The sequence below is a fragment of the Euprymna scolopes genome, chromosome 10, assembly GCF_053919585.1.
Source record: "Euprymna scolopes isolate OS-2025 chromosome 10, ASM5391958v1, whole genome shotgun sequence".
Classification (NCBI taxonomy): domain Eukaryota; kingdom Metazoa; phylum Mollusca; class Cephalopoda; order Sepiida; family Sepiolidae; genus Euprymna; species Euprymna scolopes.
In genome coordinates, this window is record NC_136491.1 from 149968082 (window position 1) to 150040170 (window position 72089).

Here is a 72089-nt window from a genome sequence, read left to right on the forward strand (position 1 = left end):
AAACGAATGATGGACTACCACAAGTATCCATTTTTCTTCATCTAAGACTCAAAGACATCATTCTTTTTTGGGGGTTATTTAAAAAAAATCAGATGGCCATGCAATTTGGTTGCATTCACTTGAATTTGGGAATATTCAACAGATTTGATTGCTTCAGGTGGTCGTGTTTGCAAAAGAGAGTTGTTAATTACAAGCCTAACAATGAAATTCAATTAATCAATATATAATTGCTAAGCAATATGTTGAAAACAGAAACAGAGAAATGATTGATCAAGTCAGGTCAGGTTTTGAATCGAATTAAATGAAAGAAAAGTAAATATTATATAAGATGCTTGGATGACCTCTGACATTTCAACCATTGCTGGATAAGGTCAATGTCTATTGAATCCAAAGACAATGGTGAAAGCACTGCCTTCGGGTAAACAACCCACAAGGGAACTTCGACTTAAAGAAGGATTAAGCAAAAACAACTAAGAAACCGCATGAAATATTTAATTCTATAATGAGCTCTCTGAACTCTTATAAAAATGCCTCCTCTTTTGTTAAAGATAAAAACATGGTTTTATATATATATATATATGTATATATATATATATATATATATATATATATATATATATATATATATATATATATATATACTAGCAGGCCGCTCGGCGTTGCCTGATCATAAAACATGCATAAATGATATATTTTAATTAATGCAGAATTCTTATTTATTATAAACAAAAATACCATAACGTTAAATTCCTTAAAAAAAAAAAAAATGAAGAAAAGAGAAGGAAAAAAAATTGAGACATGTGCATGCGAGTATTATGTTTTTTCTAACAAGTTCACTTCTTGTAAGTAAAAAAAATAAAATACTCGAGCTGAGATCGAAACCAAAACTTAAAGACAGTGGGTCAAGTACGATAACCATTAGGCCAGCTTAACACGTATTTAAAAAATGCTTTCAAACCTACTTATTCTTAACATAAGTAATCTGTCATGGGAACGATTCATGCATGCGCATTAGTGAAACAGTTGGCAAACAGATAAAAATATGAAAAAAATACAATTTTGACCCTTTAGCAGCTCTTTTTTCTGGAGAGAAACCGATTAAAAAGTTTTCCATATGTCTGAATACCCTATATACCAAATTTCAAGTCTGTAGATCAAAAATTATCTAATATAAGATATAAAAATAATCCATATATAAAATATAAAAGTAATCCATATGTAATGTGGAGTTACATGTTTCTTTTGTAAAAATAGAACTGCAAAGGAGAAGGAATTTTTTAACCTTGTCGTCACATTTTTATACGGACCCAATATTGTGTATGAAAGTCTTGCAAAGAAACAAAGGAAAGAAATTCAACATGAGATTTTTTTTTACAGTTAAAAGAAAAAGCATTTATTACCGGTCGTTTCCATTCCAAGCCACCTGACTTGTATTTTCCAAGCCAGCGATAATATGTTCATCTGAAAATCTTGTTAAAATTTGGAAGATAAATGAGTCCTGCATCTTGTTTAAATGTTCTGCCACCATGTAATTAAAAAAAAAAGAACTCTGTCGTGTTGACACATGCTTAAAAATCTCTGTGTCTGTCACAATTTTTTTTTCTCAGCTTTTCTTTCCCTTCTCTTCCTTCAATCCGACTATGACGTCACGCTTATGCCATGGCTTGATAATTTACATATGTCGGGTTTCCGCTGCTGCAACATATGCATCATTAGTTTTGTTACAAGAATAAGAACAGTAATACAAGGTGTTCAAAAAGTCGCCGAAGGGTTGAAAATTTTTTGTCATTTTACCATTACTGATTATTTTTTCTTTATTTCAGATATTTTACGCATAATAGTTTGGAAATTAATTAAGGATAAGTATAGCATTGAACAACATACGCAAGTTGTGAAATTGTTTTACCAAAATCAAGGGTCAATTGTTTTGACTCAAACAGCTTATCGTTGCCCAGACTTGATCATCCCCGACATTTTCTTGTGGGTATATCTTAAAGAAAGATTCTATGTTAACAAGAGTCTATGTTAATAAACCCCCAAAACCTGCAAGAATTGAAGGAAAACATCAGGAACGAAATAAGGAAGTTAAATCGCAATCCAGAGATTCTCCAATCTGTCATGAATAATGTTTTGGAAAGAACATTATGCGAAGCTGAAAACGGGCAACATTTAAAAGACATTATTTTTCATAAATAAAGATTGTTTGAATTTTGTATTTTTATTTTTTGGAAATTTTTAATATCTTAGTTAGATTGTGTAAAAATTAGAGGAAGATATCCTCCAAAATAAAGAATCTATTTAAGTTCAAAACGTGGACAGAAGTGAATGTAAGAGTACACACTTATTTCCGCCCGAAAATAACGTTTTTATCAATGGATTCGCTAAAACACTGTTAATTGAACCGACGGTTGAGTATCTGATATTTCTGTTGTCAGTCAAACATGAAAAAAACATTTTGAAAAAACACATAGCAGCAAAACCGCAATCTTGTTTTAGGTGTGGTCATGATAACGATAAGTAGATAGAATACAGTGTTTTTAATTTGAGATGGAGAAGAAAATGGTTCCCCTCTGACTAGATGGCCAACTGGTGTAACATTTGAAAAAGAGAGTGTCTAATTCATTGAGAGAAAGAAAGAAAAAAGGCGGCAGAGAAGTAATTTTGAACCATTTGCAAGTTATCAGAACAATCCTTGTAGAGAAAAGAAAGAAAAAAAAAATGTGAAGAAAAAAATGAGAGATGAGAATGTTTTACAGCATAAAATTAGGATTTGCTTAACTGGTTTTTCTTTCTCACCATCTGATGTCGAACTTCTCCTCTTCCATCACCACAACTATCATTAGCATTAATATCAGCAGAAATATAATGATGATGATCATGACGATAATCATCACCATCACCACTGCAACTATCATCATCAGCAGCAGCAACAGCAGCAACGGTGATGATTGCTCAGTGGTGAACGATGCAGGGTGACAACCTGGGTGTGCAAAGTTTGAACCCAGTTCGTTCCACAGAAACACTTTTACTTAAGAATGTTAGAAACCTTCACGTGGTTCCTCCCGTAAGTATTCGATATCCTTTTGGAAATAATTCCTAATAGAATGATATCAGGGAAACGAATGCCAACAAAAATCATCATCATATTCAATTAACAAACAAACAGATCAGTGGCAGCAGATGATGATGATGATGATAATCATCATCATCATCATCCATCTATAGCAGCACTTCAAAGACCGGAAATGACCAAGACGTCTATGATTCTCTCTCCTCTGGTCTTGAGCACGTGGTGCAATGGGGAAAAAGGTGGTTGATTAATTTTAATGCATCTAAAACCAAACTTCTCTCTTTCCACGCTCTGACCGACATCTGGCCCCTATTGAAATATCTCGCCTTGAGGATGCTTCATGTAAAACAATCTTCTTGGTCTGACCATCGCTCCTGATCTGAGATGGAGCACACACATCAAATCTGCTGCCAAGGTCGCTGGAAAAATGGTTGAATCATTCTACCGCTTCAATAGATCTCACTGCTGATGCAATTCTCTACCTGTATAAGAGCTAAGTACGTCCTAGGATAGAGTACAGTTGCCACACTGAGCAAGAGTTTCCTATTCTGCTTTGACAGATTTCGAAACAGACGTCGTAATCTAGTGAGTGATACCCTTTTCTCTTCTTTTCAACGTCTTTCCCACAGAAGAGACGTTACTAGTCTATCTCTACTCTATCATTATTTTTATGGCAAGTGTTCGACTGAGCTCCAATCTATCGTTCCCCCTCTCCAATTTTTTACAAAAATCACTATCAATAATTTTCCCTACTCTCTATTGGTGCCTAAACCTAAATGTGAATTCCATGAACTTTCTTTCCTAGAACTGCCCGCCTATAGAACTCTGTTTCCTGACTACAATATTGCCGTCTTCAAGTCCAACATAAACAAGTTCTTATTGAACCGTCCTTGTAAATAATCTAATTATACCTAATTTTCACTAAAAACGATTACTACGTTAATTGTTCCATGGACTACTGTGCACACATTAACCCTTATCCTCGAGTGGCCTCTGGGCCTTGATATATAGTAACTCATTTGTAAAAAAAATTCACCGCCACCACCATCAACAGCAGCACCAGTAATATCATCAGACTAGACATTCCAGCAATATACTATATTTTGGATTCTATAATGCTCTACTTAAAAACCTCGACTTGACATATCATCATTCTTAGATTATTTAATGAAATTTGCTACCAGAACAGTAGCAGAAACTCGCTATGAAATTAGTGACCAACAGAAGACGTTGTTCAATGGAATGATTAATTTAAAGAAAATAAAATCCCAATGCAATATTATTTTCTTCAAATTAATCATCTCGCAGAAATCTTGAAATAAAGACGAAACGTTGATGAACATATAATTTTCATTTGTTGCTTTCAGAATATTATTTCCATAATTTTCATCAAGATATAATAGATAAATATTTTTTTTTAAATAAAGTAAAAAATAAAATGAATAAAAATAAATTAATAAAAAATATTATTTTCCTCACACAAGTCTCTCATGTTCCTCTCTCGTCTTTTCTTCTTTTTTATTGATGCTTTACTTGATCCCTTTTCCACTATACAGTGCAGTACAAATCACGTATATAACATGACCATATCATTCCAACCATTGGTCATATTTGCTTGTAAAAATTTAATTAATCTCACTCACTGACCTAATTGCTTGGATATCCTAGGCACCGTGGTTTGCGTCCTGGCCTTAGTTTTATAACACTTTACCGAACCAGGTGCAAAGAAAACGACTATAAAATGAGAGTGTGCATAGACTGACAATCGCATTCAGCACGTTTGAGAGCACATTCGACAACGTTCGAGCAGACAGAGGTCAAAGAGAAGGAGTATGATCACAGTTTATTCAGGAAAGTACTTGGAAATAAATGTTATTATTACAAAAAAAAAAAAGTGAAGTTATTACTTGTTCTATGTTCCTTGCACTGTACTATGCTACAATGTGTTGGGTCTATGTGTGTAAATGTGTGTAACGTTACATATGTACATGTCAGGATAATTTGACAACAAACGGAAATAGACCCATGGGTGCTTAATCTAGCCACACTCAAGAGCTATGATACAGTGAAACAGTATGTGGATGACTATACCAGGCATCTCCTCTTGGACTAAGCATTGTGGTAAGCGATATCATCAACTACTATTAGTAGAAATGCAAAGTTCTTTGTATACAAAGAAATGGAACACTGTCTAGTAGTTGATAATTTTTATATAAGACACTGAAATATCACTTGCCAAAATTGCATATTCCTTAACCAAGTGATTGATACGAGGATTCAAAGGTCAGATCCCTAGACAAAACCTGCTAGAATTATAGGTGTCGAATTATTAGATAAAAATTACATCTCATGTTTGGAACGGGACAAAGTTTGAAGCCAGTTTGAGTTGAAGAAGCAACCAGACCAGACCAGACCAGACTTGCCTGACAATGTATTTCCTCGAAACTGTCTATTTGTGGAGCATTTTTATTTTTTCTAAGTTAAAAAATTAAGTAAAAGAGAATTAATTTTAGGATCTTTTTTGGTCTCTCTCCTCGTAAGCGAACTTCTCTCCCCAATAAAACCTTTGAAATCAAAAGTCTTCATTGTTCTATACATGAATTTTATTCACCTAAACAGCCGATCAACATCCACTGTGGACGATGCAGCCATATTGGGAAGGCACACATGAAAAAGTCACGATTAAAGAATGAAGACCAGACCACACATGTATGAAAATCTTTCATTAATTGGTTATAGTCAGCTAATGTACTTCCTAACTTCCAGCATAGCGCTACTGGAAGCAGTGACAAGGCAAATTAGTTCCTTCACTTTTATTGTTCTTCAGTATTTCTATTGTGAAGCGCTTTATTGAAATAAAATATAAGAAAAGGACGTTATTGAAAAGTATACAATAAAAATTAATAAAAATAAACAGATAAAAAGAACACATAAGTCTTTATTTGCACTTTGAAGAAAAAAATAAAAAAAATAAAGGTTTTTATTTATTTGAAATTTTATAAGAAATATGTTTACGAAATTATAAATGTAAAAGTTTTTTTATTTTAAAATAATTCTTAAAAAAAATAAAACTAATTTCAATAATTCTTAATTAAAATAAGACTGAAAAAAACTTTTCAATGATTATTAAGTATAAAAACAAAGATTGGAAAAATTTAATATAAAAAAAGAATACATGCATGATGGAGATATAGGCATCAGATAAAAAGTGAAGGAATTGATTTGCCTTGTTACTGCTTCCGGTAGCACTATGCTTGTAGTTAGGAAGTACATTAGCTGACCATAACCCATTAATTGATTTGTTCTCGTGTAATGTTGTGACCCTTTGGGCTGTGATCATAGCGTAGTATCTGTGTTAACTGTGGCAAGCAGGGCCAGGCGTCAAAACATTATTATTATTATTATTATTATTATTATTATTATTATTATCATTATTAATTGATTCAAGTGACGGCATGTCGCTGGATCAATTATTATGATTAGAAAAATAAACAATTAAATTGGGAAAAATTGATTGACATATAATAATATCGCAAAAGGAATGTGAAAATAGAAAATAGATGAAAACATGATTTTCGGTTTGCATAAACAAATAACTAGATCAGGGTTACATCAGCTCTTGGTCTGAGACACGTAATGAGACACGTGATGAAATGTAGATTTGGGGAGATTCTAGGCAGTCATTAGCTGGACATCAGAGAGAACGGACAACTCAAAAAGTGGAGTTGGTCTCTCAATGGTGCAGGGGGCGGGATCATTTCAGGCAGCCAAGATGTAAAATCGTGTAATCTTTGAAAATGCCGGCCGGATCATGAAAATAAATGTTCGTAAATAATTCAGGTATGTGTTATTTACATCTGTTAAAAAAGAACTGTTTACAACTGTTTTGATGCGTCCACGTCAATCGTTTCCTGTTAGAACTGTTGCATAAATGTTAAAATATACACACTAGACGATCAACTAAATGATACAACGTATATACATACACGCAATTACACGTACATGAATATGCAGATAAAATATAAAACCACTATTTAACATGTACGTCGTTATGGAACATATTCATACACACAACGTAACACTTAATTGCTGGCAAAAATACACAAGTGCAGCGAGTACACATTTATTGTAAAAATCATGTGTGTGGTTCGTTTGATGTTTGTTATGAAAATGTTCTATGATTCCTTGTAAATGATTCATCAAACACAAGTTGCTATTTTTACGTATATGCTGTTTCCAATATTTATTTCTGGTGGATTTTTAAGCCACACAAATTTACTCACGGATTTTTTTGGAGATGATGATGATGGCAGTGGTGGTGGTGGTGATGATGTCTCAGAATTTTGGATGCGCATAGATTCAAGTTTAACCCTTTAAGTTTTCTTTTTAGCTTTCAAAGAAAGTCGCCGCTGACAAAAAACAAAAACAAAAAAAAAAAAAGAAAAACAAAAAAAAATGTATAAACACGTAAATCATTGTAAATTTGTGTCAAGTGTCGAAGCAATTGTCATCACACTTGACTGAGTTTTTTCGTTTCTTGTTGATGTGACCTCTTATAAATGAACATGGTCAGAAATAGCATTTTTTTTTACAACGGAATCACCACTTATCAAGGCCCGGAAGCCACTCGAGGATAAGGGTTAAAGAGTGTACAGTAGTCAAAAGGACAATATCATAGTAATCGTTTGAAGTGTAAATTTGGTAAATTAGATTGCTTAAAGGGAACGACTCATCAAGAACTTGTTTACATTGGACTTGAAGATGGCCATATTGTAGTCAGCTGGAAAGCAGGTAAATGGAAGAGAGTTCCACAGGTGTGCAGTTTTAAGAAAGAAGCTTTGTTCATGGAATCTACGTTTAGGTTTAGGCACAGATAAAGAGTGGGGGAAATTATTGATTGCGTTTGCAGCCAAACGAGTGTTTCTCAGTAATGTTTGGTGAGGAGGGACCATAGATTGGATCTCAGATGAGCACTTGCTATGAAAATAGCGATAAAACAGAGACAAACTAACAACATCTCTTCTGTGAGAAAGAGGTTGCAGGGAAAAAAAAGGGCACCCCCCACTAGGCTATGAAGTCTATTCTGAACTCTGTCAAGGCAGGATTAGGTCTTCCTAGCAGCTCCTGCCCAGATATGATAGCAATTCTCCATCCTTGTACGTACTTGGCTCTTATATAGGTAGAGAATTACATCAGCAGTGAGATATCTACTGGATCGATAGAAGGATCTCATCATTTTTCCAGCGACCTTGGCAACGGATTTGATGTACATATTCTATTTTAGATCAGAGTAAAGGTCAAGCCCAAAAGCTTGTCAAAACATAAGGCCTCCCCAAGACGAGAGCCATTCATTTCAATTGATGCCAAATGGGCATCAGAACGTTGATATAAAGATAGAAGCTTGGTTTTAGCTATACCTATTTCTGATTGACAGTTAATGTCAATGAGCTAGGTGCTAGTATCGGAATTGAAGAAATTCTCTCTCACTCTTTCTTTCTCTCTCTCTTTCTATCTATCTGTCTACCTACCTTTTGTTTTTTCCCTCTTACTCTTTCTCTCCTTCACCCCGCTGCTCTTTCACATCCCCACCCTTACTCTATCTATCTATCTATCTATCTATCTATCTATCTATCTACCTATCTTTTGTTCTTTCTCTCTCAACTCTCTCTTCATATCTCTCTCTCTCTCTCTCTCTCTCTCTATCTCTCTCTCTCTCTCTCTCTCCAACTATCTATCTACTCTTTTCTATCTTTCTCTTGCTATCTCTCTCTGTATATCTCTTGTTCTTTCTCTCTGTGTCTTTCTCTCACTCTATCTATCTATCCATCCATCCATCTAGGTCTTGTTCTCTCTCACTCTTTCTGTCTATCTATTTCTTGCTGTTTTGCATTCCTCTCGCTCTCTCAATAACTTGTTTGTTCTCTCTTTTTCTCTATTTTTCATTCGTTTTCTCTTTATCTATCTATCTATCTATCTATCTATCTATCTATCTAAATATATACCTCTCTCCATTTCTCTTTCGCACTCTATCTATCTATCTATCTATCTATCTATCTATCTATCTATCTATCTATCTTGTTCTCTCGCTGTTAATTCTCTCTCTCTCTATCTATCTATCTATTTCTTGTTCTTTCTCATTTTTCTCCCTCTCTCTATCTATATCTTGTTCATTCTCCCTCTTTCTCTATCTATCTATCTATCTATCTATCTATCTATCTATTTCATATTCTTTCTTCCCTTCTCTCTTTCTTTCTTTCTAAGCAGTGGAAATTATGTAAAGAGGGGGAAATAGACAGATAGTGATATACCTGTCTATATTCGCATCATGTTTAGTATATGTACAGTTATATGATGTTTGGTATATGTAGAGTTATATGATGTTTAGTATATGTAGAGTTATATGATGTTTAGTATATGTACAGTTATATGATGTTTAGTATATGTACAGTTATATGATGTTTAGTATATGTAGAGTTATATGATGTTTAGTATATGTACAGTTATATGATGTTTAGTATATGTACAGTTATATGATGTTTAGTATATGTAGAGTTATATGATGTTTAGTATATGTAGAGTTATATGATGTTTGGTATATGTAGAGTTATATGATGTTTAGTATATGTACAGTTATATGATGTTTAGTATATGTACAGTTATATGATGTATATTACAATTATATGATGTTTAGTATATGTACAGTTATATGATGTTTAGTATATGTACAGTTATATGATGTTTGGTATATGTACAGTTATATGATGTTTAGTATATGTACAGTTATATGATGTTTAGTATATGTACAGTTATATGATTTTTAGTATATGTAGAGTTATACGATGTTTAGTATATGTACAGTTATATGATGTTTAGTATATGTACAGTTATATGATATTTAGTATATGTAGAGTTATATGATGTTTAGTATATGTACAGTTATATGATGTTTGGCATATGTACAGTTATATGATGTTTAGTATATGTACAGTTATATGATGTTTAGTATATGTACAGTTATATGATGTTTAGTATATGTAGAGTTATATGATGTTTAGTATATGTACAGTTATATGTTTAGTTTATGTACAGGGATATGATGTTTAGTATATATACAGTTATATAATGTTTAGTATATGTACAGTGATATGATGTTTAGTATATGTACAGTTATATGATGTTTAGTATATGTAGAGTTATATGATGTTTGGTATACGTACAGTTATATGATGTTTAGTATATGTAGAGTTATATGATGTTTGGTATATGTACAGTTATATGATCTTTAGTATATGTACAGTTATATGATGCTTAGTATATGTATGTTATATGATATTTAGTATATGCAGAGTTATATAATAACAAAAAAAATATACCACATATGCATCTCTCAATATATAAAGTAATATTTCTCTATATAAAGCAACGTTGTCACAGCATTACAGTTAAATGAAAAAACAAACTAACTGCTTTCTAGCTGACTACAATATGGTTGTCTTCAAGTCTAATGTAAACAAGTTTTGATGAGCCGTTCCATATAAGTTAACAAATTTATCAAATTTCCATTACTGACGATTACTTTATTGTCCAATTATCTGCTGTACACTCTTAACCCTTATCCTCGAGTGGCCTCTGGGCCTTAATAAGTGGTGATGCCTTTGTAAAAAAAAATGCAGATTTTGAATAAAAACCCCTGATCCAATGTCCTCATCGATATCAGAAGTTTTGGAACCATTTCTAAAACTCATTGATCGAAATTACAAAAATAACATCATAAACAGATGTAATGCTACATGAATACATCTAGGTTCTTCCTCACAAGCATATGATGGGCTGGTGTATGCCATAAATACGAACAGGTATAGCAGCCTTGCAAAGAAATTGAAAGATACATCAAAAGCCTAATACTTAACGATATGACTATGACTATGAACAACTGTTTGTTAAAGCGACTTATTAGATTACTGTAGCCTAAACCACTCAGTTACTTCAAACAAATATATTATAAGAAATTGTACTGTGAAATGTGACTCACCCTTGTCCTCCACTCCTCCTCCTTTCACAATTTTAACTTCCCTTACTATCACTCTTTAATGTTTGAAGGTTAATTAAGGCGGGAGATTTAATCTATGGGTTTTGTTACATGTTAAAGCATGCAATAACAATTCCATACCAAAAATAACAAAACTGACAAGTAACATTTAACGTTTGATAGCTTTTATGGACCATAAAAGTTTGGTTAAAATTTGAGTGTTAAAAAGGTCCGGTTTTATATTTGGAAGAAAAGAGAAAGGAAGGGATTCAAAGACGAGTGTTTTTCAAAATTACTTTTCCTTGTGCCGGGCGAACATCTTTTCTTCAGTTTTTAGTGGTTTTGTAGGAGAGAAGTATTCTCTGCTTTAACTTCGAAAGGAAATCTTTTTCTCACTATGCCTGTCTCTTGTTTGCTGGGTCTTTCTTCTTTCTTTTTTCTCTCCTTTCTTGCTTCTTCAAACCTCAATTATTTATCGATCCCAACCGGCTCCCACAACATACCAGCTCCCACATGTTCATACATTATTTTAGGTGCGCACACTTCCCATTGGTCGGATTAATTTCTGCTATTTTTCTTTTACTCAGCAGAAAGATGCGTGGAGCCGATGTGCAGAGATGCTTTTGTACACTTTGTATGTAACAGCCAATAAGTCAACATCCCATTGGGAGTTTTATTATTTTATTCATGAATCCCACAAATCGCCATTTTTATATTTCATCAGTTGTCACCAAAATGTTGGACATTCAATTATAAACTCAATGCTGCTCGCCATTTTGTATTAAGATGAGTTCTTACTTGGACATCATACTGTTGATATGAATCAAGCATTGCTCACCATGTTTATTTGGAAGCATCTCCTTCAAAATATAATTCCTCTTCCTATTGGAAGATATGAACTTAAAATTATCGAACTCCATTTGTTGAATTGTAATGTTATTTACCACGTTACAACAATTGAGAAAACAAATTAGCTACCATACTACACTACCATTTTAGGCCTACTAACTTGGCAACCATTGACTCGATATCTTTGAAAGGAATCCAAAACTAAAATTAGAGGGTTTTCAGATTCAGATTGAGGAAACGATGAAGATCGAAAAAGTATAACTGGATATTGTTTTAGACTATCAAAAGATGAGCCTATTATTTCATAGAGATCTAAAAAGCAGCAGCTTTGTGTCCCTTTCTTCTTGGGAAGCCATATTGGTTGCACTGTCAAATTCTGCAAAAGAAGTGCTAGTTCTCAAAGCCATTCTAAAAACTCTTTTAAAACCAGAATTAACTAAAGGTCGTGTAGTAATTAATTGTGATAATCAAGCAAGCATTGTGTCAGCACAGAATGCAGTAATTCACTAAGGACCTAAGCATATAGATATTAAATATTACTTCATAAGAAATTAAGTAAAAAGCAATCTATTATTGTAAATGACAGAATCAGATGAAAATATTGCTGCTATATTTACAAAACTGCCGAAAAAGAATAAAATTAAAACATTTTGTCCCTAAACTTGTTGAAGTTTGACATTAAATAACTTTTTCAGAAGCCCAAATAAAAAAAAGTAAATTTGCTCTGGATACAACGAAAAACTGCATCCATTTTATTTTATGAACGTTTTTGACTAAATGCTTAACAAATGTTTAATATTTTATATAACAAAAGAGAAAAAACAATTTTTGAAAATATTTTCTTTTTCTTTTTTTTGACAAATACTTTTTTCTTTTTAATATGTATGCACATAATCTATATATTAATAGGATAGCGTGTGTGTTATTATTTTGTGTGTCACACTTACATCCGAGTGACTGTCATTTAATTATGGACTTCCATTTCTTGTAATAAATAATTTTACCAAGAATTTTTCATAAGTTTTGGTTTCAGTTTCGATTATAGTTGATGGAACTTAAGTCATCTATTTGTTTTGTAAATAATTTTATCAAGAATTCTTCATAAGTTTTGGTCTCTGATGTGTTCTCTGATGACTTCCCAGTTAGCATTTTTGTAGTACTTTGTTTTGAGCAATGACTCCTCAGCTTTGATTTGGGATTTAAGTGTAATGTCAACTGATACCACTAGGTGATCAGCGTTTCAAAGTGGACTGTGGGCATTAGTCGCACAATCCGCAGGTATTGCAATGAGAAATAGATCTAGAAGTGATGCCAACTGATGTTTACTCAACTAGAAGGACAAAGTAAGATTACGACCAACTCCTTCTGAGTCTCAGCTCCAGACTGCTTGATAGCAGAAACTGGTTACTGGAAATGACGTCAGGAATAGTCCATCATCAGAATCTGTAGGGGTGTTACCCCAACACCCTTCTCCCAAGCTTTTTCTTCATAAAAGCTATTAATATCTCTTACATTTAATATCGATCATTAGTGGATCAGTAACTTTCCTTTTCTAAACCGACCATCGTGGTTCTGGCATTGATTGGGGAGGGCCAAGATCGAATGTCTCGAAAATGAACTAGATTGGTTCTTCCCCCAATGGTGGTGTTTCGGTGAAGTCGACTATTTTTCAAGCAAATCGATTGATTACCTGCTCTAGCTGTGGACCCATTGCAGTGCACTGAGAGGAAGCTTTACATGCATTGAGAACCGTTGATTTTATAAAATTATTTTTTATTTAATACTTTCTACATTATTGGCTTTCACAGAGAGAACTGATTCTTTCGCTCAAAAACGTGATGTTATTCTTCATCATCTTTCTTCATCATCTTTCTATATTGTCACGTTGAGACACCAGTTCCCATTATATCACTGAAGTTGAGCAATGTTGAGTCTGGTCAGTACTAAAATGGGTGACTATTTAGGTATTCCAGGTATTGTATGTGCTCTCTGCTTATCTCAGCATTATTTCCAGTCATCTTGGACTTCTTCCGATTCAGGAGAGGTGTGGTTGAGGATTGCACAACCCTTGCCTCACAACTTCATGTGCAGCTACCCTTACAGGGCGTATCCATTGTCTTTCAAGACTGAATGGAGGCATTGATTGATCAATCTTTGTGGAAGGAGTGGTACTGTGAAAGCAGTTGATGGGAAGAAGATAAAATGTAAAGGAGCCCGACAGTGGAGATAAAAGTATGCAAAGAGTTTGACAGCTGAGAGAAAACATCGAAACCGAGAGTTGTTATATTTTTTATCTTTTTGAATTCTTTGACTTTTTGGCTTCATAATTTGTGTATTCATTGTTTTGCAAAGTCGTTGCTTGACCATGTTTCAACCAATTCATCCTCTGGTCTTCTTCAGGTGATTAACCACAACAGGATGGAACTTATTCCCAATAATTACTGCCTTCCATAGTTGTCTTACCACGTTTTAGCCAACTAATCCTCTGGCCTGGTTGGGTAGGATTGAAACCGCTATCTTCAGACTGCTCACCTGGAATGGCAGAGACTCAATGCCTCTATCTACTGCTCCACGGGCCCTGAAGACTCAGCATTCCTATCCTGTTGTGGTCAATCACCTGAAGAAAGCCAGAGGATGAATTGGTTGAAACGTGGTGAACAACTATGAAGATGGGGATAACAGTCTGCAAAAAAATGAATACACAAAATGAGAGTTGTTGTGAATTACGGTGTTAGTGAAGATAATGTCATTGTCTTTACTCCTGACCTGAAATGGAACATGTACATAAAGTCTGTTACCAATGCCGCTGGAAAAATGGTAGGATCCTTCTACCGCTCCAGAAGATATCTCACTGCTGATGCAATTCTCTATCTATATAAAAGCCTAGTATGTCCAAGGATGGAGTACTGCTGCCACATCTGGGCAGGAGCTGCTAAAAACAGCCTATCCTGCCTTGACAGAGTACAAAATAGACTTTGTGGCTTAGTGGGGGATGCTCTTTTCTCTTCCCTGCAACCTCTCTCCCACAGAAGAGGCATTGCAAGCCTGCCTTTGTTTTATCGTTATTTCCATGGTAAGTGCTCGTCTGAGAGCCAATCTCTGGTCCCCCCTCGCCAATCTTTCACGAAAAACACTTGTCTAGCTGAAACCACTGTCAATAATTTTCCCCATTCTTTATCTGTGCCTAAATCAAAACATAGATTCCATGAACAAAGCTTCTTTCTTAGAAGTACACACCTGTGGAACTCTTTTCCGTTTGCCTGTTTCCCACCTGACTACAACTTGGATGCCTTCAAGTTCAACATAAACAAATTCCTGATAAATCGCCCCCTTAAGTAAAACACTTTATCAAATCTCCAATACTAACGATTACTACGATACTATCCCATTGATTACTGTACTTGCAATACCCCTTATCCCCGAGTGGTTTCCGGACCTTGATAAGTGGTGACCTCCATGTAAAAAAAAAAGATAAGTTCTGTCAATTTTTTTGCGACACTGGGGTGGGGGACATTACATATACTCAATTTCTCCTCACACAGAAAGCAGCTATTTCCCTCAAGAAAGTTCCTTGGACACTCTGAACTCTCATTCTTCCTGGACATTTTTATATTTCATTGTCTTTAATCGTGAATAAAAAACGAATTGTTTTGTATGGATAGACTTTGTCATTCTTCCTTTTCATAATGTTGCATTCTTTTTTTAAAAATTTTTTATTACTCTTTTTCACTCCAAATAAGGCATATATTGCCACTTTGAACATAAAGGTTACTGTTTGGAATTGTGTCTAATAGGAGACTATGGCGAGTTGAGCAGTGAGATATCTGTCCACATTACATTTAAAATTCAGCAGGTTAGTAGGGTTATGGCGGTTACCATAAATTTTAACGACGTTTGAAAAAGGGTCACCATTTGGGTCGGTTCCCCTTTTGGGGCACCTCTGACATTAGAGAGAGAACAAGAGTGCTGAAAAAGAACGGTTGTGGAAAAGAAAACATCGGTTATAATTAAGTGCGACGAGACTTTAGGATTGATGATGTTTTATAAAGGTTTCCAAGATATAGGGTACAAAGAGGATGGTACATTTCTTTGATAAAAGTCTTTACCCAGGGAAACTGGTGCATCTGTAGGGGACTAGGATATATAAATACCCCAATCCCGTTACAAAAGAATAATGAAATGAATGGGAATTGAAGGAAACAAAGACTCAAGTAATGGATAAGATAAACGTCGTTTATTTGCTGTTGAAAGAAATGAACATTTTAGTTATAACATGTCCGCGTGTATGTAACCAATATCCGTTGCAGGACTGGTGTTGTAGCAAGAAAAGGAAATGTGTTTTCATCTCAAGTTTGGGTCATTATTGTTTGTTCGCGCGTGGGAATTGAAGTGAGTGTTGTAGTGGAAATGAGAATCCAGCGTGTAAGCAAGGAAGAGGATATTAGAGTTGTCATCAGTTAGTAGTCAGCTACGCAAAGGTGTTCTTAGTGGCCAGTAGTAGATGGAGAGAGAAAGAGGGAGAATGTATACATACAGTCATTAGCTCGTCCCCCATACATAGTAGGAAGTGGGCATGAGGTGCACGTGCGCGCGCGCCGAAACGGCGGTGGCTTGTTCGCCCAACCTCTCTAGTTGAGAGTTGGTCCTAAAAAGAGGATTAGAAACAACTTGTCTCCATGTTTTATACTCGCTTCTGGAGTGTCTTTTGCGCATGTGTATTTCCTTAGAAAGCGGAAGTGACGTCGTCCATGTGTGTGTTCGTGTTCGCGTGTGTGAGTCATGTGTATACGTAAGCGTGTGTGTATATATACGTGAATGTGAGTGTATGTACGCGAACGTGAATATGTGTACATGTGTGGACGTGGGCGCGTATGTTTGTGTGCGCGTATGTATATGACAGCTTGAAATATGAATGTGTGTTTTGTGTGAGACTTGGAAAGGGCTCGTACACGTCACGTGTTGATGCTTCTATCGTTTCCGCATGTCTGAGAGAGATTTCTTCTTTGTATCTCCCTCCAGGACAGTCCTCTATTCTGATTGGCTGAAACCTCTGGTGACGTTGAGAGAAGAAAAAAAGGGAAAAGTAGAAGAGTAGGGAGAAAGAGAGAAATAAGGGAAGCATACCATAGCAGCATCATAGTAGTAGTTCACTACAGGGTCAGGGAAGTAGGAAACAGGGAGAGAATTCCGAAATTTAGCAGTTTGAGGGAAGAAACTATTAGAATAGACAGCTTTCTGGTAGTTAGGAGCCTCAACAGTCAAGGGGTAAGATTTTGCTGCTTGTCGGGAGTATATACGTCGAGGGAGGCGCAAGTGCTATGACATCATCAGAATAGTAGTATATTCCATCAAAGTACTTGTAAACCAGGCACAGATATTCAACATTGCAGCAATTATCAGTTTACGTGTAATTACAAACAAACAAACAAACAAACAAACAAACAAACAAACCAACAAGCAAACAAATAAAGATCATTTTATTTTTTCTTTGACAGTCTGGGGGCAAAGGATAAAATTTGATGTTTTTCATTTTGGATATTAATTAGCGGTGTCACTCGAAAATGCCTCCGTTAAATTTTAACCCGTTTTATGTATATGTAAATCTTTTATTTTTTTTTATCTCATTTTCTTTTCTACATTTTGAATAGCCTTAATTCTATACAAGCATACATAACTACAATGAAAATAATTTTTATATTTCATCAAAACTGGGAACAATAGAAATAATAATTTCTATAATAATTTTATTTTTACTGTTAAGAAGCTTCGCGAAATTTCAGAAACTAACGTGCAAGGGAGATAACTCTGGTGTTTATTTACGGCGCTAATAATATGATGAAACGTTCAGGAAAATTACGTTATGTGCATTCTTGTAGAATTAATTAATTGATTTTTGTTTGTTTTCACATTCCAGAACAATCTACGATGTAGTAAATCTCAAAATGAATAATTTACGCATCTAAATTGCAGTAAGAGCTTTGGTATCATCTTGGTTTTTACAGGTGACCGTCGACCTCTGAAATGAATCCCACTCATCTGTCAGGGTCGACCGAACCGCAAGGGAGCAAATCTTCGTCATCGCAGACAACAGAGCCTTCGAAACATGGAAAGATCGATGCCAATTCCATGGCATCAACAACGGCCGACTTATTGTTCCAAGGGTCACAACAGAATAATAGCAATAATGGCGGTGGAGCGGACAGTGCTTCGCAGAAGGCATGCCGGGCATGTACTGACTTTCGCTCGTGGATGAAGGCCCACAATAAGGCGGACCCAACAATAACAAAGGTAAACAACAACAATGATAATAAAAAAATGTATTCTAGTTTTTATCCAGTGTTAGATTGAAATGGTTTATTTATTATTCAAAATTTGAGAATGCAAAAAATGACGATTAATTTGAAAGGTCAAACCTCTACATTCATAAAATTGTGAGATACTTCACGCGTCTTTGTGTGTGTCACTCGCAACCATGAGATTTTAGTTTATTGTCCAGAATTCCCCTTGTGTAATAAATAAATAAATAAAATAAGAAAACTCTGTGTGACGTACTTGTAACGAAATGAAAATATCATATTCCAAAAATTATGTAAATTGATCAAGTAGTTTTATTTTTTATTAAGAAAATAAGGTACTCATGATGCAGAGAGTGATCCGTGCTGAAATAATAACGTTATTATTTAAAAAAACATTCTTAAAATGGGGAGGGGAGGGTGTTTTGTACCTATTCTGTACTTTAAATAAAAAAAACATATCATAAAACTTTAATTAAACGTGGAAATACGATTTAAAAAATAGCGCGGATAACTCTGCATTAGCACCGAAAATAATTTTAAATGATTAATGGGAATTCGTAGGCACTACAACATAAATCTTGCAAGTTTGAACTGTTGAATTACCTATGTTTTTTTTTTCTTAGACTGTTTTTAAAATTGCGGACAAGACAGCCGTTTCTTCGGGTACACATAACATTTGATTTCTTAATATTTAAAAATAAAACTGATTAATTTACGTGATTTTTGGGATATAATATTTTCGTTTCATCACATGTACATACGTTATATAGATTTTTATATGAATAAACTTCCAAAGAATTTCCGTACTTTTGGAGATTCCCGAGTCTTTACGTTCTGAAAACTCGGCGAACAAGTGAAACTTAAAAAAAAAAAAAAATAATCTGTGTATTTTTTTCTTTTTGGATAGGGCAGTATTTTAGATTTAAAAAATGTATTCATCTTTCCAGTTTTTTTTTTCTATGCGTCTGTGGGAGGCAGGAAGATTGCAAATGGAAGATGAAGGTCGATAAATTTTATATTTTATTTTTATTAGTCATTTGGACTTTTTTTTTTATGGGGGTGAAGAATCTGTTGTCACCTGGACGTAGGGTTAGTTTTATAGTTAAGGAAAACTATAAGGCAATGTCCTAAATTAGCGTTGGTAATAGTTTTTCAGAAAAGGTCCAAATGCAAGCAAAAAAATGAATACAGAGTGTATTTCTATAAAAAATAAATGAAAAACACAAAATCTGACCATTTTTATAGATATTTTGCAATACAAGATTGGAAGGAATCGTCTTTTCATCTCAGACTGGCCTGGGTGCCTGGAATTGCTCTGTTGTTTGGAGTTTGGAAGTGTGTGTTGAGACAAAAAAAAAAAAATATTGTTGTAGGCAGGCAGGATTGAACCCGTGACACGAAGGTGGAAGAGAAAGTGAAAAAAAACTGACATCTTACCGTTACTACATAAGCGACCAGAAGTTCAGAACATTGAAATTAAGTACAGTCATTCCAACCGATACGATGACTAGCAAAAATGACGATGCAAAAAAAAAAAAAAAAAACGACCCTCCTTGTAGAAAAGTGCCCAGTTGAGAGTGAAGGAATTAATGTTTTTAGCCAATTTTCGATATTTGTTGTCCGAAAGGTTGAGCTTCAAACGATACTGATCTCGTGAAAATCCATCGCCTCTGTCGAAAGTTTTAGGCAGACATACAAACATACATACATACATTCAAACAGACAGGTGAGATTTATATTCATCAAGTTTGTATGGCGCAAGATGTATAAAAATGCTTACAATCTTGAACGTCTTGTTTGCTGTATTAAACAGTTCTATCTTGTTTAAACTTTTTTTTTTTCATTTCTTTTCATAGAAATAAAGTTTGTATTTAATTTTTTGCTTGAATTTCAACCTTTTCTGGAATTTTTTTGTTTTTTTACTGACTCTAATTTAGGACATTGCCAAAATGTAAAAGAATGAAGGCTGATAAATTGGAAGTAGGCACCTTTATGAAATATCAAAATGATGATGAGGAGGTTAAGAAGTAGTAGGTGACATTTGATGTCCAAAATGAAATTGCTTGAAATTAGTGTTGGGACGATGAATTGGGAATCAGAAAAATCAGAAGATTTGGGGGTATTGGAATCGGAAAAATTGATGCCTGTTTTCCGATGGCAAAACGATTCTCTTAATTGTCTTTTTTTTTTTTTTTTTTTTTTTTTTTTTTTTTTTTAATTTTGTTTAAAGCAAAATCTTCCATTCCTGACAATAATAATAAAATAAATGTTTATTGATTTTAAAATACCAGTAAGGCTAAAATTGATAGATCATCCTCCACAAGTGTATTTTGACGTTTAGGAAAATATCTGCATATTTAACATGCGTTTTTTTGAAAATCGAGAGAAATAACAATCTTATAGTTAAATATTTATAGATTTATAAAGAATTGGAATCAGTAATTGTATCGGAACCAGGAATTTAGTAAAGAATCAGTAATTGTATCGGAATCGGGGGGGGGGGGAAATATCGTAATCGTCCCATCACTACTTAAAATGGTTTCTGGCATATCTCTACCCATCCTCACTTGAATTAATAAAAACAAATTAAAACATTCAAAGCCAATCAGATGCATTTCTATTAATTTATAAAATTTGCCGTTTTGATCAACCCTGAATTCATAAGAACCTAAACATTTCTTCAATAAACAGTTGAGGCAAAATCCACAATAGAGCTTGCTCTCACCCTTCTCACGGACTTGGGGTTGCTATCTCAACTCACACATGCACACAGTCATAAGCTGACAATAATGCACATAAATCATTAACTATTTTCATTATTGTCTGCTCATCGAAAACAAATGTATAAACTTTTAAATGTTCCTGACTTTTCTCTACAATGAAAACAAATGAACACTGACTCTTATTAATAACTTTTAATCCAATATAATTGGATTGAGTGGAGAAGTTTCGATTATGATTTTTCAGACCTTCAGAATTTACGGTCCTTAAATTATCGATTCAGACTTTTTTGATATCTCGGTTAAAGATTCCTCCTTGTTTTGACAGACATTCTATGTTTACATATCTATATGAACTTCCATTTTAAACATGGTATTTTATATCTTGTTTTGTGAATTTATGCTTTTTAATTCATTTAATTGGCTTGTGTTTATCACGTTTCTATTGTGCTCATACACATTTGAGTAGAAACCTTAAAAGTTTTCAATAAAATGTCTCCCTAAAACCGGCTCTCCCCAAAATCTCCTCCCACCCCCCAAAAAGGGGACTTCCAGATAGTAAATGATTTTTGCCAAACTAGATAACTAAATCTATGGTTTGTTATCAACCATTTTTTTCGTTTGCATATCTCAACTAAATCTATGGTTTGTTATAAAACTTGTGAATCGTTGTTAAATTCTTGGAGGTCTATTCTGCACAAGTACCTTGAAGCTCCCATGAAAGATTATTTATACTTTATGTGACTGAAAGATATATTTAGGTATTTAATTCCTATTTCAGTCACATAAATTATTTCGAGTTGAAAAGAAAACACACGCACACAAGTTGGATTATTTTGTGTTCTTTTTCCATACAATAAAAATGTTTGCTCTTTTTATCAGCAGCAGTCCTTTTCTTTTCTTCTTTTTTCTCTAACCAACAACAAAATTAAACATGAATGTGATGGCGTCCAACATTCAAGACATGTTGAGCAAAAGATCCATCTTTTATTCTGCCACGTCACGTTGTAGGAAAACGCATGACTTACCTAACTAGCACGTGTGCATAATTCAACGGGTCGGTCGTGGAACGAAATGAATGAAGAAGAAAGGAACAAAAATGGCTGCCTTATCTCTTTATATGCCTGCAATGTTACCACTTGATATGCAGATGAGATGCTCCTGGTTGAAGATAAAAGAGGGTTGATTTTTCAGAGACTATGTTCATTTTGAAGTTGGATTTTGAAGAAGTAAGTTCGATCAGCAGAAGTGCGTTTGGAGTTGAGAGAAGGTGTGTTACGTATACAGAAGTTTGAAAGTTGGAAGTTTGGGCAACAGTGTTGAACTTAACCAAGAAATTGGTGATGTGAAGGGCAGAAGAAATAACAAGTCAGTTATTTAATTATATGCATGAAAGTTTTGCAAAAGAACAAAGGAAAGAAATTCAACTCAGCTTTTTTTCTTTTAGTTGAAGTAAAAGGCATTTATTTCTGGTACTTTCCAAACTATGTCTGCATCTTGGTTTTACAAGTCTCTTCATTTGCCATGTGGTTAACAAAACTCTGCTATATTTCTCTTCCCGCATTGACACATCTGCTTAAGTCACCCACCTGGTTCCAAATATCTCTCCGCCTTTTCTTTTCATTCTCTTTCTTCATTGTGATGTCAACTCGCACCACAGCTTGGTCATTTGCCATTGCTTTTACATAATATCCATGGCTTCATTACTTTGGTACCATATTAAATTACTGATCTTATTTATTTTCTATCTTCCAATAGGAAGCTACTTACAATTGGGGTCCTGGATATGACCTTAAACTATATCCGATGGTGAGGCCCCAGCTTGTGGGCTTTGGGGAGCATGTAGTCAACCCTTAATTGCCATTGCTCCCAGGTCCACTCTGACCCGGTGTGGTATCCCACCTATGGGTTGAATAGAAACTGACTTGAAAAAGAAAAAAAAAAATATTTATATATTTTCTTCACAATCACTGGATTCGGCATTAAATGACCTAAAAAGGGTTGATATGCCGTAAAACAAAAACAACCAACCAACCTTGCAATTGATTAACTACACTAGACTATATGATATGACTGGGTCATTGTTGCAATATTATTGGAACAATGATATTAGGTATAATCACAAATATTTGGATGATTATATTTATAACCCAGGGTGATAAGAACAGACTAATCAGATATTAGAATTTCTGTATAAATATACTGAATCTCTTTGATTTTTTTGTTTGTTTTGGTCCTAATTTTTTTTATCTTAACATGAAGGGAACTATGCTTTGCTGACCCTGATGTGATTAATACTACCACTTTTTTATCTGAAACTTTTTAAAATTCACAGCTTCTCTGACTGGATTGATGCTGCCAATTCTTGCTTGAGACATTTAATATTTGCAATTAGATAATTTACTTATTTAGTAAGGGGTTACTATTTGGGATCATATATGACAGGGGATTGTGGGGAGTTGAGTAGCAAGATGTCTGTTCACGTGACATTTAAATTTCTGCATGTCGGTACAGTTAGGAGACAGGAAACGGGGAGGGAATTCCAAAGTCTAGCAGTTAGAGGAAAGAAACTATGGGAGTAGAAGGCATTCTAGCATCTAGGGACCTCAACAGTGAAGAGGTGGGATGTTGCTGCTTGTCAGGTTGGTCAAGAGTACGTCGAGGAGACACAAGTGTTGTAAGTTCATCAGAACACGTCCCATTGAAGTACTTGTAAAACAGGCACAGGGATGCAATGTTGTGGTGATGGGACTGAGGTTGGAGCTTGGTTGATAATGCGAGACCTATTAGATTTGAGTACTTGTTTTTGGACCCTGTCTAAGAGTGAGAGATTAGTGGTAAATGCACCATCCCAGATGTGGCCTGGTGCTACCAGATCAGGCTGTCTGAAGATATTCCTGAGACGAAATGCACCTAACATTGATGTTTTTTGTTTTTCTACTTGCTTTTGCAAAACTTTATGTTCTGCAAAAACAAAAACCCACCTTTTTCCCCTTTTTCTTCTGCCCATTTCCCCTTTCTCTTTCTATCTCCCCCAGTTCTTAACTGTTTTTCTAAATACTGTAACCCTTTACCCTCTCCCATTGCAAAACTCATTCATGTTCTGCAGGGCAGGGAACAAAAACGATAAAATCCACTATAAAACAACCAAACCAAACATTACAAACTAGCGATTAAAGATACAAAGAGTTTGAAGAATAAAAACTTTCTACAAAAATAAGTGGATGCAACATGAATACTATTTTCAAAATAACTGGATTCGGCATTAAATAACCCGAAAACGGTTGATATGCCGTAAAACAAAACTACCAAACCAAACCAGATGTGGTAACAATACTCTATGCATGGGCTAATTGTGGCTTTGTAAAAGTATACGATACTCTTAGGTGTGAGTAATTTTGTAGCACGGTAAAGAGAGCCCACTTTCTTTGCAGCAGCCTTGGCAATGTCCTCAATGTATTTGTTCCAACTCATGTTGCCTCTGAATGCTAAACTGAGGAGTTTGAGGATGAGATCTCACGTAGGGAGTTATTTGTCATGAGAATCAGAGGTTGAGAATTTTTTTGTTACATTATTTATCTGATTTTTGCCTTATATTTTGTCAGGTGGTACCTGCAAAGCGACCACAATGTCCCTTGGCACGTGATGAGCTTGGCCGCAGCACATGGTCTTTCCTTCACACAATGGCTGCTTACTATCCTAATGAACCCAACACACAGCAACAAAGAGAAATGAAGACTTTCATCAACCTTTTCTCAAAATTTTACCCGTGCGATGATTGTGCCGAGCATTTAAGAGAAGAGTAAGTTATCACATAGAAACTTTGGTTTTGCGTTAAATTCACATGTCATCATTGTTTGTATTTCGTGAAAAAATAATATTTTAAACAGATGAACTACAGATTTTAATAGAATAAGCTTCGCAATGATTAGGTGCATATGCAACGTAAAGCCAAATCTAAAACATTAGGTCAAACGCTGTAGTTGATTATTCATATTGTTATCTTGAGTGTTATTTTCACAACATTTTTGTTGATCTAACCTCTGACCTTTCTTCAAGTGTATCTTGTCAAACGACAAATGGCATCCCTTATTTGTTCATCAAGAGGCGCCATAGTTACTACCATCCTGCAAGAGCTTCGCCACTGCCACAGGCCTTGGATGAACAATACTAACATCCTTTCGCCTGTGTTGGTAGAATGAATCGCTCAAAGACAACAACAGCAGCACTGAAAGAAAATCTCCCAGCAGGCTCTGAACTCCTTCAAAAAGAGTGGGTAACACTCAACCAGGCCCAAGTGAAGATTGTCAAAACACTGAACAACCTGCACAAGTGCGGGTATGTACTAGATGCTCAGTGTCACTGCGGTGCTAATGTGCAGACTATTGCACACATTCTCACAAACTGTCCTCAAGTTGAGCCATGCTCCAATGTGAACTTTATGCCCGACAATAGATCTCGAAATGAAGTGAAACGCTATGATCATGATGATGATCATCATCATCTTATCGAACTTGGGAATTTTTCTGTTGAAGTTTAGAATCTGCACTGATACTCAATCCTCATCCCCCCCCCCCAAATTCAGAAACGTTATATCAAAACTTGATGTTTTTCACAGTTTTAACCATGTTGAAAGAAGCAAGTAGACACCCAAGACTGGACACCAAAACCAAGCGTTCGAAGAAGACACGGAAAGAAACTACCAGGCATGTGGAGAAAGTGGCTTACCTTTAAAGAGGCTGCGTGTTTGTGCCTGCAGAGCACAAACTACGAATCAAGATGGCGCCCGCATGCATTTATGTGGAAAAAAGTCTCGTGGAATCTCGTACCCTGATTCCATAAATAACGAGGAAAGAAAAGCGGGAAGAGAGACGATTTTGAGTCACGAAAATGAACGGACGTGTGTAAAAGAAGAGGTAGAAGAAAAGAGTGTGGTGAACGAAACAAACGACTCGGTTGAAAGTAGAGTTGTAACGAACACAAGCTATTCCGGCATGACGTCAGGATTTGACCCCAAGCTAATTCCCTTGTTTGATGGCAGTAGCACTGATCACTCAGTGCAGGAATGGGTGGAAAAAGCAGAATTAATATGTCAGCTCAGTGGGGTGAAGCGTATAGAATGCGTGGTCCCAATGCGCCTCACTGGGGGAGCATATGCAGTATACCAGCAGTTGGCTGATGAGGAAAAAACAGATTTTGCCTGCATCAAGCGCGCCCTTTTTACAGCATTTGCATTAGATCCAATTACTGCATGGAAGGAATTCATGGCCCGAAAATTACATCCCGGGGAAACGGTGGATGTGTATCTGGCTGAGCTAAAAAAGCTATCGGTCCTTTTTGGAGGGATGTCAGACAAAGGCTTGGTGTGCGCCTTTGTTGCAGGATTACCTAAGAGTGTGGAAGATCTGCTCCGTGCCTCATCCCAAGTGGACGAGATGGATATATCGGAAGTATTGGCGCGGGCATGAGCAATACTAAAGAAAATCCCTAACACTATAGACCAAGTGGCAGCTGTACAACCATCACAGGTTGGATTGCAGGACCTGGGCGCAGCTACAACCTGCTATAAGTGTGGAGGACCCAACCATTTGGCCCGTGATTGTCTTTCGTCATGTCAACCAACTCGGAAACTTGACGGGCCGCAGTGCTACAAGTGCAAAAAACGCGGACACCTGGCCCGCACCTGTCCGGGAAACGGGCAAGGGGAAGAAGCTACAGCGCCAATCTTCTCCCCAGATCGTCATTGAGCAGGGCGCTACCCACTGTAAGCATACACATTAATGGAAGCGAGCGCCTCGCGCTTGTGGACACTGGGTGCACCCAGACTCTCGTAAGCAAGATATGCTGTGCCACTTGGAAAGCAGAGAGAATTCCGGTACTAACTGTAGGCGGAGTTTCACTAGCCTCTTGTGGGGTGAGCATTATCCGCGCAAGCATCAACGACAGGCCTGCAGTAGCCGTGCGAGACCTGGTGATGGAGGGAGAGCTTCTCGGGTACGACCTACTCCTGGGTATGGACTTGATTACACAACTGGGTGGAATTACCGTGGACAGAACTGGCAAGGTACAGTTCTCCCGATGTGAGGAACATGTTTGTGCTGCCATAACTCTCAACGAGCCTGACTTTCATGCAGAGTATGATAGAAACACCAATGCATGGACGGCGTCTTGGAAGTGGTCAAACGATCAGCCACCAATATCCTTGCGAAACTGGTTATCGGAATATCCCCCACTCATGTGGCTAAGGGAACAGTATGAAGAAGAACTGCAAATGTGGATCGACAATGGCTGGCTTCTTCCATACCCAGAGGATGAGCTTGGCCCCCCGCGAAGGCTGATTCCCTTGATGGCCGTTGTACAAAAGACCAAACAAAAGGTCCGCCCCGTCCTAGACTACCGTGAGCTCAATGAGCATGTCGACCCATATACAGCAAGGGCTGATGTGTGTGCACTCAAATTAAGGGAGTGGCGACAGCAAGGATCGAACATGGCAACTCTGGACCTACGCAGGGCCTATCTGCAAATGCGCATTGAGAAGAAATTGTGGCCATTTCAGACTGGAAATTAGAGGAACCCGATATTGTCTAACCAGGCTAGAGTTTGGTCTAAATGTGGCCCCAGGCATTATGACAGCAATCATGCATGCTATCCGGCAGCAAGATGAGGCAGTGCAACAGGCAACATCCTCATACATCGATGATATATTCGTCAATGAGAATCTCATGTCAGCGCAATCGGTTAGAATGCACTTTGAAAGCTTTGGACTGACATGTAAGGAACCAGAGCGTCTGTGCGATGGAGCAAAAGTTCTCGGCCTGCACGTGCGCAATAGCAAGGAGGGACTTTGCTGGAGAAGAGGAAGTCACGTTCCCAAGGTCCCATCAAACATCACTCGACGAACAGTGTTTTCGCTTTGTGGAAAGATGGTAGGCTATTTCCCTGTATGTTGCAGTTGGCTCAGGGTGGCCGTGGCAGCCATAAAGAGACGTGCAACAGCCGTGTCGTCGGGATGGGACGATGCAGTACACGATGTCACCCTATGGAGCATGTTGACAGAGACTGTGTCCAGAGTGACCAGTGATGACCCCGTTCAGGGAAAGTGGTGCGTCAGCGGGAATGAGTTCACGGTCTGGGTGGATGCTAGTTCACTGGCCCTTGGAGTTGCCCTTGCAGTTAATGATTCCATTATTGAAGATGCCTGTTGGCTTCGGCCAGAGAATGATTCGAGGCACATAAACCTGGCCGAACTTGATGCCACATTGAAGGGCGTTAACTTGGCGCTTCAATGGCACGCCAAGGTTCTACATATCATGACTGACTCGGCATGCACTCATCGGTGGATAACCGATGCATTAAGTGGAAGAGCACGGCTGACGACACGAGCATTGAGTGAGATGTTAATTCGAAGACGGCTTGTCACCTTGGTCGACACCATCACAGAGTACGACCTGACCGTGGACGTAGTGTTGATCAAGTCTGCGCTCAACAGAGCAGATGCTTTGACAAGAGTCCCTCAACGATGGCTTCTGGCTGGTGCTCGGAGAGATGCTGATAATCTGCAAAACACATGTGCAGCAGTTGTATGTAATGTGGATGCAGCACGCATCATGGACATTCATCGACAGTGTGGACATCCTGGCATCAAGCGGACACTGTACTTTGTCAAGATGATTGATCCAGGAGTAGGAAAAAAAGATATCCAAAGAGTGGTGGAAAGTTGCGAGGCCTGCCAATCCATCGACCCAGCTCCAGCACGATGGAAGAAAAGGGAGTTAGGAGTGAGTGGTAAGTGGCAGAGAGTGGGCATGGACATCACACACTACGGTGGCAACCACTTCCTTACCCTCATCGATTGTGGGCCTACACATTTCGCAGTCTGGAGACTCCTCGGGCGCTAGGACTCTTGCAACATTATTCGCCAGCTGTCATCCGTGTTCTGTGAAAGAGATGCGCCTGATGAAGTGCTGACGGACAACGACCCAGCCTTTTGCAGCCATCAGATGAGGCAGTTCTTACAAGAATGGGGTGTGCGGCTGCGGCTTAGATGCGCTTATGTGCCTTCTGGCAATGGTATAGCTGAGAGAAGCCATCGCAGCATCAAAACAATTGCAGCCAGGAAGCAGTGCACCATCGCAGAAGCTGTGTACTGGTATAATCTCATGCCAAAGGATGGCGGCGTCTCCAGGAACGGCGCCTGCAAACGCAATCTATCAGTACCGTGTCCAAGAAAAAGGAATCCACCCCGATACAACTGTGGCCACTGAGATAGAACGGAATCGATATGCCAAAGGGGATGCTGTCTGGGTGAAGCCGCCAGGAAACCGATGTACTGACAAGTATAAACAAGGCACAGTGACCGATGTGGTGAGTCAGCAGTGTGTCCAGGTTGATGGCGTACCCCGTCACGTTAGGGACCTACGGCCGGCGACACATGTACCACCTCCAGTGGACGATGAGAGTGATTCTGACTCTGAGACGAGTGGGCCATCGCTTTGGTTTGCACCATCCCTATCAAGCAGTGACTCTGATATCAGTAACCTCCACGGAGATGAAGCCTTCCCCAACCATCAGGCGGTGGATGAGAGCGCACGCGAAGACGAGAGCAGCACTGTCCCCCTTCGTAGAAGCACCCGACGGCGGCGATCACCCCCCCCTGTCGTCTCTGTGATCATGAGATCAGTGGGGAGTGTGGAGAAAGTGGCTTACCGTTAAAGAGGCTGTGCGTTTGTGTCTGCAGAGCACAAACTAAGAATCAAGATGGCGCCCGCATGCGTTTATGTGAAAAAATGTCTCATGGAATCTCGGGGAATCTCGGAGAATCTCGTACCCTGATTCCATAAATAACGAGGAAAGAAAAGCGGGAAGAGAGACGATTTTGAGTCACGAAAACGAACGGACGTGTGTAAAAGAAGAGGTAGAAGAAAAGAGTGTGGTGAACGAAACAAACGTAGAGTTGTAACGAACACAAGGCAAGACCATAAACAGTGGCAAATAGACACAGTTAATTCTGACAATCGTGATCACTGGAGATTTTAGAGTAAGAACAGCCAGACAGCATTGAACCTCTTGTTGAAAAAGACATAAATGATAAACCTGGATAGTGGACAAGTGAATGAAGTTTGAACTATCTGAGGAAACCCATTATGATGTCATCCTGCAATGTCTAAGTTTTGATGAAAAAACCCCAATCTTTTCCATTGTATGGAAAAGACTTATTGAAATAAACTTTTGTTTAAAAATTATTTGTTACACCATTGCATTGAAATCACATCCTATAAACTATCTTTATATATATAATACACACACTGCTTCAAGCAAACTACATCAATCTATTATTCATTTATTAGTCTTAAAAAATATAATTTTTTGAACCTTTATTTTACTTACAATATTTCGGTCTATGCAGTACTAATTTAAATTTTGAGCATTTATTAGAAAAGTTAAATTATCTTATATATATATATATATATATATATATATATATATATATATATATATATATATATATATATACTATAGTGCATATAAGCATGTGTAAGAAAATCAACAGCAGCTGTAGGATAGCTGGCCAGTGAAAATATTAGCAGCAGCTGTTAAAGCACGTATGCAAATTAGCAAATGTGCATGAGCTTTCATCACCAGAAAAGGATAAAAAATACTTCACCTGGTCGAGAAGACAAGCAAGCTGAGTGCTGGGTAAGATGGACGTGAAAGTTGAGGGTGAGAAAGTGCTGACTAGTAGCAACAAAGACTTTTAAAAACTACATGTGTGTGTGAAAAGACTTTGGAAAAATAATGAAATGCATTGTTTTGGAAGAACCACAAATGCATTTCATTTGCACTTAAAAAAATTTTGAGTTAGATTTTTATTTCATTCCTTTGTTTGCTCCTGTGATGGTACCCACGTTACACACACACACGTGCATGTGTATATATATATATATATATATATATATATATATATATAAAACTATTATCATATAAAAGGAACTTTGTGTATGTGTGAGTTTGTTTCCTATGAATTCCTAAACGACTGGATAGATTTTTTAAAAATTTCATACAAATGTACTTCATGTGCTTGGTAGTGTTCTCAGATAGATTTTGTATCAAAATGTCTTTGATAATAATCGATAATTGAAAAAAATCAGGGATATGAATAAAAATATTTTTCCTATTCCGAAAATTTGATGCAGCATATTATTAGGTCACTGCATGTGTTTTTGCTGATTTAAAATTTCATCTTGAGAATAAGAAATTGTGTTTTGAAAAATCTTTGTTCATAACAATAACGACCTTTGCTCTCTATAACTTGAGTCCATCTATCAACGAACTTATAAATGCCTTGCTTGTAAAATTCTTTAGGTCTTGATGTGAAATATGAGTTTAACTCGTGTTCAGTTTTTTCTCATAGCAGCCATCCAAATGGTTTTGTAATCCTCGAAATAAGTAATAATCTGAGGGAGTTAGGTGAAGAGAATATGCAGGATGGGGCAAGATTTCCCAACCAAATTCTCTTAGATCTTTAGTCAGTTGGGTTGTGTGAGGACGAGCATTATCATGATTGAAGACGAATCCCTTTTTATTGACAAAAGAAGGTCGTTTTCAGGTCAACATTTGTGAGAATAATGCAGGCCTGAAAACGTGAATTATATTTTAATAATCAAAAAGAATAAGTTACAATTTTTTTTTTTTTTTTTTTTTTTTTTACATGCGGGTCACCACTTATCAAGGCCTGGAAACCACTCGGGGATAAGGGTTATTGCGTGTAAAGTAATCAATGGGATAGTGTCGTAGTAATCGTTAGTAATCATGGTGATATGTTCAAGTAATAACAATATGCATAAAATAAATTACAATCGTTTAAAACACTTCTACAAACTGTTTAGTATTAGAGTGCAGTATTCATTTTTTTAAAAAACTTTTGGTTATTTTTCTTACTAGTGAGTTACTAGGTGTGTCAGAAATTTCGTGAAAATAGTGAATAATTCCACCCCATCTTTCCAAGCTTATAACTCCTCGAAAAATGTAATTCAAGCCCTAATTTTTTTTTTCAATTAAAGGAACAAGGACCAAGGTTTCATTAAAAAAAAAACGTGTTTTTTTTTTAAAAAGGTTTTAAACTTCGGACTTTACAGGTAAATTTCTAAAAAACTACTTTTTTTGTTTTAAATTGGAATATATTATTTATTGATCTTTTCTCTTCAATTTGTGATATATAACATTTTGGTACATAAATTAATTATTTACTTTTTAATAGACATTTCAAAATGGGAAGTGTGAATTATTCGACCCCCTGTCTTTCCAAGCTTATAACTTATCGAAAAATGTAATTCAAGCCCTAATTTTTTTTTTCAATTAAAGGAGCAAGGACCAAGGTTCCATTAAAAAAAAAAGAAAAAACAAATAACATGGTTTAAAAAAAAAGGTTTTAAACTTCAAACTTTACAGGTAAAATTCTAAAAACACTACGCTTTTTTTGTTTTAAATTTGAATATATTATTTATTGACCTTTTCTCTTCAATTTGTGAGTAAATTAATTATTTATTTTTTCGGTGAGTAAATTATTTACTTTTTAATAGACACTTGAAAATTGGGGGTGGGGGCGTGAATTTAAAAAAAAACGTTTGTCTAAAATATTATATTCGGTTTATTGAAAAGAACATAAAATTTCACATTGACCCTGAAAATATCGTAAAAATAGAATCAATAGAAAAATTTTGATAGATTTTTAAAGTTTAAAAGTTGAAAAATATTGAGTTCGGAAAATTCATTACTGTTTAAAAAAAAAAGAAAGTTTCTATTACTTTTAAAACAACTTTGATTGTTTATTTTGGAAGTATAATCCATAAAGAAAATAAATAACCCACTTTTAACAGAGAAATTACGAGATTTTTATATTTTATTCGCAGTTTCGTGTTAGGGGTGTCAAAAATTCCTACAAAAATTCTGATACACCTAGTGAGTTACCACGTTATCAGGGCCAAAAATTGAATTACAGAGAGGGCAATTCATGACAAGTATTTTTGACATTGGATTCGAAAACAATTATGTTGTAGCCGTCTTGTGGTAGTGTTATCTAGAGATGAAAAGTTCTGGAAAAAGATACCCCTGTCCATGGAAATTCCTCCTGATGCTAGATACCCAGTGAGAAAAAGGAAAGTTTTTTTTTTCGGTTGAAGTAAAGAGACAAGTTCTGGTTATTTTGCATAAAAGGTTATTGATACAAGGGAAATAACTCTGTTTGACTAAGTTAAAAGTCTTAAAGACTTCAACATTATTTTTAAATAAAAACTTTAGGGTTCCAACTTTTATGGAAAAATAATGAATCTCTTAGTTAAACTGAGTTATTTTCTTTACAACAAAAGTGCCCAAGTTATGTCCTCAGTCTGAGAAGGAGAAATCTTCCTAAATTCTTTTTACTTATGGTGTTTTTGTGCATACAAATATATACTCGCTTATCTGTCAGTTTTCTCTGTACCTTAGTGACACACACTCGTAATAACTTTAAGTCATTCTGCATAAGATTGACGTCACAAATCAAATTCTGGGATATATTTGAGAACCTAGTATTTTCCGGCGTTGTCCGACTCCAAAACTTGGCACTGCCCAGCCATAACTCAACATCTAAACATAGCCTAGTGAGGAAGCAAGTACTCTCTGAAACTTAATTTAATATCTTTACATTCTGTCATTAAAGGCTTTCTCAGTTCAGTCTAAGACGAAACCAAAGGATACTAAGAAGTGTCTGTTCTGGTTGATTGCCAAAGAAAAAAAAAAGAAACTAATAAATTTTTTCTTTATCTCTTGTTTCCATATCTATGCTCTGCCTACGTGACTTGACTTTTAATTTCAATGGTATTGAAGTTTTTTCCTATTGAGTTACACTTTGTGTAATGACTATATTTTTTAAATCATTTTTTCCGAGAAAGAGCATAGACGTTTAGAGTTGATGTTGTGAGTTATGGTTTAAGTTGAGGAGTGGGTCTGAATTGCTACATAATGGACACTATTCTAATAGTGTAACATTACATGATCTTACACGTTACTTTCATCTATATATATAAAAATAAAATTGTAAATAAATAAATAAAAATTCATGTCGGCATTTTTTCTTTTTTAACAAAAGTTTTTTATTACACGTTACTCTCCTGTTGCGACACAACTTTAAAAGTCTCTTGCTGCCACATGTCCATCTAGCCTAGCTCGCATTTGTCTTTCCTCTGACCGTATGTCGGCCACAGCTGCCTATTCTCGTCCACGACTTTACACGTCTATTTTCTTTGATACACACTTTGCTTCCTAGCACATGGTGTCCCTTTTTCTCTTTTTATTGTTGCGCCAACTCACACTTCCTAATTTGCATATGTACATTTTTTGGCTGCTGCTGCTACTATCTTCTCAAGCCAGCCATCCTTTGCTGCTGCTAATATTTTCCCATGCGTTCATATGCACCACATTACAATAAAACTGTTGATAAACTCATACTTGCTGCTTGTTAATTGTTTATTTTGTCCAAAAAAAGAATTCTTTTACGCTATCCAGAAAGATATCAGCTTTATCAAAACATGCGCGGTATCTTCAATAAGTTTCCAGATTTTTTCGTAAGGGATTTTTATTGATAGTACACACATGAAACTATAGTTACATTATGAAATAATCTCCTCCAGCTGCAATGCGCTTATTGTACCGTTTCTTGTGTCAGTGATTCTTGCCACAGCCTCTTTCATCTCCTCAATTGTCTCATAACGACAGTCTCTAAAGTTTTCCTTGAACTTAGGGGATAACCAAAAGTTACAGGGAGCAAGGTCTGGACTATAATGATGGTGAGAAACTGTCTTTATGTTCATCTTGGTCAAATAGTCTGTGACAAGGATAGCATTGTGCACCAGTGCATCTGCACAAATCTTCCGCATTTTCATTTTGTGTATGTACTTATTGTCTTTATAGACACACGATGGTCCTTATTCATGAAATTCTTTATTTGGCCAATCAACTCTGGTGTTCTGACTTCTTTACTCCTCCCACATCTTTCATTATCCCTCACAAGCTCCCTGCATTCCTTGAATCTCTTATGCCACTCAAAAACTGATACTCGATTCATGCAAGATAGTCCAAAAGCAGTCTGAAGCATTCCATACATTTCTGTGGTATTTTTTCAAAGTTTAAAACAAAATGTTCTTGCATACCGTTCTTCTAATATGTTCTCATGTCCAGATTGCATTTTTGAATTTCACCAGCTGTGACAATCGGGCTTCAGTAAGGGTGTATTCCAATTCCTGCTGTAGCTGTTCATTTGGACCTGAAATCATAAAAATTGGTCAGTCATTTCCTAAAATGTATAGCAATAACATCCTGAATTTTCAATAGTCTACGACAATTTTAAAAGCCTGTACAAAAAAGTTAGGAAACTTATTAAAGGCACCTCATATTTGTTAATTAAATATATTTTTCATTCGTACTAGTAAGTAATAATTTATTAAAAAACAAACAACATATATAAGAAAAAAAAAAAGCAAAAAAGAAAATGGTAAAAGTCACCCAGGACACCCCCTGGTAGATAGATACATCTAGTTTATAAAATGTTCGAATCATTTTATTTTTTTAAATAACTCCTTTTACTTGTTTTCTTTCTGCATAATTTATATGATTATAGATTTCCATAATAAACCACTGCAATACCTCGTATTTAAAAAAACGTAATACAATTAACTTATTTGTTCAGTGAATTTGATTTTCTTTTCACATTCTTGCTGATCCTTAAAAATTTAGATTTTAGAATAATTTTTTAATGCTTGTCCAAATTCTCCATATATTAAAAAACAAAACAACAATGTACGTATTTGTGACGAAAAAAAATATTGTATCCCTATAATCACTTAAATCAATTACATAATTTTTAAGCAATTAATGAGAATTCATCAACATTACAACAAAAATCTTGCAAGTTTGAATTATACTGAGTTATCTCCCTTGTTTTTTGAGACTGTTTTCAAAATGGCATTGTGAGATGGCCGTCATTAGTTGGCCATAGATTTTATTTTCTTATTTAAAAATAAAACAGCTTGATTAATTTCTATAGTTTTTGAAATATAATAATAGTTTTTGGAATATAATATTTTCTTTTTGTCACAGCGATATACATCATACAGATTTTTCTTTACTTCTGGTTTTTAATGTAGGGGAAATTATGGATAAGCACCTAATTTTTGTTGTCAATATTTCTAACAAAACTTCCGTAATTCTATCAAGCTTTTGTTTAACAAGGGAGACAATTCTGATTGCCATGTGGCGTTAAATTTTATCTTCAAATAAAATCGTTCTGCAATCATTTGTCAAAGCAATGTACCTATTCCAATGACGTATTTGGATTAAGTCATTTATTTGGTAAATTTGAATTTCTTTTGACATGCTCAATGATCCTTTAAAGTGGGGTTTCCCAAACTTCAGGACACCATGGAGCCCTTAAGCAAGGCAAAAGTTTTTCACAGAGCACTAACAAGATACTTTTTTAAATACATATAAAAAAAATATTAATTCCAAATTTTTACACTAACTAACTTACAACCATTTTTTGTTTTTGATTAATCAAAAATTGTTGCATTTTTTGTTAATTTATTTTTTATTTTCTTTTTCATAAACCATTCTGAAACTCTTTACACCTGTAGTTATGTATCATATCTTTTTACACCTGTAGTTATGTATCATATCTATTTCCAGTAAAAAAGATTAATAATTAAATGTCTGCAGTCATTTAATTTTTCCATATAAAGCATTTGGTTCTCTATAAAAAAGGGCTTGTGGAGCCCCTTAGCCTCACTCACAAAATGCCACAGAAATGTATGGAATGCTTCGGACTGCTTTTGGACCATCCTGCATGAATCAAGCATCGGTTTTTGAGTGACATAAGAGATTCAAGGAAGGCAAGGAGTCTGTGAGGGATAATGAGAGGTGTAGAAGAAGTAAGTCAGAACACCAAAGTTGATTGGCCAAATAAAGAATTTCATGAATAAAGACCGTCGTGTGTCTATGGAGACAAGTGCACAGTATGATGACAAGGAACTGAAGATGCGGAAAATTTGCATGAATTTTGCCCCAAGTGTGCTCCATCCTTGTCACAGACTATTTGATCAAGATGGGCATCAAGACAATTCCTCATCCATTGTATTAATCTCATGTTATTTCTGTCCATGCAACACATATCCTCAACCATCACTGGCCAGATTTCACTTCTAAATAACAGCAATAAATTTGTCATCCAAAGTCAGATTTATTGATATAGATAAAGTACATATGGACTATAAACTCTGTTTAATAAATCTGAAATAGTAAAGTATAATCTGAAATAAGAAACATTTTTTTTAAATTTCTAAAAATATGAAAGCAATTTTCTTTATTTTAGAATTTCTAGAAATATTTAAAATTTCTAGAAATATACAAGCCATTTTCTAAATTTTTGAATTTCTAAAAATATAAATATTTTCTTAATTTTTAAATTTCTGGAATTGTCTAAAATTTTTAGAAATATATAAGCAATTTTCTTAATTTTTGAATTTCTAGCAATTTTATATTTCTAGAAAAGTTATGTTCTTTATTTTAAGTCAATTGAATCTGATTTTTTTTTTTTGTTTGATTTTCTCAGAATTGAAATGTAAAATTTGCTTTTGTTCTCATTTCAGCTTGAAAACAAATCAGCCAGACACAACATCTCGTCACAACTTATCGCAGTGGATGTGTCGTGCACACAATCGAGTGAATATTATGCTGGGCAAATCTGAATTTGATTGTTCGAAAGTTGATGAACGTTGGCGAGATGGATGGAAAGATGGAAGCTGTGATTGACGGATGTTTGGAAATTAGGATATCTAAAAATGGGTGGTGGTGGAATTCATTCTTCCATTCACCGCTACAAAAAAAAAAAAAAGAAAGAATTAATTTAAAACCAACATAAACAATTTATTCTCTATTTTTATATGAAATTATTGAAACAGAAACAAAGTAAAATGGCAATAAAAAAATATAAAAAACTTCATGCTTATCAACAAACTTTTAAATCTGTTGACAATTAAAAAAACAAACTATTTTGACTTTTTTTCTGCTGCTATAAAATTCCATAATTTTTCAATTTGGTCTTTGGTTTATAAGTTATTTTCAGTAAAGAAATACTTGTCTAAACGAGTGGGGAAACTTGAAAATATGTTTTGTTTTTTCACTAATTTATTATGTAAAGAGCAAATCTTTGTATGACCAATTAAAACTTGAAAAATACACAACAAATACCCACAAAGAGAAAATAATCCCTTCAACTGCATTTCGTCTGAAGCTTTGTATTGGTGGGATTTTGAATGAGTTAAGTGCTTGGCATCTTGTGTTTTGATCACATATTTTTTTTTTTAATCTTTTTGAGCAATAACGATATTTTCTTAGACAAAAACTAACGTTGAAAAATCTGGCATCAATTCTTCAATTAATCAATCAATTCAATTCTTCAAAATCATTCAATTCAATTCTTGAGACATTTGATCACCAAAATCGGATGTTAACAAACCTTTACCAAATATAACGTCTATCCCGCAGCATGTGTCCACTGTAAAACTAATTAACTTGACAACTGCTATTATTGTAGGATATAAAAGTTGAATGGAAAAATAATGCACTTCTTGAAATATTGTGATATCATCACTAGGGCTGTGACAACAGAATATTCTTTTCATTCTTTTGACTCAAGTATTTAATCAATACAGTAAGACATGGTCAATCAACCGAGCACCACATCACTTTATATAAAAGTATATAAAATATCAACGGATACACAACTCAAGGGTGAAAACAATGAAAAGAATATGCTGTTGTCCTAATCATCACACACTCCAGTGAGCAAAATAACATTGAAAGCAAGTAAGATTTATTAAATTATTTATTAAATTATTTTATTAAATTATTTATCAAATTGTTAATTATTCAAATTGAATTACTAGTTAAAAGAAATAAAAACTTAAGAAAACAAAAAACGATACCGCTTTTCTTCTCCAAAATAAACTACTCAAAGAAATGAATAAGCGAACCTTCAGTGATAGAAGTGTTTTATTTTTGTTGTCGTTTGTCATTTTTTTGGTGGAGATATAAAAAACTCTCGCATAGTTTTGCATTATTAATTGTCCGTATAAAACTTTGGATGTCCCTTTTTAAGGGCTTCCAATTTGTCAGGAAGATTTGGGGAGACATTTTTAGCGAAAATTACTTTTAGGTTAAATTATTCAAATATGATATAGTTAAAGATGTCAGATCATCATCATCATATGAATCCAAAGATTCTATTGTTGGCATTGGTCTCACTGATATTTTTCTCGTCAGAATTCTTTCTAGAGGATATTAGGACTATAAGAAGGATCATGTGAATGTTGCCAACATCCTAACTGATTTTTTTTTTTTTTTTTTGTGGAATTGTTACAGGAAAAAGAGCTGCCCCCTTTTCCTGTAAGAAGAACTTTAGATAAGTGAAAATGAGATTAGGATAGACCGAGATTCGAACTTTGTAAGCAAAGGTTCAGAAATAGATTCAGAAAATGGAATGTTAGAATTTTGCATTGTTAAATTTCATATAAAATAGTTTAGATATGTTTGTTTGTAAAAAGAATTTAATTGTGCATTCTTTAGTGAAAATTGAATTAAAAAAGGTCAGCTAAAAAAAATAATAAACAATACAATCTAAAAATATATTGAAAAATAGGTTAGTGAGAATTCTTTGTCTGCAGAAGTGTGTGTTGAGAACATGTCAGCCACGTGAGTTTATCATGTTTTGAACCACATCATAGCAGAAAGGGAATTTCTCAATATAGGAGCCAAGATTAGCAGATTGTCAGACAGAGGGGCAGTCGAGTCCGGATTGAACAACCAACAGAGTCGGTCGGACAGAGCTGACATGATCAGAGGAGGGTCCCTTTAGAAGCGAAGGGAGAATGTTTTATCATGTAGACGACTTTGAATTCCTTGACGTCATCATCTTTCGACCGGTCGAGATGATAATATAGAAGTTATCATTATGTTTTTTTAAAACTGTGTCGTGTCATCATTCAACAGCAAAAGGTAATGTGTGAAACATCCTTAATATAAACTTTGTCTACCTCATCGTTATTATGAACTTTATGTAACAAGAATGAGCATCCCCTATCTCAACCCTTGCTAATATATGTTATAAGAAGAAACACTCCAGAACGGTATAAATGAGATGATAATATAGAAGTTATCATTATGTTTTTGTAAAACTGTGTCGTATCATCATTCAACAGCAAAAGATAATGTGTGAAACATCCTTATATGAACTTTGTATAAACCCATCCTAAGTAATGTCTCTCTCCATCATAAGTAATGACTGTCCCCTCCTGTGTTAAAAGAACTGATCACCCTCTCTCAGTTGCTAATATATGTTATAAGAATCCACAGAACGGTAATATGTATAAACATTTTCTCTCTCTCCCCCTCATCATTGTTATATATATGTCCGCCGTCATCTCTCTTCAATATGAATGTCCTCTATGCGACAGAATGAACTGGATTCGAACTTGGAATACCCAGCTCATCAGTCCATGTTGTTAACCACTAGACGACTATCACCTCCCAAATGTTAGATGTTAAACACAATCAAAATAATGAGTTCAAAAGCAAAATTTCACAAAACAAGATATTTTATATCACGTTTAAAATGGAAGTTTACATAGATATGAAAACAGAACGTTTGTTAATATTTTTAGAGCTTTTTCATACCAAAGGAGATTCATTAGCCGAGTTATCAAAGACATCTCATTTGATAATTAAGGGACGTGAATTATCCACGAGTCTCAAAAATCATAATCAAACTTCTCCACTCAATTACATAAATTATATTTGATTAAAAGGTGTTAATAAGAGTCATTGTTTATTTATTTTCGTTGTAGAAAGAAAGTTCAATGAGAAAAGTTAAGAATATTTCAAATGAATATGTTTATGCATTTTTGTTTTTGATGAGCAAACAATAATGATAAAGTTAATGAATTTTGTGTATGTGTGTGCGTTAGTGTCAGTGTGCATATGCTTATGACTGTGTGTATACATGAGTTTAAGTAGCTACTCCAGACCTGACAGAATGGCAATGGGGAGTGGGCTGAGAAAAATTTAGATAATAGCTTTGTCACGGATTTTAGCTCAAACTGTTTATCGGAGAAAAGTCTGTCTTTTTATGTATTCAGGGTGGATCAAAATGGAAATTTCGATAAATTCAGACAATGCATCTGATTGATTTAGAATGTTTTTTTTATTCATTTATTTATTGCGGACTATTATCTTCATCTTTATTAGTTGTTGTTTCACGAGTCCCATCTTTTTTTACTTGTCAAACCAGTTGCACAGAAACGAGTTTAAGAATTTTCATTTTAGATGCCAAAGAGTAAACTTTATTAGCAACAAAACAGTTAAGGTGAAACACGTGGTATGAACACATAAAGAATACACTCAAGTCATGAGGTGTTTTTGAATCAGCACTGAAAAAAAAAACCACAACTAGTGTATCACAAAATAGTTAGAAGTTTGAGATCAAACATAGGAGATGAAGTAAGACCATAGGTACGGATAGACTGAACAATGTTAGATGGAATATAATGTGTTTTATATTTCTGCTGTGTTAAAAAAAATGATGACACATTGATATATGAAAATACAACAATATATCTTTATTCTCGGTGATGGCTATGGATGGTTGATTGCAAGGAGGGAGATGCACACTGAAATTTGATGGTTTGATTCTTCTCGGCCCAAATCGTTAACTGACTCCGATATCCATTTCGGTTGTTATTATACAACCATCTGTGTATATCTTTTACGAAAAATCACCTTTCAAACATCCAACACTGAAATTTATCTTTTTTGACGATTAACTATGTTTGTTGTTTCTTCTCATGCAAAATTTGCTGATAAATCGGCCTAATGTCATTTTCATCATTTTTATTCAAATGACCTTTTCGTACATTTGATAATTATTTTTTTATATTTTTTATTGTTTTTTTTTTTTTTTTTTAAATATTTTTTTGCATATTGTGATCAGGTGCACCACTTGTCCAAATGATTTTTTGGTATATATAGCCTGGATATTTAAAATGTGTGCTAATTGGCTGAGAGTTGTTGAAAGAACAAATTAAATCAGCAATAAAAAATATCGATTTGATATTCCAATTTCAGTTTGTGGAAAGGGAATCGCATGCAACTCACTTTTGTGATACTTGCAATCGATAGATATACAAAAAAAAGCAGTGGAATTACGCGTATTAGCATGCCATCTCCTGTATTAACGGCATAACTCGCCTGAATACTCCAGATATTAAGGTGTATAGTACATAAAGTTGTTGTTTCTTTTTTATTTTCATTATTTAAAAAAAAAATTTTTTCTGGTGATTTTATTATCTATACTCTTATAAATTTGTTATTTTTTTATATTGATATTTATATTAAAAACCCTTTTTTCTATTTATTTAAAAAGAAAATACAACTTTGTTATATTAGGTTGGTGCAAAAATAATGTTTTTTGACATTCAACTATATATATAAAAACCACATTATTTTTGCACAAACCTAATATATGGGTCATGGAATTGCTGTAACTAGCCTAAGATCTAGCTAATTCGCATATTCTTTTAAACATTCATTTTAAGTTTTTTGTAGTTTTTTTCGGTTTTCTTATGGGATGATCGTCTTTAGTTAACTATTACATGTAATTATATTCATGCAGATATTCTTCGTGATGTGTACTTGCGTAATATTTGTGTAAAAAGGTTATAGTAAACACAAACCTTTTTCTATATATATTTATGTATATGTATATATATTTGTTTAAAAAATTTGCCTACCAAACTCCTGTCATTTTTTGATCTACCACCATGAAACTTAATATATAAGGTATTCGAACCCATGTAAAACTTTTTATTTGCGTTTTTAGCCTTGCAAAATCGGTGCAAAAGTGTGAAAATTAAAGAAATGGATTTTGTGAGGTGATGGTCGAATGATGGTATTATGAATATGCATGCATAACGTAATAGCTATTGGTTCATGTTTTAAGTTTTAGCCTTACAGCAAACATTTCTTCATAGCTCAGGCATTAACTTCAAAGGAAAAAGTAAATTGTAAGCGAAACGTTTTGGTTTCAATTCTTGGTGGTAGCGCACGAGTCACTTTTTTACTTTTTTAATAATTTCTATATATTGGGTCCAATATAATATAATAATAAATACGAAATCTGCATTCATCAAAATATCATATTTAAGCGTATTTTACAACAGGTCAATGCCGAGTGGCCTGCTAGTATTGAAATGTTTTCCTTGAGTAGCATTGTTACATTTTTATAATCGGAAAAAGTCGGCAATTGACGTCATGTTCCGAGTAAAGCTGAGTGGGCAGTTATTTACGTCTGGTTCGAATTCTACACAAGTACTCACTCTGCAATGGAAAGAGATATCTGAGCTCATTCTAAACTTAAATTTGATTTTAATGTCAACAACTGAGTGATCAGAAGATCCCAGAGGTGACAGAACATTAAATCTGCACTGTTCAATGCAAGTTGTCAGGAAAAGGTGAAGAAAGCTTGCAAAATGTCTATCAGTGGAATTATTAGGAGATGATAATCAGTTCGTGTGCAAAAAAAAAAAAAAAAAAGTGTAAGACAATGGTGACAGATGCGAACTCAAATATGGAGAAAGTATATTTGAATGATGAATGTATTAAGGTTGTTCAGAAGTTTTGTTACCATGGTGAGACCGTTGGAGTACAGGGTGGAGCAGGTGCTAGTGCGATTGAAAGAATTAGAAGTGGATGGAGTTAAGAGAATTTTTGGTGTTACTAAGCAGTAGAGCGCTATCACTGTAGACTAAAAGAATAGTCTATCAGGCATGTGTATACAGTGTGATGATGTTAATGGAAGTGAAACTTGAGCAGTGAGAGTTGAGGACATGCATTGTATGGCGATAAATAATTTGAGAACTAGGGATACAGTGATAAGCAATATGGTCATTTACTGATCAATTGTATATATTAACAGGTTTTCTAATGCTATTTATCAGCAAATTTTGTTGTCATAAATGATACTAATATTAAATTATATTGCAAACGAGGACAAGTTAACTCCCTTTTTTTGTTTACCAATGAAAATTCACTGAACGAAGATGCATCGACTACACCGTATTTTCAAATAACAAGCATGACGTGCTGCCAGCCTTTTGCAACTGGGCTGAATTTTAAGCAAATAGAGGTAAATATATAGAAATTTTCTCTCCTTTCGCTTCCTATCGAATTAACATTTTTATTTTGTATTTTAAATCACTGTCAAAGAAAATTATTTCTCTATCTTTCAGTTTTCATCTTGAGAAATTTTCCAGTAAATTGTGACGTTGTGCGAACTGAAAATAAAGCATTCTTCATCAGTCATACTCTTGTTCCTCATTTTTGACCCGTGCTACCATTGCATATATATTTTTATTTTTTGTGTTTAAATAATACATATTTTATTGAGTTCTATTACTAATTAGATATCAGACATAAGTCATTTAAATACATAAAAAATTAAATATTGACAAAAGTCATCAACCATTATGGCAACCAATTTCTGCTGAAAGTATTTTAATATCAATCCTAAGCATAACATTTGTCCACAAGTTACATGAAACCATCATATCAAGCAAATCAGTAAACAATTTTACAATAACTAATATGTCAAACCATCTTAGAAAAGTCCATCCAGAAGGAGCAAAAGTTGCAGATATGAAAAGGAATCGATAAATGTTCGTGGACAGACATTCCAGGAACAAGTGGTAGCAACTATGAGTCTTCAGCGAAACACCAAACTACTATAGAATCAATATTGGCCAAGAAGGAAGTTTAGGATATTAATGATTGCAGGTCACAAGAAATCCATTATCTAATAGGAGAAATGATTGCTGTTAATATTCAACCATATTCTGTAACATCTGATATTGGGTTTAATAGGCTTATTGTAAACCTTTTCCAAATTACAGTATTCCATCAAAAAAGTACTTCACTGAAAAAATAATCGCAGATATATCTATAAAAGTAAAAAGAAAAATTTAATCGTCTCTTGATGAAATTAGCATTTCTTTCAGTACAGACATTTGGACATCAACTACAAATAATGCTCCATTTCTGAATGACAGGTTATTGGCTTTCAAATGACTTTGAACAGTGCAGAGCTGAGCTTAGAGTTGTTCCATTCCCTGGTGCACAAACACCAGATAAATGAAGAATTACACAATGTTTTAGATGAAAATAGAATCTGCAATAAAGTTTTTTTTAATCTTGCGGAATTCATGAGCAAATATTGTTGTTGGTGTCAGGAAATGTGGTTTAGAGTCACTAGCATGCTTACATTGCAACTCTCAATAAATGACTCATTATTTTCCTAACAGGCTGTGAAGAAAATCATTATAACTAACGGAAATAGTTTCTCACTTTAATCGCTCTCCATTAGCAATTAACAAATTAGATGAAATACCAGATCAGCTTAATTTGGAGAAACATAAACTCATTGAAGTTGTGATCACGGTGGAATTCAATATATTATATGCTAAAAAGAAATTTATAACAACGAAACTCTCTTTTAATGTATGCTGTTGATAAGATTCCTACCATAACAACTTACCAATGGATACTTGTTCAAAAAATTGTTCAGTTGATTTGAATAAATCACTAAAGAAGCAAGTAACAGAACTTCAACCATATTAATGATAATACCTACAATTTTAGCTCTGGGGTTATTTCTGTCAAAAGCTGTCCAATCTAATTCTGATATTTCTGACTTTAGTGGATTCCGTCTTACCACTGTTGAACAATTCAGTGAATCAATGGAAACAATATTTTCATCCTATCTAAATGATAAAAACTTGTGTGTGTCTACTTTCCTAGATTCAAGATTTAAATTTAAATTAAAAGATGACATGGAAAACACCATTAAAAATTGGATTTTACTTTCTACTGATGATAATGAAGCAGAACCAGGAAGATACACTTCTTCAAGGTTTGCTGAGAGTCAAGAAAATCAAAGTGAAAGCATCCTGTACCTCTATAAGGCCACCATTCGCCCATGTATGGAGTATTGCTGTCACATTTGGGCTGGTGCATCTGCTACTAGTCTCTCGCTCCTAGACAAGGTTCAAAAGAGAGTTGCCAATCTTATAGGTCCTAAACTGGCATCTAAGCTTCAGCCTCTGTGCCATCGATGGAATGTTGCATCCCTCTGCCTGTTCTACAAGTATTTTAATGGTGAATGCTTCGGTGAACTGCAGACGCTTGTGCCCCCATGGCGTAGACACCCTCGACAAACCCAACAGGCAACTAAATCCCAAAATTAATAAAGATCTTTTTACTCCAATAGTTTCTTCCCCAGAACCACTAGATTCTGGAATTCCATTCCAGGTCTCTGCTTCCCCAACTGTACTGACATGCAGAAGTTCAAGTGTAACGTGAACCGACATCTTGCTGCCCAAATCCCTACATAGTACCCCAGTAGTTGTTGCCCCTGATAGTAGCCCCCTACACCAAAGTGGCAATTTGCCTTGTTTGGGGTGAAAATGTAATAAAAAAAAAAGAAAAAAAAAGAAAGTAAAACTGTATCTCTTTCAAGTTTGTTTGGTGAATTAGCTTTAAATAAACCTACAGTAACAAATTAGCTTTAAATAAACCTACAGTAACAAATTAGCTTTAAATAAACCTGCAGTAACAAATTAGCTTTAAATAAACCTACAGTAACAAATTAGCTTTAAATAAACCTACAGTAACAAATTAGCTTTAAATAAACATACAGTAACAAATTAGCTTTAAATAAACCTACAGTAACAAATTAGCTTTAAATAAACCTGCAGTAACAAATTAGCTTTAAATAAACCTACAGTAAACAAATTAGCTTTAAATAAACATACAGTAACAAATTAGCTTTAAATAAACCTACAGTAACAAATTAGCTTTAAATAAACCTACAGTAACAAATTAGCTTTAAATAAACCTACAGTAACAAATTAGCTTTAAATAAACCTACAGTAACAAATTAGCTTTAAATAAACCTACAGTAACAAATCCAAACTTAGAGGTTGAGTAAAAAATATTTAAGCACACCAATTTCATCAATGGAGAGTGAGAGGCTCTTTAGTACAGACGATAATGTGTATGCACCGACACGGATCATGCTGTGTCCTGAGAATGGAGAAAAGTTTCTTTGCTACAACTTAAAAGTATTCAACATTAAATACTAATGAGATAATAAGCGCAGAGGAAGCAGGCGACAAGAATGGAAGAAGAAGTAGAGCAGCAGCAGGTGCAAAGCAGAGGTAACCCACCGCAGCGTGCTTGAAGGGAAGTAGAACTTCAACATATAGCTATTTAAGAATTGGTATTTCTACTTTTTTAGTTTGTTTGTAATTTCTTTTTTTCATATCTAGTTGTTTAATTATATTTATTTAAGAATTGGAAATTGTACTTTGTATTTCGTAATTTCATTTAATAAAGTAAAAAAAAAGAGGCCCCCCCCCCCAAAAAAAAACGGCATAATAGGAGCCAGGTACTTAACAAGTATTAAGTTAATTTAGCAGTTAATGTGTTAATGTGTCAAAGCTATCTGATGAATCATTTGCCATTGATGAAATGGTTTAAATTTAATATGAAAGAGAAAAGTTATTAAAGAAAACGTGGGAAGAAGGGATAACGATTAACACAAGAGAAAGATAAATAAAGACTTGGTCAGAGATAGGTCAATTTAGAAATCTAGGTACTTATGCATTTAACGAACCAAACGTAACTCAGCATTTGGCTGGGATTTCTCCGGTGCATGATGTCAACAGCCTGATAAAGCCGAGCATTGCTGATGAAATAATAACAACGCTAGGTAAAAGAAAAAATAAAGAAACATTTTAAATGTAGGAACATCAACAGAAAATAAAAAGCAAAAACCTACCGTTCATTTATATTTTTTATTAAATGTTTGTAGAAAATGTCATTTTTTTTTTTGTCAAATAAATAAATTTTAAGCAATTTTTCAATAAATAATAGTAACTTTTTTTTTTTTTTTTAGGTATTTTTATAGTTTAGAAAAAGTGAAACAAACATTTTATGTATTTTTTTTGCAAGTATTTATGTAAAAAACACAAAACTGGTATTGTTTTAATATTCAAAAAACAAACACTTTTTTTACAAATCTTTGTGAGTAGTTTTTTTTTTTTATGCCAGGAAGGAACATTTCCTCAGACTTTTTTTTACATTTTTTTATTTTTTATTACATTTTCACCCCAAACAAGGCACATTACCACTTTGGTGTAGGGGGCTATTATCAGGGTCAGCAACTACTGGGGCGCTATGTAGGGATTTGGGCAGCAAGATGTTGGTTCACGCTGCATTTGAACTTCTGCATGTCAGTACAGTTAGGGAAGCAGGATCCTGGAATGGAATTACAGAGTCTAGCGGTTCTGGGGAAGAAACTACTGGAGTAGAAAGATCTTTTACATCTAGGGATCTCTACTGTGTGAGGGTGGGATTTAGCTGCCTGTCGGGTTTGTCGAGGGTGTCTGCATCGTGGGGACACAAGTGTCTGCAATTCGTCAGAGCATTCACCATTAAAATACTTGTAGAACAAGCGGAGGGATGCAACGTTTCGTCGATGGGACAGAGGCCGAAACTTAGATGCCAGTTCAGGGCCTATCAGATTGGCGACTCTTTTTTGAACCTTGTCTAGGAGCGAGAGACTAGTAGTAGACGCACCAGCCCAGATGTGACAACAATACTCCATACATGGGCGAATAGTGGCCTTATAGAGATACAGGATACTTTCAGGTGTCAGTAGTTTTCTAGCTCGGTAGAGAGAGCCTACCTTTTTTGCAGCGGCCCTGGCAATGTTTTCAATATAATTGTTCCAGCTCATGTTTCCTGTGAACGTTAGGCCAAGCAGTTTGAAAGATGTACTCTCAGACAGGGAGTCACTGGCCATTGCTATTGGTGGCAGAGAAGGTTTCTTGTAGTTATTGAAGGAAACCAGTTTAGTCTTGGCAGCATTGAATGTGACCATCCATTTATGTCCCCATTCCAGTACAGATTGGAGGTCATCCTCTGGTGTTTTTGCCATTTCTTTAGATATGTGTTCATTTGTTTTCCTGTCATGCTTGTTATAGAGTGTAGTGTCATCAGCATATATACCCATCTCAGAGGCAGTTTTGTCGGGGAGGTCATTAATAAATATCAGGAATAATAGAGGTCCAAGAATAGACCCCTGAGGCACTCCCGCATTTATATCACATTGTTTAGATGTTCGATCGTCGATCGTCGAGGACAACCTGGATTTTTCTCTTATCTTTATTAGTGGAAGGAGAGTTTCAGCATTCCTATTTGGTATACTCACCAAGGAACCCTCTTTATTGGTGGAGTCATATCCACCGAAGACCCAGACGAGTGTAAAAAATCTGATGACATTATGTTTTCAGTGGTTGAAGACGGACTCGTCAATCTCAACCATATTGTTGCATCTCCAACCATACCCGTTTGTGAGGCTTGCTCGCTTGGCTAGTATGCACTCTTGGTTGCAGGTTGAGCACTTCATCGACTCTGCCATCAATTTCCGGTGCTGGAAAAACTGTATCACAGCCTCCAGGGTCTGGCGCTGGTAAGATAGGATGGTCAAGTTCATGTTCTTGAATTTTAAGCTGAAACTCAGCATGCGGTGTTGTAATTGGCTGATCGCCATGTTATGTCAGGCAACAGCTAAATCCGAGTTGTTGACATTGTGTTCCGGAGAAATCCGAGCTGAACGCTGAGTTACGTCTGGTTCGTTAAATGTATACGTACCGAAATCCATTTAAAAAACTAGTCATACGATTGGAAAGCTTATTTCGCTCGATCATTCTAATATCTTTTATGTTTCATTTTACTTACTTTGTTGAAGTTCTAAAACATCAAAGAGACACTTCTTGGGGTTAACACTTGATGACATACATAGAAATTTAACACTTGATGACATGCAATCGAGAAACAAAGAAAAACTCGGGGTCATTTTCGTATAAACCAAACAAAATAATTATTTATAAATCATTTTAAGATATTCAGGGTACACTTGTTTAAAGTTGAGTTCTTTGATCCGAGCTTCGTGATGCAGGTTGTTCATCTAGTTAATTTCCCAGCTAAGAACAAGAGCTTTTCAACAGCTATTATGGGGGTTTCTTCTCCCCACCTACCCCAGGCGGGGCGAGGGCGATGTGTACGTCTCGATGCCAGCCAGCAAAAGACCCTTCTTTCTAAAAAGACAATCGTTTTTATAAAACTGGCCTCTTCCCCCTCTGTCATTTGAAGATTACTTTTCTTTTTTTTACTCTGGATCTCTTTCCCACTATTTTATATTCTTTTTCTTTTCTCTTATGAATTTCTATTTTCTCTATTTTATATTCTTTTCATTTTCTCTTTTCTTGTGAACCTCTTCTTTCTCTTTCGTAACCATATCGCTCCCTAGGTTCAATTTATTTATTTATCTGTCCAACTAACTTATCACTGTCTTGGTGGCCTGGTAGTTAAATACAACAGGTGGACCAAATGACAACATCTCCGAGACACCAAAGCAGACATTTTGAACACAAGTCATTGTACCTCAATTAGTTATTTAAAATTCATTTTTACCAAACCTAACTAGAAAAATAATCCCTTGCTCCAACGAATCCTATTATCAGATTTTATATTTTCCTTTCATTGAAACAGATACTATTTCTCTCTGGTGGACAGAAATCTCATAAACATCTGTTTTTCCTTGACCAAGTGTCAGCATGCCCCCCTCTCTAACCATACCTCATCCTCTCCCATCTTAATCTAGCTGAACAGGATACCTGGCATCGCCCGGGATCCCGTTACACTACTCCCTTTCTTTGTTCGGTTTACTCTTTCTTCTTTCCTTTTCATTTCTTTCATTGTCGGATATTTACATTGAGATGCGATTCGGATTTATACTAAAATGCAAATGGATTTAATTGCTACCCTCTTTCTTTATCCATTTTAGTTGCGATTCGCTCTCTTCATCACTTCAAAAGCAAGCCGGTTTTCACTGGAATGTACGAACTGAAAATATTTTTCCCCCAATAAAAATCATTTCTAACTCCAAAACTAACAAGTGTGTGAGAAATTCAATAAGCCTATAAAACGATGACTTGATGAACAGAAATTCAGATTTCTTCCGAGGGGTGGGGAGGGGAGAAGACACTTGCGACGTGACACGTTTGCCTCAACTCTCAACATCAACAACACCCATCCTAGAACTGTGGAAGCACCATACTGAAATTTCTTTAAGCCTGATGCTTTATCTCCAGTGAATACAACCACCCAGAAGTTAAACTCTCTCTCTCTATCTATCTTTTTCTCTCTCTCTATCTCTTTCTGTATCACACACACACACACACACACACACACACACACACACACACACACACGCGCGCGCGCGCACACACACACACACACACACACACACACACACACACACACACACACACACAATTTCGAAAATTTCCGGGACTAACATTTCTTGTAGATATCATAATCCAGATATAGTATTAATGTATTCATTTTTGTTACTATTTAAAATATTATTTTTCATTTTTAGTTTTTTAATTAATTTGTTTTCTTTTTGTAAACTGCCTTTCTGGGACTATGCTCTTGTGGAGACGATTTTTTTTACTTTAAATTGTTTCATTGTTCGTGAGATTATTTTAGCGTCTCAAATTATCTCTCACAAAAGGATTTGTTGCGGACTAGGACATATAAATCCTAATCCCGTTACAAAATAAAATAATGAAACGAATGGAATGAAGGAAACAATAACTAACCTACTGCGGGATGGAATAAACATGTCGTTTATTTTCTGTTTAAAATAAAAATGGTTTAGGTGTAATACGTGTTCATTCAGGCGTTGACGACTACATGCGTGGAAAAGAAAGGGATGAAGTCGAGGACGAGAAATGGCCGTCCCGCACGTAGAAAGGAAAATAGAAAAGGAGTGTTTGCCTCAGCAAAACCGTGCGTTCATGATAGCAGTCGTCCACGTGGAAAAGTCTTCAAACCAAGAGCTATGGACGCCGAACTTGCCTGGTTGACGAAACCAGGCAAAAAAGGAAGAAAGAGAGGAAGTTGAATAGTGCTGTGGACTTTTATATCGGGGTGAGTGTTCTGACTGCGCATGTCTGGAATTCCTTTCAGGGAAAGTGACATTTCGCATGTGTGCGTACATGTGTGTAGGTTAGCGTGTGTGTGCGTGCGTGAATGTGAGTGTATGAGGATGTGTATACGCGTGCGTGTGTGGGTGTGTGTATGTGAGGAAAACATGTTCGAACAGATTTTACTTAAAATGTACAAATAAAATTATACCTGACCAATGTACGACTGGCTTCTCCTGCTGTTTCTCGTATAGAAACAACGTGTAAAGTTGCTTGAATCAGCAGGAGCTGATCCTACATTTTAGTTGTGCCGAAATTTAGTCGTACATAACGAGCTTTACTAAAAATGCACGACTAAATTATGTACAACTATTTTCTCTTGCTGCCGACTTGCTATTAAAGCAACTTCGACACGAACGAACTACTGGGGTTTCAGAGCAAAATATTGTAAAAATCTGTTGTGGTATTTTTAAGATTAACACCAAAATGAATTTACTCACAAGTTTCAGTCGAGAGATTATTTTTTCGCAAATATCTTTTTAGATTCATTTAAAAAGTATTTACAAAACAAATTATTTTTTTTAAAATATTCTCTGAAGGCAAACAGTAAATAGATAGATGAGTATTTATGCTGTAAAATCCCGGGATACAATTTTTTTAGGTTACGATGTGGAATACAATGTTTTTCCAGCCCTTTGTCACGGAATTTGCTCCACCTTCCAGTGTTATTTAAAAAAAAAATTTTTTTTACAAGGTAGTCACCACTTATCAAAGCCCGGAAGCCACTCGGGGATAAGGCTTATTGCGTGTACAGTACGTTAGTATTGGAGATTTGATGAATCTGTTTACATTGGACGTGAAGACATCCAGATTGGAAACAGGCAACTGGAACAGAGTTCCACAGGCGTGCACTTCTAAGAAAGAAGCTTTGTTCATGGAATCTACGTTTTGATTTAGGCACAGATAAGGAGTGGGGAAAATTTTTGACAATGGTTTCAGCTAGACGGGTGTTTATCGTGAAAGATTGGCGAGGGGGGACTAGAGATTTATAATGTTATTTGATTATATACATGTGTTTTATATACTGTACTGTATTTTGTTTCTATTTTTTTTATGCCGTATTCCGGGGTTCTACTGTATAATGAAATCCTTAAAGACTGAGACAATTATTTTCTTCCAGTTTTGTGTACCACATTTCTTTCGTTTTTTTTTCGTTAAAATTTTTGTAAAATAATAAACAAGTTCATTTTTTAGATTAGTCGTGCCATAGTTTTACTAATTATGCACGACTAAAAAATAAACATGATTTATGTATGTCTAATTAAATACTTAAAATTTTAATGTATGTCTAATTAAATCCTTAAAATTTGGTACACTGTATTTTAATTAGAAACAGCAACTTCGACAATTTTGAGTTTAATAAAAAACAAAACAAAAAATAAAAACATACAAAAAAACAAACAGTAGTTGATAATAATATCTAAATGTGTCCGAGAAAACTTTAACAAATACATTTTCTTTGTTTTTTTGGGGGGAATGAACCAGAGTCGCGTTATAACAAAACGAACTTTATGCAATATTATAAAAAAAAAGAAAAAAATAATGAAGTAAAGAAAGGGGGGTGGGGTAAAAAAAACAACAACAACAAAAAACAAAACAAAACAAAACAAAACAAGAACAGAAAATAATTTTAAAAATTAGTTATTTATGTGCCTCCCCACGAACGAAGGCAGTTAGACATTAATGTTTTAAATGTGGGGAAAACTATTCCCGCAAGAGAGGCACACGAAATTGGAAACATTGCCTCCGTCTTCAAAGATTTCTTCAATTTTTTATGAAGATTTTGTAGTGCTACGTTGTTTTGTGTCACAAAATTCAAATTTTAAAGAAAAAGATCGCTTGAAAATTTTTATTTGTCAAAAAATAAAAAAAAAACCTCTCGGCTAAAAGTTGTGACTGTGATTAAATTTGTTTTGTTTTTTTATTTCAATAATAAAGAAATATTTTTTTTCTCTTTTTACAAAGATTAAACAATAAAAAAAAGTGGCACACTGCTAGGTGTATCAGAATTTTTTGGGAATTTTTGACACCTCTAACACGAAACTGCTAATAAAATATAAAAAAACTCGTAATTTCTCTTTTAAAAGTGGGCTGTTTATTTTCTTTATGGATTATGCTTCCAAAATAAACTATTAAAGTTGTTTTAAAAGTAAAAGAAATACTATTTTTTTATTTAAAAAAAAACATCTTTTTTACGTAATGAAATGATTGAATTTTACGAGTTAAATATTTTTCAATTTTTAAACTTTAAATATCTATCCAAAATTTTTTGTTAATTCAATTCTTACGATATTTTCAGAGTCAATGTAAAATTTTATGCTCTTTCCAATAAACCGAATATAATATTTTAGACAAACGTTTTTTTTTAATTCACGACACCCATTTTTAAATGTCTATTAAAAAGTAAATAATTAATTTACTCACCAAAGTTTTATATATCACAAATTGAAGATAAAAGATCAATAAATAATATATTCAAATTAAAAACAAATAAGAAGTGCCTTTTTTTTTTTTTTAGAAATTTACCTGTAAAGTCCGAAGTTTAAAACCTTTTTTTTTTTTTAAACCACATTGTTTTTTTTTTTTTTTTTTATTAAATGAAAACTTGGTGTTGCTCCTTTAATTGAAAAACAAAATAGGGGTTCAATTACATTTTTCGAGTTGTTATAAGCTTGGAAAGACAGGGTGTCGAATTATTCAATATTTTTTCACGCATTTGTAAGGTCAGTTTCTGACACACCTAGCACTAGGTGTATCAGAATTTTTGTAGGAATTTTTGACACCCCTAACACGAAACTGCGAATAAAATATAAAAAACTCATAATTTCTCTTTTAAAAGTGGGTTGTTTTGTTTCTTTATGGATTATACTTCCAAAATAAACTATTAAAGTTGTATAAAAAGTATTACTATTTATACAACTTTAATAGTTTATTTTGGAAGTATAATCCATAAAGAAATTTTTTTTATTTAAAAAAAAAACAATAATGAAATTAATTGAATTTTACGAGTTCAGTATTTTTCAATTTTTAAACTTTAAAAATCTATCAAAATTTTTCTATTGATTCTATTTTTACGATATTTTCAGGGTCAATGTAAAATTTTATGCTCTTTCCAATAAACCGAATATAATATTTTAGACAAAATTAGGGTTTGAATTACATTTTTCGAGTAGTTATGAGCTTGGTAAGACAGGGGTTGAATTATTCAATATTTTTCACGCAGTTTCTGACACACCTAACTTAGCACACGCCACACGGCATCGAAAAAAATGTCTCAGTTGTTTAAGGATTTGCCAAAAATAATCTCCAAAATTTGAGTAAATTTGTTTGAAGGACTCAGTACATCACCCATGTAAGAGGGAATATTTAATTAAAAAATTGGGAGTTTTCTCTAGTATATATCATTTTAGGTATGAACTTAAAAAGACATTTGCCAAAAGTAACCTCTCGAAACTTCTGCGAAAATTCGTTTTATTGTTTTTAAAAGATTGTTTTACGATATTTTACGCTAACGGACTCAGTCGAAGTTGGTTTACTTATCATTAACAGAAATTTGTCGTGAATTAGCAGTGCCTAATTTTTTAAAACCGCTTGCAACTTTTTTTTCTTGCTTAGTCGATTATAGTTATCTCCCTTGCATAATCGTCTCGAACTACATTTAGCGTCTACAACTGTAACTGGTATCTTCTTATTTTTCTCCATCTCAATATAAGCAATAACCCAACGACCTTAAAAAAAGATTTGATAAAAAATCACATAATTGGAACCCCACCCTCGGAAAAACAACCGCGCACTCACGCGCATGCACACGCGATCATATTAGTATGCCGAGGATGCTATTATATTGACGATTGTATTAAATTATCTCCCTTTAATCTAAGAGACATAACTCATAATGTTAATTTTTGAATATAAGGAACATAACTTTTATAGTGTAATTTAGTTATCTAGAGTTATCTACCCTTGAATTCTAAACGTAATGATAACGCGATAATAAGTTAAACTTACTAAGTAACAGAAGTTGACTTTTCCTCAAACTTTCTTATCATCATTACTTTCCAATTTCATGCACGGCGGATCAATCAGAATACATAATATATTATAAAAATTTAAATCCCAACTGGTATTGCGAAGAAATAATATATTTTGCGCGTAATTTTGAAAAAAAAAAAAATTCTTGTCAATGATAAAAACTTTTTGAAAGATATTCATTGTAATCGAATATTCATGTTTTGGAAAAGACTTTGTAAATGTTTTGTTTTAATTAGATGAAATTTCGATTCTAATTGTAAGCTATACAGACTTGTTAGTGTGTAGAAAAGCAAAAGTTTTAGTTGAAACAAGTTTTTTTTTTTTTTTTTTATCTTTTAAACTTCTCATGCGTACATGCGTCATGTTCATGTTGTACACAGCACTTGGGACGCAAAAACAAACAAACAAACAAAAAACAACCCAAAAGCAACTCCCCCCCCCAAAAAAAACCAACCAACCAAACAAACAAACAAACAAACAAACAAACAAACAAACAAACAAACAAACAAACAAGCAAACAAGCAAACAAACAAAATAAAAAAATATAAAAAACAAAAGCAAAAACAAACAAACAAACAAAAAAAAAAACAATCCAATTTAGAAGAATCGTACTTTTTAATAAAATATTGAAAATGCGGCGTTATTAAAGAAAACTGCGACATTTTTATTTAATGCAGTAAAGTTTATAACACTAATAAGAAAGCATGTTGGTATTCTTGCAGTATATGACGTGAATCCTCGGGGGTTTCCGTCACGCAGACGGGCACTCACCGGATTTAGCCGAGCAAAATAACAGACGTAGACACATTTCAGAACAACAAAACCAGAAAAAAATGGAAATACAATAAATAAAAAAATAAAAAATAAACTACCGTAAACTTACTGAACATATATTTTTTATTCAAGAAAAGTTGCATTTTCTATTGTTAATTAATTTATTTTTGCAATTTTTTTTATTGAACAAAAGTATATTTTTCTCAAGAAAAGATGAATGTTTTTTTAAAGTGTAAACTGTTAAGTGAAAGTACAATTTTTTTCAAGAAAACTAACATTTTTGCCTTTTTTTTTTCAAGAAAACTAACATTTTTGCCTTTTTTTTCAAGAATATTTACAGTAAACATGTATTTTGGTTAACAGAAGTTTTTTTTTTTAATAAGTAAAGATTAATGATTTTTATAAAAACCGTAAATTGTTAGGTGAAAGTACAGAAATGTTTTTTCATGAAAACTTACATTTTTTGTGTCAACATATATTTTGTCTCTACATAAATTCAATTAGATATGCACCTAGAAGCTCCCGGTTGGTTCCACATTCTTTCTTGTTTCGCTGTTTTGCTCTCTTTCATATCCTTTAAACATGATTCGTTGTTGACTTCGTCGCGGGGTCTACAAAATGCAGCTGATAGAATGTTTTTTCTCTAATTTTGTTATAGGCCTTCCAACAGTCGGATACAACCATTGTCCCCAGCAGAATGTATTTGTTTATTTTTGGAAGGAGGGGTTCGACGTTTCGTTTGAGTATGCTTTAGCGTTTCAACATTTGAACAATGCTCGGCTTAATCCGGCGATTGCTGGTTGAGTCCGAGCAATGGTTGACGGAAAGTTCCGAGGATTGGGGTCAATTACTACAAAAGTAACGTGTTTAACATTAAAAACTAAAACTACTGAACCAATATGGCTAAAATTTTGTCTGGAGCATTGTTATGATAATATGCAACGAACGAAGTATTTTAGTATTCATTCAATGCACAGTTAAGTATTAATAAGAATTAGTCACCGCAATACTACATTTACTCTAGAAGTTTGCTCGGAAATTACTGAGCCGATCAGATTGAAATCTTTTATGGGTCTTTGTTATGATAAATTGAATCGAACACAGAGATTAATAGGAATTGGTATTAAATGCACAAATGAGCACAAATTTGATCATATTCAACCATCAATATAACTTTAGCCCGTTTTTAACTAGCCATAAAACTAGAACATAAAATTAGAACTAAAATTTAGAACTAAAATTTAGGACGTCTAAATAATCTTTTCAATTGCCAAATTCAAAAGGTTTATATTCGGAACATAATAAAGTTTCATCAGATGTTTTGCTGTCTTGGAAGGCTGAGAATATGCTGAAGACGTTTCTACAAATAATTGCGATGGCGAGAAGACAAGTTAAATCACGATGGTCTCCAATGTTCACATTTTTTTGTATATACTAGATTAGTAAATAGATATGTTATTGTATAGTCGATTCTATCGATAACGATTTATCTGTTTATCGATGTCACGTATATATAATACTGTTTGTTGCACTTCTACAAAGGTGCGTGCTGCTAATAAATATATGTGCACTCAGTGTCTCAGCGGTTTTGACAAAAAAACAAAACAAAAAAAAAACAAAAAAATAAAACAGAAAATAAAAACTAAAAGGAATGTATAGGAGAAAATAGGGGACCAAAGAAATACTTTTTAACATGTAAAATTAACGTAAAATGATTCCCCTATTTCAAGTAATTTTAGCTGTTAAGGAGATTTAGGAGATTTTTTTGCAACTAATCCTAAGTTCGAGTGACAATAAAAGATATTTTGAAATTGCATTTTTATTTTACTTTATTATCTTTTACTTTGTTTCTGCCAATGAAAAGGCTATTTGAGCCAATAAAAATGTTTTCTCCATTTTCATTTCAAAACAAACAATGAGAAAATCTTTGTTGGTTTTGTAAAGTAAAATCAATTGTGAAATGTCCAGGCAAAAATAAATTGTTGACAATTCCGGAAGAACCCATCATCGCTTCCGTCTAATCATAATTTCAGCACACATGGACTCTAATTGCTAATCGAACGGCCTAACCTCTTGTCTCCTTCCATGCACATGGTCTCATTCAACGATTAAAACTCTTCTTTACACTTTATCCTGACTAACGAAGATAATCAAGTTTTTTGAATGTTAGAATGAGGCTTTGTCCATCATTCTACACTTTTTATTATTTTTTAAATTTTTTTATTTATTATTTACTCACTTCTTGTTTATTTTTTCGATTGAGGTTTTAAGCATGTAACTCTCTGCATCTTTGCCCCCTGCAGAAATTCTTTAAGGATAGCTACATAGATTATAAGAAGAAGGTAACAGTTGTTCCCGGCAAGATCAATTGATGGTTTTTATTATTCCTGATGCCGTATTAGGCATGGTACAATCCTCCATTAAAGTCAATACCATTAAAGTCAATACCATTAAAGTCAATACCATCAAAGTCAATACCATCAAAGTCAATACCATTATAGTCAATACCATTATAGTCAATACCATTAAAATCAATACCATTAAAGTCAATACCATTATAGTCAATACCATTAAAGGCAATACCATTAAAGTCAATACAATTAAAATCAATACCATTAAAGTCAATACCATTAAAATCAATACCATTATAGTCAATACCATTAAAGTCAATACCATTAACGTCAATACCATTAAAGTAAATACCATTAAAGTCAATGCCATTAAAGTCAATACCATTATAGTCAATACCATTAAAATCAATACCATTACAGTCAATATCATTAAAGTCAATACCATTAACGTCAATACCATTAAAGTCAATACCATTAACGTCAATACCATTAAAGTCAATACCATTAAAAACTTTTGCTACTTGTCTTCGAGTTAAAGATGCAAAAAATGCGAAAAATGCGAACTATTTACAGTTGCACCTTTTTAAAGAAAATGTACTGTTGGTATTTATTTACTTCCTCACGAAAGCAAAATGTGACACAAGGTCGTTTTTAATGTTGGAGAAAAGCAGCTTCTCAAAAATGAGCACTGTGGAAGTAGGCAAAAATAAAAATTGCCTTAGTATAGAAGGGGTTCCCCTCCAATGACTAAGGACAATTAAACTTGAGTGCAGAATCAGAGCAGATACTACACTGTGATCTTACTGCTGTTCAACACGATTACACCGGTTATCAGCAGAGGGGGGGGGCGTTTTCAGACAAGAGCTATACCCTTTTTTTATTGGAGTAGTCAATAAGATCTGATTATCAAAAGGAATGCACAGATCGTCGTTGCCTCTTTGTTTTCTATCCCTAAAACGAAGAATGCGATTCATCAACATTGCAGACTAAATTGAAGTCATCAGACTCGACCGTACAGAAACACACACACTCATCAGCATCAAATCATTTCTCTCTGATAGGTTCATAAGAGTAATGGTTGATGAGTAGAAATCAGAGGCCCACAGTATTAATGCAGGAGTCCCCCAGGGGTCCATCCTGGGCCCAACTCTCTTCCTGATCTACATCAATGATCTCCCAAAACACACTTAATTCATTCGTTAACATCTATGCTGATGCCACGACCATCTATGGCAACACATCAAAGGCCGTAAATGAAAAAGTTCTCTCTAATTCTCTCTCTTTTGATCTTGAGCGCGTGGTACAATGAGGGAAGAGGTGGCTGGTCACTTTTAATGCATCCAAAACCAAGCTTCTCTCTTTACATTATCAACGCTCTGATCCACATCTGGCATCAATTGAAATGGATAGCTCTCGTCTTGGGGAGGCTCCATGTTTTGACAAGCTTCTGGGTTTGACCTTTACTCCTGATCTGAAATGGAACACGTACATCAAATCTGTTGCCAGGGACGCTGAGAAAATGGTGGGATCCTTCTACCGCTCCAGAATATATCTCACTACTGATGCAATTCTCTATCTGCATAAAAGCCAAGTACGTCCAAGGATGGAGTACTGCTGCCACATCTGGACAGGAGTTGCTAAAAACAGCCTATCCTGCCTTGACAGAGTACAAAATAGACTTCGTGGTTTAGTGGGGGATGCCCTTTTCTCTTCCCTGCAACCTCTCTCCCACAGAAGAGACGTTGCGAGCCTGTCTTTGTTTTATCGTTATTTCCATGGCAGGTGCTCGTCTGAGCTCCAATCCCTCATCCCCCCTCGCCAATCTTTCACGAGAAACACCCGTCTGGCTGAAACTATTGTCAATAATTTTCCCCACTCTTTATCTGTGCCTAAACCTAAACGTAGATTCCATGAGCAAAGCTTCTTTTTTAGAACTGCACGCCAGTGGAGCTCTCTTCCGCTTGCCTGTTTCCCACCTGACTACAACTTGGACGTCTTCAAGTCCAACATAAACAAACTCCTTACAAACCGCCCCAAGTAAGACACCCTATCAAAACCTCCAATACTAATGATTACTACAATACTATTTCATTGATTACTGTACCCGCAATAACCCTTATCCCTGAGTGGCCTTCGGGCCTTGATAAGTGATGACCCCCATGTAAAAAAAAAAAAATGTAGACTCACTTGCACTACGGATTTCCAACATGACGACTACACCGATTCTGGCATAACGGAGGAATACAGTACTCTAAACGAATACAGCAGCCACAACTAAATACACAAAAACAGGTTTTAAAATGTCTCTTCTCAATCTGAGTTGGAGGAGGGGGGAGTATTGGTAGCATTACTTACCCCTGTTCAACACAATTACACTGACTCTCATCAGAGGGCGTTTGTAGATTTAGACCCAAATTATCTTCCCTTGTACGCAAAAGCGTTACAATCCTTAAAAAAAAGAAAAAAACATAAAAAAACAAAAACAAAAAAAGCAGACAAACAAACAAACAAACAAACAAACAAAAACCTCAAAACAATCAACGGTTATATTTGATTGACAAATTTAGTTAAATGAAACGAAAGAAAGTTTTGACAAGTTTAAAATTATGCGTGTCTAGATGTATCAGAATTTTTTGGGAATTTTTGACTCCCCTAACACGAAACTGCGAATAAAGTATAAAAAACTCGTAATTTCTCCTTTAAAATGAGTTGTTTATTTTCTTTATGGATTATACTTCCAAAATGAACTATTAAAGTTGTATAAAAAGTAATAAAAATATATATATTTTTTTTATTTAAAAAAAAACATTTTTTTACGTAATTGAATTTTACGAGTTAAATATTTTTCAATTTTTAAACTTTAAAAATCTATCAAAAGTTTTCTATTGATTCAATTTTTACGATATTTTCAGAGTCAATGTAAAATTTTATGCTCTTTCCAATAAACCGAATATAATATTTTAGACAAACGTTTTTTTTAATTCACGTTTCCCATTTTGAAATGTCTGTAAAAAGTAAATAATTAATTTACTCACCAAAGTTTTATATATCACAAATTGAAGATAAAAGATCAATAAATAATATATTCAAATTAAAAAAAAAAGAAGTGTTTTTTTATTAGAAAATTACCTGTAAAGTCCGAAGGTTAAAACTTTTTCTTCTTTTAAACCATGTTTTTTTTTTTTTTTTTTTTTTTTAAATGAAACCTTCGTCCTTACTCCTTTAACTGAAAAAAATATTGAATTATATTTTTCGAGTAGTTATAAGCTTGGAAAGACAGGGTGTCGAATTATTCAATATTTTTCACGCATTCGTAAGGTCAGTTTCTAACACACCTAATGCATGTCATCTCGTTATAAAAAGAGATGTACCGATCATGGCTGCCTCATTTTTTTTCTGGCATCGAGAAAACTTTTTTTTTACATGGTGGTCAGCACTTATCAAGGCCCGGAGGCCACTCGGGGATAATGGTTATTGCGTGTACAGTAATCACTGGGATAGTATCGTAATAATCGTTAATATTGGAGATTTGATGAAGTGTCTTACTTAAGGTGGCGTTTCATTTCTTGAAGACATCCAAGTTGTAGTCAGGTGGGAAACAGGCAAGCAGAAGAGAGTTCCAGAGGTGTGCACTTCTAAGAGAGAAGCGTTGTTCATGGAATCTGCGTTTTGATTTAGGCACAGATAAAGAGTGGGGAAAATTACTTACAGTGGTTTCAGATAGACGAGTGTTTATCGTGAGAGATTGGCGAGGGGGGACGAGAGATTGGAGCTCAGACAAGCATTTGCCATGGAAATAACGATAAAACAAAGGCAGGCTCGCAACGTCTCTTCTGTGGGAGAGAGGTTGCAGGGAAGAGAAAAGGGCACCACCACTAAGCAACGAAGTCTATTTTGTACTTTCAAGGCAGGATAGGCTGTTTTTAGCAGCTCCTGCCCAGATGTGGCAGCAGTACTCCATCCTCAGACGTACTTCTCTTCTTCACACACACACACACACACACACACACACACACACACACACACACACACACACACACACACACACACACACACACACACACTTTCATTTAATCATTTCTTTTCGGTAATTAATATTTTCTGTTGTATTACTGCTGTACTTTAATGCAGAAGCGACAAACTTGTTAAGGCACCTCTTAATTACCGATTTTTATCATAAACTATAAAAATATATACAAATAAAATTAATCGCCAAGGTTTTACAATTTATTATAATTTGATGTGTGATTAAACGTTTTAAAATTAGTATAAAACTATTTTTCTGCAGCCTGCAGTGTTCGGTACAGGCAAAAAGAATAAAAGAAAAAGAAAAATGGCTGCTGATTCTCTTTATATGTTTGCAATCTCATCAGCACATATGCAAATGAATGCTTCTGGTTTCAATGAAACGCCTGATGTTTTGCAGAGATTAGGTTAACTTTGAATTTAGATTTTAGAGTAGCAAGTTTTGATAGCAGTATGTTGAATTTAACTCCGGAAATTGTTAGTTGAAAGTGCAGAATAGTTAACAATCCATTTGGGAAAGTGCAGAATAGTTAACACTTGAGTATCAACCATCATAATGAATAACAACATTATCGTACCCAGGTAAGGGATAGAATAAAATTAAAAATGAACAACAGAGAGCAGTTATTTATTAAAACATAATCGATTAACTAGGTACGTGCAAAAAGATTAGCCAATGCTCAAAATATATACATATTTTCTCCCTCTACTTTACTTAAAAATTCACAAAAAAAAAAAAAGGAAATTAATCAATTTTAATGAAATTTTCAGTATTTATCAAATAATGATCACGAAATATAATGACCCCATTATTTTTATTTAAATCCTAGTAGAAATGTATTATTTTGTTTAAACAAAAATCACTTTTAGTAAAGTTATGGTTTTCAGTAGTAAAAAATGAATGAATTTATTTTTGCTCTTTTTTTTAAAAAATGAAAATAAAGCATTGTAAATTGTAACAGTAAGAAAGAAAAAATATATAGAAACATTACGAAAAAAAGTCCCTAAATCCGTAATAATAAACTCGATATAACTCGAAATAAATTAATTTCTCGAACTACCGATATTATCATTGAATTAAGCATTATTTATTTAATACTTTCACACAAAACAAATTATAATTGAAAAATATATTTCCTGTTTTCTTTTAGATTACATTTTTAGCCGAATTTTATATATAAGATTCTAATATTTTCCTTGCCTGAATATATAATCTTCAATGTAGCATAATTTTTATATGATCTTGAAAAAAAAGAAAAGAAAAATTTAAAAGCAGCAATATATAAAAATAATTAAATTTATAAATGGTAAAAATCATATAAACATTTACGATATGAATGTACGGATGCACGACTGGAAAAAAAAGAAAAACAAAAAGGAAAAGAAAATCAGTCGATTTTGCACTCCCTACCCATCTCCAACTACCTAACGTCATTTTCAGACAGCCTTTCGACTTTTTTACTATTCTTTTTTGTACAAAGAAGGTCTATTTTATTTATTTATTTTTTATTTTATTTTATTTTTATTATTATTTTTGTAATTTTTTAAAAACTTATGACTTTACTAATTACCCTGAAATAGATTAAAAAAATAATATTATTTTTCAAGGGATTTTTTAAAATGATCTTTTTTAACTTCAGAATTTATCTGAATTTGTCAGCGTCCGAATGTCGCTGTAAAAACATTTTTCATTGTAACTTATTTTTCACGTGTACTAATATTTTTTCTTTTTTGGAATTTAACATTAGGCTTTAATCTTTCAAATACAATTAAAAAGTAATCGGAAACCTACAAAAAAAATGTAAAAACTATGACCCCCCCCCGCATCATTTTCCGTAATTATTGACCGTACCCAGGATTAATAAATAATTTATAAATATTCGATGCCCACTTGTTCTGTCAAATCATTTGAGTAAAAATATTTAAACGCCATTTCATTAAAATCGACTGTCATTTTCATTAGAATAAAAAGTTTCGTTTTCTTAACACGTTAATGCGTTTGGTAAATTTCACATTTATTCAAATAACTTAGTGATTGGTATTGTGGTGTTTAGAAAATCTCATATCAAAATATTAGTTCAGAGAACAAGAAAAATAACTTTGCATAAAAATATAAGAGTTGTTTCCCTTTGTGATTTCATTTTTGTTTGCTAGAAATTATAAACAATAAACGCTTCATTTAAATCTAATTTATAAAACTCACCATGTCTGTTTGTCTGTCTCAATATTTTCAAACTCTATCTCTCTGAAACCAAAAGTCGCAGAGCGGCGCGAGGGGCCTCAAGTGATTGAATTTTTGTATAGACCATTCTTTTATAGGTCTTTAACTGGTAAAAATAGTTTTTTTAGGAGTTAAAAATGTAAAACTTGAAAAAATCGTGATACTTGTACATTCATCTTAGTTTATTTTTAATCAGTTCATATACGTGTCACGTTGGTACAGTGGTAACGTCACCAGCTTTAAATGCTACAGTGTTGCTCTCGGTTTCGAGTCCAACTGATTATACTCAAATACTATTTTTTTACGTTTGAAATCACGACTCTATAATGATATATACGAAATCTAGACAAATTAAAATATCATATTTAAGCGTATTTTACAACCCTTTTCTCTTGTCTTTTGTTCAGCTCAGTTTTTTTTTAATATTCAAATTTGAGAGGCTCTTTAACTTATTATTTCTTTTTTAAAACTCCGATTAAGCCATTATTTGACATAAATATAAATATTAGTGTGAACATTGACGAAGCATATTTTTATGTGACTTTTTTTTGTGTGAAAATGTGAACACACACACACACACACACACACACACACACACACACACACACACACACACACACACACACACACACACACACATATATATACTTCTATAAATTTGTTTTTTTTTTGTGTGTATTGATACGTATTCATATTAAAAATCCTTTGTTCTATTTATCTAGAAAGAAAATACAACTTTCTTATATAGCAAAAGATTGCATATTCTTTTAAACATTCATTTAAATTAATTCCCTATAAGTTTTTTCGCCTTTCTTTTGGGATGATCATCTTTAGTTAGCTATTACGTGTAATTATATTCAGGTTAAGCAACGTTGAGCCTGGCCAGTACCAGATGGGTGGCCATTTGAGAAGGCGAGGTAAAATACCAAGTTGAGAAACTGGCGCGGTCTATCCTTCTCTCGAGGATAGATGGGAGTCTCTTAAGCTGTGTCAGGCACCCCATCTAGTGATGGCGTCACGATAAAAATACTCTTGATAGCCTTAGCGAAGCATCAAGTATTCAGCAACCAACAAGATTTGAATTACGCTACAAACTCGTGTAGTGAGTTAAATCGCGCTGGATGATGGATATTCATGCAGATATTCTACATGATTTATACTTGCGTAATATTTGCAGACAAAGTTTATAACACAAAATCATTATATATTTATGTATGCGTACATATTATTTGTTTGAAAAATTTTGCCCACCAAACTCCTCCTAGAGTTTTTAGTCTACAGACATGAAACTTCATATATAAGGTATTTGAACCCATGGGAAGCTTTATATTTGAGTTTTAGCCCAGGAAAATCGATACAAAAGTGTGAAAATTAAAAAATGAAAATGCCAGGTGAAGGTCGAAGTCGGCATTACGAATATGCATGCATAACGTAGTAGCTATTAGTTCATGTTTTAATTTTTAGCCTTGCAGCAAATACGTCTTCATAGCTCAGTCATTAACGGCAAAGGAAAAAATAAATCGTTTCGGTGGTGGCGGACGAGTCATTTTTTCTTAATACACTTTTTAAATCCAAACAGCATATTTAAGCGTATTTTATGACCGGGCAATGCAAGGCGCCCTGCTGGTATATATATATATATATATATATATATATATATATATATATATATATATATATATATATATATATGGCTCTCGTCTTGGGGAGGCCTCATGTTTTGACAAGCTTCTAGGCTTGACCTTTACTTCTGATCTTAAATGGAACACATACAATAAATCCGTTGCCAAGCCGGCTGGAAAAATAGTGGGATCCTTCTATCGATCCAGTAAATATCTCACTGCTGATGCAAATCTCTATCTATATAAGAGCCAGGTAGTCCAAGGATGGAGTACTGTTGCCACATATGGGCAGGGGCTGCTAGAAAGGACTTATTCTGCCTTGATAGAGTTCAAAATAGACTTCGTAGCCTTGTGGGGGGATGTGCTTTTCTCTTCCCTGCAACCTCTTTCTCACAGAAGAGATGTTGCGAGTTTGTCTCTGCTTTATCGTTATTTTCATGGCAAGTGCTCGGCTGAGCTCCATTCTATGCCCCCCCCCTCGCTAAACTTTCACAAGAAACACCCGTCTAGCAGAAAACACTATCACTAGTTTCCCCCACTTTTTATCTGTGCCTAAACCTAAACGTAGATTCCATGAACAAAGATTCTTTCTTAGAACTGCACGCCTATGGAATTGTCTTCCGTTTTTCTGCTTTCCAGCTGACTACAATATGGTTGTCTTCAAGTCTAACGTAAACAAGTTTTTGATGAGCCGTTCCATATAAGTTAACAAATTTACCGAATCTCCATTACTAATGGCTACTATTTCTACGATACACTCTTTAACCCTTATCCTCGAGTGGCATCTCGGCCTTGATAAGTGGTAACGCCTATATATATATATATATATATATATATATATATATATATATATATATATATATATATACAGCCCCGTCTCCCGCCTACGCTCCCTTGTAAATAGCCATGTAAAATATAGGCATCCAAGAAGATAGGGGGCAGATAGTGGACCCGATATTCGGACACGAGTGGGCGCCGACGACGACGTGTTATGAATAAATAAAATAGATTTTTTTTTACACAGTGATCACCACTTATCAAGGCCCGGAAGCCACTCAGGGATAAGGGTTGTGTTTATATATATATATATATATATATATATATATATATATATATATATATATATATATATATATATATATACGTTATTTATAAAATAATTATATATATTAAATATATCTGTATATATATATATATATATATATATATATATATATATATATATATATATATATATATATATATATATATATATACAGGCTTGAGGTAGTTGCCTGTCTAGCCGCACTGATGAGCTGTGAAACAGCGAAACAGTACTGTATGTGGATGAATATATATATATATATATATATATGTACGTTATTTATAAAATAATTATGTATATTAAATACATCTGTATATATATATGTATATATATATATATATATATATATATATATATATATATATATATATATATATATATAAGTAGATTGTAGTTTGCTTGAAGCATTGTTGAAGAAAATTATAAGGTAAAATTAAAAGCCAAGAACAATGCGAGATTTTTTTATTTTTTTATTTTTTTTTATTTTTTATATAGAGTAAAATTAAATGAAAACAAAAGAAATAAATTTATTTTTTTGTTGTTGTTTGTTTTTTCTTTTTCACACAAATTTTAACTCTAAACAACAGTAATTTTTTTTCTGTTGTATTCAATGGTGTTATAAATCTAAAAAAAAAAGAAATTTATTTCTTTTGTTTTCATTTAATTTTACTCTATATAAAAAAAATCTCGCATTGTTCTTGGCTTTTAATTTTACCTTATAATATATATATATATATATATATATATATATATATATATATATATATATATATATATATATAATATAAAGCTGAACATTTGCGTGTGTGTCTAGTCACGAATAAGCTCCTACATGGTTGACTATTATAGAAAACTGATCACATATAAGATAGATGTATCGAGACACATGAATGGGTATGTTTGATCTGGCATAATGATGATTCATTAAAATTGTGGGGTCTGCGTACGCGCCTGGTCCACAAAGTATGGAAATAAAAAATTAAAAACAACAAAAAGAAAACGTTTACAAGTGTTTTTGATATAGATGTACATAAGAATACTTTGATAAGTATGTTTTTAATTAAATAGGGATGGTATAATAAAATTGTGGGGGCTGCGTTCGCGCCTGGCCTTCATAGAATGGAAATAGGCACAAACTTTAATAAAGACTTTTTATATCTATCTGCGTAAGTATACTTTGATAATTATGTTTCAGTTTGAAGAAATATGGTATAATAAAATTATGGGGTGTTCGTTCGCGCCTGACCCCCATAGAATGGAAATATGTCACAAAGTTTAACAAGGTTTTTTAATATAGATCCACAGAATATTTTAAGTAAAAAAAAAAAAAGTTGTAGCAGCTTTATTTTTAATTGTTTTCATCTAATGAAAATATCGTTGTTTAGTTAGGTTTAGCATCGCAAATTATGATATGAAAACAGAAACAATTCTCTTAAAAAACTGCATTTTGTATTATTAATGTTATCAAGATTGTTACATTAAAAAACATCGTCGCAGCTTTTTTTTTTTTTTTTAATGTTTTTAACTAATAAAAAATATCGCGTCCTAAATTATGAGATGAAAAAAAATGAACGAATCTTTTAGTAAACGAGAGTTGTCTCCCTCTGCACAGTTACAGTATATTTAGGTACTTTTTAAAAGATTTTGAGCGGGGCAAAATGATGCCATTACATTGACATCACATTCGTAAAGTACGAAATTTCAATTTTACCTAATATTTTATAAAAAAAAAAAAAATCAAGCTGCAAGGGAAACAACCCTTGCATTTTTATACAAAGTTATTGTTCTTGATATAGATTTATGCCATTTTTTAATGTTGCAAATAAATCGACAAAATAATGCTGCTGCTGATGAAAATAGGAGAAACCCCAACAACAACAACAACAACAACAACAACAACAAGAGGAGGAGGAGGAGGAGGAGGAGGATGCTACAATAAAAATAAAAGAAAATAATAAAGAACACGACCATAGGGAATCACGAAAACCGAAACCGAAAATTATAAGTACTGTAAGGGAAAAGAAGTTTACGGAAATGAAATTTGCCCCAAATAAAATAATAATAAAAAAAGGAATAAAACAAAATGGTACCTGGTTTAAAATGCATCGCATTTATATATATATATATATATTATTCCTTAATTGGAATTCATTTTTGAGATGAGCATTATATATTAATTTATTTGGCCAAAATGTGGTGAGACGACAACAACTACGGATGGCAGTGATGGCTGAGAATGCAGTTAGGAGATTTGAAGTTCCTATCCATCGCGGTTACCACCTGACGAAGGCCAGAGGAATAGTTGACCGAAACGTTGTGAATAAACAAAACCAATAAAAGATGAAAAAAAAACAACTAATAAAGATGAGAATAATAGTCCGAAAAATAAATTAATGCACCGCATTTATTTTTTAACAAAAACAACAAGATGACCAAGCAAAGGTTCGATCGGTGTGTTATATACTGGTTGTATGAAGATGACGTATATTCTGCATTGTTGTTGTTCGTCTTAGGAAGAGTCTTAGTGTTTCATCTAGAGACAGGGTACATTCTACTACATGAGCACCAAACTGAGTGTTTGTTGCATTGTCGTATCATAAAGGATTGAGTGTTTGATTATCTGATCAGAGTTAATGTTGTTGTGTGTGACATGCATTTCCAACATACCTTCTGCGTCTTGTTGGTCCATCTGGAACATCTCGTCTGGGAGGGAGACTGGTACCTGTTTTTGGGGACGAAGATTCATTTCACTCCAAGACAAGAAATTGGTTCTATAGTTTTTTTATTCACCTTCCAGATCGATCGCAGAAGAATGGAAAGTGAATTTGGCCTGTGTGGTTTCTTCTTCTAGATCTTATTTCTACCACGCCAGCATTTGCCCCCTCCCCAGCGAAGGGGAGGAGACAATGGTGAAGCCGTCCGCTCTCTTCCAAGTTCCAACCAAATCTCTACGATTCAGCTAACCTGATCATGTGACTCACACGCAATCCAATCAGCTGATCTTGACTTCCGGTCAACGTGTCTAACTATATGATTTAACCCCCCCTCTCTCTCTCTTGATCCATTCTCTAACAGGTGAAAGTTCTTGCAAAGTCATTATGATTAGAATGTTAGATGAAAGTCTTCTTGGAATTAATAAGGTTAGAAGGTAAAAGTCTTGTGTGAAAATAATGCCCTTATTTTAAGGTTGGTGTTTTAACTGGCGAAGTTCGCCTTATTTAAAAGTCCCATGAGGAAAGTAATTTGTGAGGAAAGTAATTCGTTGTTATTAATTAAAAAATGTGCGGAATGGGTGCTTGTGTGCATACGTGTGATCAGGTTTTGACAGCGACAATGTTATGAAAATGAGGCGCATGTTCTCGTTTGACGTCGAAACGAGAAGGGAAAAAGAAGGAAAGAAAGAGTGTTTGATGCGTTTTTATACATTTTGGACCGGATCCAAAACAAGATTGCTACTGCTGATATTTTGGATTTTGGAAAAGCGTTAAAAAGACAATCTTCTAAATTTTCTCATTGGTCGCTTGTGTCACGTGATATTGTCGTCAACTACGTCCGCCAGAAATATGTTAATTTTACTTTTGTTGTTGTGAGAAAAAGTGTGTGGGCGTATTGAAATGAATAAATGTTAGTTTATTTGCACACGAGAGCACGCGCTTGGGTGATTGTGAGTGATTGACTGCACAGTATGTACAATAATATGGCGGAAACTAATAGAAAGAATGTTTTTTAAAGCCGGTTTATCATAATTTCTTTTTATAAGTT

The 72089-nt window shown here is 34.3% G+C and overlaps 1 protein-coding gene across 1 annotated transcript; it reads left to right on the forward strand.

The window, feature by feature from the left end:
* The first annotated feature begins 17742 nt into the window (after nt 1–17742).
* LOC145286312 (FAD-linked sulfhydryl oxidase ALR-like) lies at nt 17743–38086 on the forward strand. Its single transcript, XM_080135227.1, has 3 exons — nt 17743–18236; nt 24570–24766; nt 37641–38086. The coding sequence occupies exons 1-3, from the start codon at nt 17970–17972 to the stop codon at nt 37801–37803; spliced, it is 627 nt and encodes a 208-aa protein (XP_079991353.1). The 5' UTR covers nt 17743–17969; the 3' UTR covers nt 37804–38086.
* The last annotated feature ends 34003 nt before the right edge of the window (nt 38087–72089 follow it).

What these genes read in the sequence shown, in the direction of transcription:
- LOC145286312 (XM_080135227.1), top strand. Translation starts at nt 17,970, where the DNA reads ATGAATCCCACTCATCTGTCAGGGTCGACCGAACCGCAAGGGAGCAAA. An exon ending in CGGACCCAACAATAACAAAG is followed by an intron (nt 18,237 to 24,569) that starts GTAAACAACAAC and finishes ATATTTTGTCAG; the next exon opens with GTGGTACCTGCAAAGCGACC. An exon ending in GCCGAGCATTTAAGAGAAGA is followed by an intron (nt 24,767 to 37,640) that starts GTAAGTTATCAC and finishes TTCTCATTTCAG; the next exon opens with CTTGAAAACAAATCAGCCAG.